Source organism: Lathamus discolor, chromosome 1 (assembly GCF_037157495.1).
Source record: "Lathamus discolor isolate bLatDis1 chromosome 1, bLatDis1.hap1, whole genome shotgun sequence".
NCBI classification, from domain to species: Eukaryota; Metazoa; Chordata; class Aves; order Psittaciformes; family Psittacidae; genus Lathamus; species Lathamus discolor.
In genome coordinates this window covers 77,791,567-77,851,947 of record NC_088884.1, presented here as the reverse complement: position 1 = coordinate 77,851,947, position 60,381 = coordinate 77,791,567, and the positions used below count along the sequence as shown (strand labels likewise).

At 38.4% G+C, this 60,381-nt stretch overlaps 3 protein-coding genes across 10 annotated transcripts in view; 2 read left to right on the top strand and 1 right to left on the bottom strand.

Annotated features, from left to right (window-relative positions):
* Positions 1–458, top strand: part of FGD4 (FYVE, RhoGEF and PH domain containing 4) — a 110,466-nt gene extending 110,008 nt beyond the window's left edge. For all 5 annotated transcript variants that reach the window (XM_065681634.1, XM_065681625.1, XM_065681663.1 and 2 more), the window contains one exon: positions 1–458. This exon is cut by the window's left edge and continues 6,374 nt beyond it. The gene's annotated coding sequence lies outside the window, so the exon portion shown is untranslated.
* A 7,511-nt stretch (positions 459–7,969) lies between these two features.
* DNM1L (dynamin 1 like) lies at positions 7,970–50,303 on the top strand. 4 transcript variants are annotated; one of them, XM_065681577.1, is made up of 20 exons: positions 7,970–8,217; positions 19,421–19,568; positions 28,270–28,308; positions 29,511–29,557; positions 30,650–30,721; positions 31,272–31,358; positions 32,168–32,330; positions 33,904–34,024; positions 35,096–35,227; positions 35,487–35,693; positions 35,878–35,998; positions 37,361–37,516; positions 37,624–37,713; positions 38,706–38,798; positions 40,951–41,007; positions 42,216–42,293; positions 44,572–44,736; positions 45,382–45,491; positions 47,834–47,993; positions 49,408–50,303. In XM_065681577.1, the coding sequence occupies exons 1-20, from the start codon at positions 8,116–8,118 to the stop codon at positions 49,462–49,464; spliced, it is 2,205 nt and encodes a 734-aa protein (XP_065537649.1). In that variant the 5' UTR covers positions 7,970–8,115; the 3' UTR covers positions 49,465–50,303. The 4 variants fall into 4 exon arrangements, with proteins under 4 accessions (XP_065537649.1, XP_065537656.1, XP_065537664.1 ...); XM_065681584.1 differs by lacking the exon at positions 28,270–28,308 and having other exon boundaries at positions 7,971–8,217; XM_065681592.1 differs by lacking the exon at positions 42,216–42,293 and having other exon boundaries at positions 7,971–8,217.
* A 5,017-nt stretch (positions 50,304–55,320) lies between these two features.
* YARS2 (tyrosyl-tRNA synthetase 2) overlaps positions 55,321–60,381 on the bottom strand; it is a 6,972-nt gene continuing 1,911 nt past the window's right edge. Inside the window, exons 2-5 of the mRNA XM_065681614.1 lie at positions 60,105–60,272; positions 57,127–57,282; positions 56,622–56,792; positions 55,321–56,148 (exon numbers count right to left, since the gene is read on the bottom strand). Coding sequence (XP_065537686.1) covers positions 55,989–56,148; positions 56,622–56,792; positions 57,127–57,282; positions 60,105–60,272 — 655 coding nt within the window. The 3' untranslated portion in view covers positions 55,321–55,988. The remainder of the gene's footprint in view (positions 56,149–56,621; positions 56,793–57,126; positions 57,283–60,104; positions 60,273–60,381) is intronic.

The following is a 60,381-nucleotide window of genomic DNA, read 5'->3' as shown; positions in this document are numbered from 1 at the left end:
TCTCTTAGCATATTTTCTATTCTGCAGCCCTCAAGGTAGATTAACATGTTAATTTTAGTGGATCAGCTGTAATGTTTGACATCACAATTACAGCCTACGCATTAATTCCCCTTCATTACGGAAACATTTCTGATTTGAATAGTGAAAACACTTTTTAAAAGAAAACCCCTAATATTTGGAAGAGGTGTATATTTGTTCTGGTTTTGCAATAAAGTGAAGAGTATTAAAAAGGTGAAATATAAATGCCATTGTAAGTTGTGCAAATGTAAGTGGTCATTTTTATGGTCAAGAAATATATGAATGTAAAAACTTTGCAGATATTGTATATATTTTCTGTAATATATGTATATTTGGTCATAAGATGCGTGGAGAATTGTAAAAATTAAGCACTTTAATTCCTGTTGAGTACTTAAAAAGAAATTTGTATCCTGTAAAATAAACGCATCATTAAATAAGTATTGCTGGCTGACTTTTTTGTCCACCTACTCTTTATTTTACTAATGAAATCTTTAAACTACATTTCCAATTGTGTGTGTGACTGTAGGCACCCATCTGCTTTGGAACACTGGTATCTAATTTGCTGAAGTGCTGCCTACACACAAGTCCTGCTAAGTTGGTGGAAGATATATTCTGAATATATAAAGGACTGTATATAACGCTGTGACATCTTAGGTTGGGAAGATAAAGTGATCTCTGCAATCTTTCACAGTTTAAATCTAGATTTCTGCAATGGGAATGATAATGTTCTCTTCTGTAACCAGGACACTGTGAGATCACTTTATGGACTTCTGCTCTGCCACCCCCATAGAAAGATGCAGAAAGGGAACATGGTCAGAGTAGCCCTACGTCTTGCTTGCTATTACTCAAGTACTGCTCTGAACAAAAGGTTGAAACAAACATTGAGCAGCTGCTCAGCGTAATCTCTCATGCACTGAATTAGAGTGGTGCTGCAAAGCAAAAATGAGCAGGTAATTAGCTGGATCTTCATCCTAAGCATAGGCACCTTTGATTCTTTAAATTCATTTGCTAGCTAAGCACACATTTAGTTAATGGAAGTGCCACTTAAACTGCAGCTACTCCTTTTCTAAGTGTCCTTTAACAGACAGAGCCATCTGCGTTTACCTCCAATTTCCATCATCTGTACGCAATAAACTTGTTTTGTATCTGATTTATTCTTGGTATTAATCTGCAGGTGGGCACAATGTTGCAGAAAAAATATCCCCCATAATACAAAGAGGAAAATTTACTGCATTACTTGTTATTTTCTCTGTGGAAGGAGTTGCATACAAGAATTTTGTTATAGTTTCTAGTTTTATTTCTCTTTGCAAACAAAGTAAACAAATCAGGATTCGAAATAAGTACAGATGAACCACAGAAAAGATTGATTCCCTCTCCATTTACATAATTTTTTCCTATTTAAGATTATTTTTCCCCTGTGATTAGCTCTTTTCCAAAACCTTTATTTTCCTCATTAAACACAATGCAGTGTCCTCTACATGGAGGCAAAAATAACAGACCTTACCCTAAACTGTACTTTAGTAAGAAATCACAACTATAAAATTCGAATTACAGGAAATTCATAATTGCAGCTCCTACTTAATTCTTTTATATCAGCAGCTTTAATAAGCACTGATATTTCTGCTTGGTAGCAACTTGTCCAAGAGTCCATCAAGTACAGGGCTGGTAAGTAAAGCGATAGGCGTTTCCTCCTCTGGATCTCCCTAAAGAGAATGACTAATACTGCCTCATTACCACAGAATTGTTCTTGGAACTGTATGAGTTTCCTGACCTGAGAGAAACGGCACACTGGCCTTTGGTAAACATAATACTTGGGGCTTGTTTTCTTTAAAAAAATTGCCCTGGAGGGTCCTGTGGTGTGCCAAACGAACAAGCAGAGGGATCCTTGTGATTGTGACTGCTTTGTCTTGAAGTCTGTCTCCTTGGCCCTGTGTGCTAGGAAGCCATGACAGTATTAAGCCTCATCAGACCTGCTTCATTTGATAAATCAGGATACACCCCACTGAGCTTATCTGCTCGAGGTCTAACCCATGTCTGTGTTGCTAGTTCCTGTTTCTCCAAAACATAATGCTGTGGTGTCATGTGCAGGATATCCTACCTGCTGTCTATCTTAAACTGTTGTATTTCCTTGTATTACAGCTTCTAACCATCAGAATCTTATCAAGAGAATTCATTGAGAATTTCAGCCACCAAATCCCAACCTATTTTTGTTTCCTGTCAGAAAGCATCTCCTTATGGAACAGAGCCTTAACCAAGAATGCAGAGTAAGACTTGGCTGTAGATAGATTTCTAGGTCCCAAAACTTCTTCACATTAATTTCACTGAATACCACCATACTTAACATGAAGATTACAGAGGTTTCTAAATTTGGTTTATGCATTTGTAATATTAAAATAGCCCATGGTTCAAGAAACAGAAATTGTCTTGGGAGCAGAATCTGGGACTACCCTCTCTTTCCTTGGCCTCTCCTAGCCTCGTGTTCTCTTCTGGCCTTTCCTACTCTCCCGTCTTGGAGCCAGGCGCTCATAGTAGTCTTGCTTGGGGAACATATGGAAATGAATGCTCTCTTAGGTGCACTGGACAGTGAACTTGCATTTCTGACTTTGTGAACTTATGTTCTAAAGCAAGGCTGGATGCTTGTGCTCTCTTTTGAACATGTTTTAACATAACATACCCACCTAGTTTTTCCAAACTCTAGGTCAGAGTCCCTGTTTCAGGGAGAGACGGTTTTTGGACTCCTATTGCTACTGAATTGCTTCCCACAGTGTGAAATTAAATGTATGATTCCACAATGGAAGAAGATAAGATTTCAAACATAATTCTGTTTAGACCTATTACCTAGCCATGTAGAAATACTTGCTTTACCTGTCCTGCCTTACTCGCATATTTCTTTGCTTGCAAAAGGGAATCCAAACCTCTTATGTCAAGGCTTTGGGACACAGCATTTACAAAATACTTTTCTTATCTATGTCATATTTTGAAATTCTTTTTCTAACCAGCACTAGGCTGGTCCTACTAACTGAATGATCTTTAGTGGCTGCAGTGCATCTTGCAGTTCTTTTTCACATGAAAAGACTTGCATCTGTGCTCTCCAAGACAACTCTTACCTGCAAAGCACAGCAGGTATGACATCAGATGCGCACTCCAGAACTGCAACCTTGACTTGAACTAAAAAGCTTAAGATACACTTGAGGTATCCATTAATATCATACGCAGGCTGTGATGTCGTAAATCACATGTGCTTGATTATTTCTAATTTAAACTTAAAATTGTGCCAAATATAATACAAAAAGCAGCACGCATAAGAAAACATGTATTATGAAAAGAAACAATGCTCTTCTTGGCATATGATTTTATCTTTAAAAGACCACAGGAGAGAGCCCAATTTAAAATATTAAATCTAGTATTTAAAATACCAGAAGATACAAGCTCAATTCCTCCCTGAATGCCTGCAAGTTTTGGTTGGGATAAAGTTTTCTTCATTTTCATCTTGATTTTACAGTACATCAGCTAGTGGCTAATCAAGTATGCATTTTGTCTTCCACTAAAAACTTACTATCTTGATAGCAGACAGGAAATTATTGCCTTTATTCCCAAAACCTTGGTCTTCTAATGTAAAAGGTCTTCACCTCAAAGTTGGACTGCAAACCACTGGAGTGGTGAAAATCATTCACTGAAGCAGCTGTTTGTTATTCCAAGAAGTCTGGCCATCCCGGTTGCAGGGGTGAAGGAGCACTGTTGTACAGCAGTTCAGAATGACGCAAAGGTTATTTCACCTCTAGCCAAAGCTTTTGCCTCTATTGGTCTTGTCAGAAATGCTGATGTCTTTCAAACCCCAGAGTGCTCGGGCTCTGTTACTGACTGATGAACGAACTGTGTGACTGCTGTGTTTGCTTGCAGCTCTCACCCTCTGTGCCCTGTCCTTTCCTTGGCTTGAAATCTACTTTCAGTTCTGCAAGCATGTTTTATAAGAAGTTGTGTGACACCCCATATATTCAATGAATTTAGATGCTTAGCTTCCCTATGGACAGAGTGAGAAAATAAAAGGAACTCTCAGTTGTTTAGTTCATTGTACTGTCCAGCAAATTTGCATCCCTGCTGCAGGATTATTTTGTTTTTGTCAGAGGCTGGGCTGGGCACAGGTAACAAGTAACTTGGGGATTTCTGTCAGCACTGTGACCTTCTTACAGCCAGATGAAGTGCGTAGGAGAGCTCACTTTGCCAACCCTGCAGAACCCTGGACTGTGGATTTGAAACCCCTGACTTCTGCTTCCTATTGGGGGGGGGGGGGGGGGGGGGCAGGGGGGAAGCAAGGTTTGGAATCTGTCAGATTCTAAAATCTGTGTAAAACATCCAAACAAAGGGTCACTCTGTCAAGGGATTTCATAAACTTATCTCGGCTTCTAATGGTGGTCACTGTGCAATATCTGCAATAAGTGCTATGAGAAACTGTTACTACACCTATGATGAGGTTGCTCTGGAGAATACAAAAACACCATTCAATTTGGCTTCACATAAAAATCAGCCTCTGCCAGACCCATATATTCATTGTATTGCATGGTTCCAGAAGGTGACATTACCAAGGAACAGTTTACAGAACTATTTTGCTAAGTGTGCAATAACAAACAGTGTGACTACATCTAGTCATACAGGGCAAATGCCGTGTTACATACTTGATGTATTTAAGTACAGTAATCAAACATCTATTTTTCTAGACAAATACGATGGCAAGGAAATATGCTTTACTGAGGTGCTAGTTTGTGGCCATCTTGTCTGGCATAAATTAGTTAAATGGTAAATGACTTCTCTGCAGCTGTCAGTATGTCAATATAAAGAGACTCTGGCTGTCTGAGCAAACATGGAAGCAGATGATGATGCAAAACTAGAGAGACATTCATATAATGGAGAAGAAAGACTGGAAATTTTATTCTCCTGACTTTCTAACATAGGAAACATAATGAAATTAGAAGATGACAAATTTAAAACTGACGCCAAATTGATTTTTTGCACTATGCATAATTAGATCATGAAATTTATTGTCACAGGATGTAATTGGAGTCAACAATGTACCACGATGGGCAAAATACCTATTATATGGTAAATAAAGCAATCTAGTTTCCAGTAGCATAAACCACAAGAAATATTAAACTGTCTACATCAGATCATACAGCAGTATCAAAAATATTTAATACACAGTTTTGGAATCAGAAAATCTTATTACTGCATTTCTATATTTTCCCCCGAGGGCTGATGTTGGAGAGTCTTAAGATGAAATTTTGAGGTAGATTGATACCAGGTCAGATTCAGTGTGGCAGTTCCTGTTTCCTGTCAATTAACTTTTAGTAAATAACTAGTGTGATGACTACTGCCTTTTATCAGATCTTTCTGTTCCATGCTTCGTGCAATGTAAGTTGTCCATGAAAGTTACAGTTAAAGCTACAGATGACCACTGCTTGTTAAAATGTTTGTTACTTCATCACGGTCCCCAGCTGGGTTGAGGTAAGTGCTGGTGTTTGTAAGCTGGTGCAGGACATGACACTTCACAGCAGAGGGATTTCCATCTATTTTTCAGCCAGAAATGTAAAATGTATTAAGCTTTGCATTCTGCTGTTTCTTAGCTTCATATCTTCTTCAGTACCTTCTTCTTGTTTTCCTTCATTGATTCTGTTCCTCCACCTGCACTTTGCATCTCCCTTTGGGTATCCAGCTCTAAATAGGCTTTTCCACATCTCTGCAGTGCAGGCTAGGTTATCTCCACTTGGTTCAGCAACTGATATTTTCTCTGTGTGCTTCCTGAAGTACTAAACCGATAAAATTCTAAGAACAGACATAGTGGGACAGACTAAAGTGCAAGAGCACACAGTGCTTCTGCACAACACTTTCCAACTACTGTCAGCTCATAAACATCCAGAGCTAGATTTGATTCCTGCATAGCTATTTTTTTACATGCAGTACATTTCTCTTCCTTAAACTTGTCCAAATACTGTCTGAATCAACTTGAACTTTTACTGTCTACAACATCCTTTGGCAAGGAGCTAAACAGGTCACCAACCCACCCATGAGGGGCTACTGTCTTTGTTCTGTTCTGTTCTGGCTCCTATTTTCATTAGATGCTTTCAAAATACTTGTATTGGAAGGCAGAGTAAACAAAACTGAGACTCTTCTTCGCACTCCAGGCTGCTAATGGTTACACAGACGTCTAATCCTCCCTAGCCCCCAGCATTTCTTTTGCTAGAAGTGATGACTCCTAGTTTCTTAGTTGGTTTTGGTATTGAAGCACACCTTTCATCATCCTTGCTGTCCTTCTCTGACTCTTTTCCAGATCTACATTCTTTCCGAGATGTCCCACTTCTGGTCTAAATTAAAATATAAACCAGGTTGCACTTGCTCCATTTCACAGTGGCGTCCAGGAGGTCATATGGCAAAATGAAAGGAGCAAGAGAGAAGAGATTTACACAGAGAAATAAGCTGGTGTTACCTACATACTTTGGCTGTCCACAGCTTCTATTCCTGTGCAAATGGAATTCTTTAATTTCTTTTCCTTCCAGGGACTCAGTGAAGGAGGTGAGGCTCCACACTACACAAAGAATGTGAAACCCTTTAGAAAGAGTATTTTCTGTGTCAGGTGTACAATGCGGGGAACATTCACTATTGTCCCTGAAGCTGGAGAGGCAGATGCCAAATGGCATCTTGGTATTAATGAACTCTGAGAGCAATTGGTTGCAGCACAATGAAAGCTAATGGGTGAAACCACTGGCTAAGTGTGCCAGAGTGGCAATGACAATAACCCCTCACAAACACACCATTCAGAACCTTCTTCACAAAGTTTTACATGCATTGACTGTTTCTCTCTCTGTGATGAATACCCTAATTTTTGACTGTTTCAATTTGCTTAGCCATCTTTATGCTTTTATCACAAAATATTTGTCCTCTGACAAGCAGTATGACATTTCCTGGGTAAGAATGAGAAACTTTGTAATAAAGAGATACAGATAAGAACATATTTCTTTTGTATGTTCTTTTCTTCAACATTTGAAGGTTTCAAGACATGAAGACTGGCAAAGACTAATTTGGATAGAACAAGAATACAAATTCTAATGCCATCTAGAACTTGAAACTTTTGGAAACATTTTCCCTCTGCTGGCTTACAGGAAAGGACAAAGCCAGAATTCAATTCAGGGCAGCATAGTCATAATTTGTCTTTGAGAAAATGCACTCAAGGTGAAGACATTTAAATATCAGACAGGTTCTTGCTACAAACTCTCACCACAACTAATTTTCCTAAGAGAGAGTTTTCTTCTATCTTTCTGTATAACACAGCCCACCAAAAAGCAAACAGAATAAATGGCGCCGTTTAAAAAGTTGTTTTGTTAATTTATTTCTTTTGCTTTGTGACACCAGTTGCTGACAAGGTCTAGCAACGTGCCATTCAGCACTTTTCCTTGCCATATTCAGGCAGCCACACCGACATAGCCGCATCTGGCGAAGTAGTGGCAAGGGCAGTGAGGGCACACGGTTCGTTCTTTCCTGCTTCTCAAGAGTTTACAAAGCGTAGTGCCTCGAATAAACGCGGCTATTTCATGCTGCTTGCTGAACACCACCTCAAGCAGCTACGCCGGGGGGGCAACGATCATGGACTGCCTGTAGCGCCTCAACCCGCAGGCTGCGCCATTACTGGTGATCGCTGGGGATGGTCAGCTTTATCTGTCTGTACCGACGGATAGAATAAACCCTGGGAGTGGCTCGTAATACAAGACCACAGCGACTACGCTGCCTGAGCTTCGAACGCCTTCACCCCAAGAGCACTCGCTGAGGATCAACTCTCCTCCGTCCGGGTGGAGCCGGTTCACGTTGACGGTTGACGGCCGCCGCCCCAGAGGGCGCCCGCGCGCGCCCTCACCCCTCACTACAACTCCCGTGATGCCTGGCGAGAGCGGAGCTGCGCCCGGTGGTCGCGCAGAGGCTGCTGGGGGCCGGGCCGTGCGCGGGGGCCAGCGCCAATGGCGGTAGGCGGAGGGGGCGGCTGACGGGAACCGTTTGCCCGTCGCGCCCATTCATCGCCGACGCCTTTCTCGACCCTTGCCCTCCTCCGCCGCTATGGAGGCGCTGATCCCCGTCATTAACAAGCTGCAGGATGTGTTCAACACAGTGGGGGCCGATATCATCCAGCTGCCGCAGATCGTGGTGGTGGGCACGCAGGTGAGGCAAGGCGGGGCAGGCCAGGCCAGGCCGGGGTGAGCCAGCGGGAGAGTGCGGCGCGGGCCTTCGTCGCTCTGAGAGCAAAGTCGAGGCGTCCATCGCGCCTCCCGTATTGCTGACCCGAGGTTGCCCCCGCCAAGGGCATGGGGGGACGCGGGCAGCCGAGGGCGGGCGGGACGCTTAAGGTTGCCCGCACCTCTCCTCCTTCTCCCACCCATTAGCTCTCCGGGCTCCTCTGCGTCTTCACTATTTGTAACGGGTGACCATTTGTAGTTGTAACCTTTTCCACCGCCCTCCCTCCCCTTCGCACTTCTCCGTAGCGGTTTGAACGGCCGAGGAGCTTTGACGGCTGCCGGGAGGGCCTGCCCCTCGTCTCGCCCGTGGCCCCGCGTCTGCTCCTTACACTGGGTGGGCCCGCTACCGGCCCTGGGCTACGGCATGACCGCCGTCGCTAGTCGATGGCTTCCCCTCTCTGACAGCCGCCGTGAAGTGAGGGCTGGATAGAAGGGATGTGGGAGCGGAACGGCAGCTTGCAGGTGTGGATCGTTTTCCTTTCTGGGAGTTCTACTGCAGTTTGGACCTCTTTGTCCTAGCTGCTGGTAGGGAATGAAGGTGAGAGGCAAAGCCAGCCTTTGTTGGTTGTAACATTTACCGTGTGTGCTGCTCAGCCCGATAGTGCTGCTGATGGGCTCGAAGATAGCTCAGACCCTTTAAGATCTATGCCAGTGGGATGCCGGTCTTTAGCAAGGCTTTTGGCAGCAGTGTGACCAGAACTGCAGCAGTCATAAGGGAATTGAAACCAAAAAGTTAAACACAACTAAAACTTAGTTGTGATTAACTAAAGTTAATGAATCTCTCTTTTTGTTTCTGTGAAATCAACAGTGTTTTTTAAATGTGTAATGTTACTTGACAGTAGCGTGCCTACCTAAGTAATGCCAACTACTCTTCACCCAGGGATCTGAATATATGATTTAGACCACATTTAAAGCTTGCACACTGCTGAAGAATAGAGTAGGTTTGCTAAAAGCCAGACATAGTGTCATACTGGTTGTGAGGCAACCAGCTGTCGTTCTGTTTTATCAGTATAAATCAGATAAAGTAATTCACTTTATACCAGCCGCTTTATAAAATAGATCTAAAATACTTTCATTGGTGCGAGAGACTTTGCACTGGTAAGCGCTGTTAGGTACTTGCTAACAGGAGTTCATCACTTTAGGAAGACATTTAATCTCCTTTACATTAAAAATCATACAGGCAAGCTGGTTTAAATTCTGCAACAGAAAGTGCAAGGCAAAGGTGTGACATGTAAGCAAATATTTTTGTTTCACTTTATGAAATGCAATGAAGTGGTGTTTTCTAAAAAAAAGTCATCCTTTTAAACAACTTTGAACTAGTTAACTTTCAGCATCTACTGTACGTAATATGAGAAGTTAAGACAGTGTTGGCACACCTTTTACTTCAGTAGTCATACCCATCAGTATTAAGATGTATTCAGTGCTGTATACAGTATATTCATAAAACCCCTTGAATTAGTGTAGTATTTCCTAGCATGCCAAAGCAAAGTCCTTTATAGACTCCAGGAGAATATATAGCAATATGTCTAGCAAGCTGTATCTTGTGAGTGTTTTTTGTTTTGTTTTAGTCAGGGTTGTTGGAAGAAGTGTCTTTCCTGACAGGGTAGTTCTGTAGATGGTTCTTTTATGCAGTCAGTCTTAAAATAATTTAAATAAAATGTTATTATTTTATTCATTTGAAGTTAGTTTATTGTAGACCAGATTTTTTGAGAGGTCTCACATATGGCCTTGGAGCAGATAGTTTTGCTGCTGGTAGTTTGCTTCCATGGTTTTTTGAAATATGCCTTGAAACACTTATTTCTTGGCGGTATTTTTGGCTAAGTGTTCTTTGAGTTTGTTCACACAGTTGTTTTGTCTGTAGCCTCCTGGCATATGCAGTCTTCTTCTTTAAATAATCTACACAGATAATTTTGGATTTTGCACTTCAGTTTTTCTCTGTAGGAAACAAATGCTGCCATTTAAGATTTCTGTATCTCTCTGTTAATTGATTTATATTTGGGATTGTATTTTTTATTTCCCCTCCAGTTTGTCTGTTGCTTTTCTTAAATGACCTGTTTTACATATTCAGCAAGGAGAAGGAAAGCCCTTTTTAAAATAGCTTTGCTGTTTATTTTTCTCAACTGTCTTCTGTGTCTCTTTTCTACCCTTTTATTGGTTTGTGCTTGTCTGTTCAGTTCTCATTTATTTCTACTTGTGTGCATCAAGTTTATTCTAGAGTATGTAGAACTAGAAACTGCGTGTAGTCCTTCATTTAGCTTTGAATGTTTTCTGTTTCCCATGTCCTATTTGCACCTCCTCTGTTATTTCAGGGTTCATTTCCTACTGTCTTTGTATCGTGAGCAATTGAAGTGGCCTCACACTTCTAGTGGTATTCCTATGACTCAGTCATATGAGAATTCCTTCTCATTCTCCACATAAATACCATGTAAGTTATTTCTGTATCCTAGTACAGGGGTCTATTAAGAACTTGAAGACTTTGGTGCTAATAGAACTAAGAGAGCACCCTCAGACTCCCAGCTTTTCATCACTATTTCAGAGGGGGTTTTTTTGCCATTCCCAGTTAGGTGTGCTGTTGTTCCCCTGACTCTCCACCTACCTTCTCCTGACTCATTCAGTATTTTACTTTCATTTTTAGAACCCGGAGGAATACTATATAAGCAATATTTGTTCAGTAATACTGTAATACCCAGCTTTCTGATGTTTTATCAAATGCTTTATGATCTGTGCTTGTAAGGAATAGCAGGGTGGTATTGAAATGCCTCAGCCAAACACATTAAAACTATGATAAAAGGAAGCAAGGTGAAGAAAAAAAAGTTTGATTAGCATGGTCTTTTGTATGCTAAGGGTACATAGATACTATCACAAAAACGAAATCTGTACGCTATGAAAGTGGGCATGAATTTTAGAATAAATAAAAAAAACCCCAAAATATCTATCTGCCTAGAGATGTATAAAAATGAATTGCCTTTATCTTTTTCAGGTCATTAATTCTTGAATCTGTTTTGGGTTTTTAGAAGTCAAAGACCTACTTCTATACAAACTTTAGTGTCAGTTTTGTAGTAAGGTTCTTCCAATACTGACATTATAAAAACAAGTTGGTGGGCTTTATCTGCGCTTGGAAGTGTTGATTCTAGTAGAGACATCAGGTTAAATTGATATCGCAACTAATGAAATTCAAAATGAGATTTTTAAATGGCCTTTCAGGTTAATGTTTATATAGACTTGCTCAGTCTTCAGATAATGCTATTTTGGGAATTTAAATGGGGAGGTGTAGTTCATAGTATTTAATGTAAACTGTTCTGTTGGATGTTTCCATCCAAAAGAGCTGTTGTTAGCCTCTGTGGTTTCTCACAGATGAGCATTACATTTATTTCTTTTTTTGCGGTTTAGCGTATCATGTTTGATGTTTCAACAACCAATTTTTGTTGCCAAAGAGGAAGGTTTCTTGATCTAACACCCTGAGCATTTGAATACGTATAACCATATATTCTGTTAGGCTAAACAGTTAAGATGGTAGTATGCATGTTAAGAAGTTGACAGCTATGGCAGCCTAATGTATGGTCCTAGCTTCTGGGATGAGGAAAAGAATCCGGTGGATGCTGTATCAAAGCATCCAGTTTGAGAGAGACTAGTATTGTGGTCTTAAACTTCAGGTTCTCTACGGAGCTTCTGTGACCTTTCTCTGCCAGGGAAAGTCAAGGGAACCGAAATTTAAGCCACTTCACCTTACTCACTTAATTCAATGTATCCTACATTGTGGTGGCAGAAAGTCAGTTTTAAGTGAAGGAAACTTCAGCTTGTACCAAGCAACAGGAAAACCCTGTGCCAAGCTCCACTCAGGAGCATCTTCCTCCCTAAGACATTCGTATCTACATTTGTAAAAGGGGATGTGACTAGAGTATAGTTTCAGTGCTGGCTGTGCTGGCTGAGGACAGCTTGGTTTTTCTTCTAAATGTTTTTTAACTTCCTGGTTTGTTTTTTCATTTGTTTTGATACATGACATTCACTATATCTGGTTTTGGGCACAACTGTTTTCCATTTTACCATCCCTTGCTCCTGTTGAATCGTGCCCTGGCTGTTCTGGTGTGTGTTTCAGACAAGCAGCAAAATGAATCTGACGTTTATTAGCTGTTTACATTTACCAGATGCAATACAAATTTTGCTGCTAAAGTTATATAGTATGAACGTTTGGCATTGTGCTGTTTCTTTTCTCTCTCTGTTTCTGAAAAAATGTACTGTCTGGGCCTTGAAGGCTTCTGTGGTTGGCATCTTTAAATCAAGATACTGATTTTTGTTTCCAAATGCCCAGTTATTTTGGAAGAATGGAGAGCTGTAGAAGAGCTGGAGAGTTTCCATCCCTACTGCCCCCCCACCCAGTTTTGTATGCTTCCTGCCAGGGTCCTGTTCTTATGATTGGCAGTTGTTTTTCCTGGAAAACCTGTATTTTAATTAGAACAGATTGATCTTATATCTTGTCATAGAATCATAGAATAGTTAGGGTTGGAAAGGACCTCAAGATCATCTAGTTCCAACCCCCCTGCCATGGGCAGGGACACCTCACACTAAACCATCCCACCCAAGGCTTCATCCAACCCAGCCTTGAAAACTGCCAGGGATGGAGCACTCACAACCTCCCTGGGCAACCGATTCCAGTGCCTCACCACCCTAACAGGAAAGAATTTCCTCCTTATATCCAATCTAAACTTCCCCTGTTTAAGTTTTAACCCGTTACCCCTTGTGCTGTCACTACAGTCCCTGACGAAGAGTCCCTCCCCAGCATCCCTATAGGCCCCCTTCAGGTACTGGAAGGCTGCTATGAGGTCTAAGGAGGTCTGTTGTCCATGGAGGATGATGCAAAGGAAACATTTTTTCAGGAAAATGAAGGGGAAGAGCATTCAGGCAGACTGCCCTGGCAAATGTGTTTCAGCATCTGGAGAGAAAATGGCTTGTAGTGGTTCATTGAACAGATTTGTTCATATAGCAGTCAGAAGGTTGACTTTTTTTTTTTTTAATCTCTTGTTTGTAACTATTTCAATTTAAAGACACAGTTTGGCTTTGTTTTGAATAATTTTAGTGAAAAAGTTGTGAAAATAGCAGTATAAGCAATACTGTGTGAGGTCAGTCTACACGGCTTTGAAACGTGTGTCTTCATATATCACAGTTCCATGATCTAACATAGGGAAGTTCTATACTTGTTGTTTCTAATTACATGAGGTATTTTTTTCTTAAGTGAATTATTGGAGGACTTCAGGATTTCATGCTTTGAGAAAGAATTAATCAGCCAATCTTTTATCTATTTGCTGTTGTTTGGCATGTATTTACATTTAGATATGGTGTAAATAAAGGATTCCTGAAGAAGTTTGAGCTATTCAAATTACGGCTTTCCGTACTGCTGTACATACTGTGGAGGGAGTTCCTGTGGCTTCAGGTTTCTTCCTCACTCTTTCAGGGAAGCTCTCTATTCCAGTGAATGGGGAATGGCCCGCAAGAATAGCAGTCGTTTGATCCAGTCAAGGTCCTTCATGGAGAAAATGTATTTTGTGAAAGCCAGCAGTGCGCTATGCTGGTTTCACTGCTTTCTCAAGTTGGAATTGGCCTCTTCTGCATCTTTCTAGAAGTATAATTTTGTTTCAAAGAATGTATTACAATAATTCATTTTGCCTGCATGTAACTTCAAAATTCTCTTCTGATTAGTAAATACATTTTCAGATATGTTGGCTGTTTAGAACCAGCCTAGCATGGTTCACATAGTTTACATACGAAAATTTTTCCACAATTGCTATTCCAACCAAAACAGTTCCCTTGTGGAACTGCGCTGGAATTGCATGTGTGCTGACTTTTTATTTCAGAATAATTCATGTTTGCAAAACCTGGAAAGAGAAAAAACATAAAATTTGCTGCTCTTTAGTCACAGCATGCTGAATTCTTCCAGGATAGTTACTGCAGAGAACTTCTTTTCAAAGCACCTATCTGGCTAATATTTCTGAAGAGATTCCAGCAAAAATGTATTAACTTACGTTAAAATAAAAGAATTAAAATATAGTAAACTGTATGTGTATGTATGTATTGCTAAGAGCATGATCTGGCCAGCAGGGCTTTTACAATTCTTTTATGACAGAAACTGCAAAATTGCAACCATTCTGCCTTTGTTGTCAAGGTAGATGCATTGCTTTTCTTAAGAGAATTTTTCAGGAATTACTGTGTCTCACTGAGAAATTTCTCCTACTTCACAATTCTTTACTGTCATTCTTAAAGGTTTGTTATTGTTGTGCTACTGAAAAGGACATTGGGAATACTGATACCACTGCCTCTTTATTTTCTTGTGCTCTCCTGAGTACATCTGTATTGTGTTGTAGGGAGTTCTTTTCAGTTTTTCCTGTTTGATCAGATAATAAAATAATTATCAGTTTGTCCTATCAAAAGCAAGAAACAAAGTGTACACCCCTTTTAACCAGTTTTCTCACTGGATGTTCACCAGTAGTTTATTGGACAGATTTCTTTATAAAGGTTTTTTTTTCACAGATGATTTATTTTACATTGGCTCCACAAAGCGGTTAAGAAGTCTAAAGATAGACAGAGGGAAGTCAGCAGATTGTTGTAAGATGACTTGGAATTTGTTGCAGCCAATATAAGTCCCTTATAATTTTGGTAATACTTGAAATATGCAATAATCAACAATCTGAGCAAAGGACTGTAAAAAAAATCTCATGATTTCTTGTGCATCAGTAAGAATCCAGGTGAGTCTTCTGTTTATGCCTTCTTGCTGCATGGACTTCTTAGGAATAAAAGCAGACTTTGGCTTATTTACTGAGCTAAGTAGTGGGATACAGTGAATTACGGGACAGTGAAGCTCAAGAGATCTGACATGCCTTTAAGGATAATCTCATTGGAGCACAAAACAGTAGTCCATACAGATGCTCAGGCAAATGAGTAATCATGTAAAGAGAGCATTGTGGATGGAACTCATGACTGAGCACCTACACAGAAGACTCGTGCAGGAGATAGAAGTGAGGACAAGCTGCTCAAGGATATAAAAACATGGGCTGCATATGCAAAGATGGTATTAAGGCTAACGTTCCACTAGAGTTGAAACTGATAAGGGACATCAAAGGCAACAAGAATAACTGCGGATGTGGTGCTGGAAGTTCAAGAGGGAAAGAGTATTGAGGAAAATACGGGCTTGCTGTGGTATGATGGCTGATTTAGTGACAGTGAATACAGACAAGGCTGAGGCACATGATGCTGTTTTTTTTGCCTTGATCTTCACCAGTAGGGTCTTCTAGGCCCTTGTACTTACAGATGGGGCTCAAAGTAGAAGGTAACTATCAATAGTGGAAGCGAATTGGGTCAGGGTTCTCTTGGATATGAAGAAGGCATCTTTGCATGCTGTTGGCTATGGCATGCATGCCTTCTAAAATTAGGAATGCTAATGAAGACTTGGAAAAAGAGTAAGACAGCCAATTAAGTAAATGTTTGGGACAAATGGGAATGGTTCTTCATAGTGTTACTTAAGTTTTCAATACAAACTGTCTTGTCAGCAACTCTGAAGTGTTTTTAAAGTAACATATCTTGCTATTAATGAAGCTGGACAATTATAAAGTCATGTGCTGTGTCTGCTTCTGTCATGCATTGCTGCTGAATTCCTGAAAAATGTGGTTAGCAGTACAGCAAGTTGCAAAACAAATTTTCTCATAAGGATTAGCTTAGTGGATGGGAACATATGCCTTTTGATACTCAGTAAGTGCACAAGGTTGAAATATGCAGGAACAAGTAAAGAAGAAATGAAGGATAGGGAAGCAGAAGCAAGATCATTGGGAGTGTTGAACAGTAGAGATTCTGGCTTTTTGGAGTGGATCACAGTTCTTACTGAGTTCAGCTTTTTAATTTGAATGAGTAACTGCACAGTTGTTTCTGTGTTGTTCTGCCCTTCATCCTTGATTGTTTTAGATTAGCTTGAAGATGGTGTTGGCAATTATGAAAATATAACTTAAGGATGCAGTGCGAAAGATGATGAGATTTACATCATCTATGTGTCAGAGTGTCTTGAAATAAAACAAGGCCTTTGTGTGCCTCATTTCTTACCGTCTTAGTACTTCTGGGAAAAATGATTTTACCGTTCATCAAACTCAGGTGAATTATCTGTGAGACTGACCATGGTCAACAGAGCAGAGTCTTAAACACTCGACAGTGGAAGTTTGATACAATAGTTAAAGAATCAACAGACAAAGATAGATGTTTCTGTATTTGCCCTTTTTTTCTGAGCAATCTTATGAAGTTCCTCTGAATATCATAGCTTTTAGATATTCAAATAAAGGTCAGGTGTTAGGGTCCAGACTGACCTGCCATAAGAAGTTAGAATTTGTTAATGCTTTTCTGCACCTGTTGTGGAAAGAGTTTATGGATTTCAGTCCATGGGTAAAATCGTGATGAGCCGAAAAAAAAAAGATGACAAAAGATGACAAAACAAGTGTGATGCTGCTGCAGACTTGTTCCTAAAAATGCTGTGGTACCTCTGGTCATCAGTATTAGTCTCTCTCTTAAATTTGCTGCATGAACAACTGGCTGAACTGAATTTATTTTCTGGGAAGACCCATATACTTCACTTCTTCCTGCTGGCAGAAAAAATACAAGCTTTGTGCTTATTGCTTTTCTTACCACTTCCCAGACAGTTCTTGGTAATGGATGTGTATGGGACCCAGGTTAAGGAGTGCGTCATTAGATAGTGTATTATGCTCCAAGAACAGATTGCTTTAATAGGGAACATAATGCAATTTGAAAAAATTTCCTGATGTGTGGAGTTCTGTAGTGTCATATCTAATACATGACTTAATATTTACAAAGGATCCATATCGTTCCTTCTACATCCAAAGATAACTGTGAGAATGGTGTAAGACAGCGTTTCAGTTCTATACATAGTTTGGTGTGTGCCCATCTCAGCTTCCTTTAACGCTACTCTTTTGGAAGGATGAAACAATGAGCAGTAGAGTGCAACACCTGGTGCCATGGATTTTGGTTTCCTGTCTTGTTGAGGTTTTTGGTGAGGACTTCAGCTATGTAATACTAACCCTTCTTTACTTGAATTATATGCTCAGAGAAGCTACTTCCTCTGAGTCTCACTTCCAGCCCTTTGAGACTGTTCTACCCATGAGTAAGAAACCTGGCTCAAGAGATGTTAAAAATATTTTTAATAAGTGAAACCCTGGTGGGTTTGCATTTTTTTTTTTTGTCTCCCAGTGCCACTGATGAACTCTAATAATGTCTAATTTTTCTGAATAGGCATTCCATGTGGTTTAAATTATGAAGTTTGTTAAGAAATGGTTTGTTGTTTGTCACTCTGAAATAAATGTTTTTTCACATTCTGTAATATTAGTAATTCTTGAGAAGTTTGCTACAATGGCAGTTCTTGCAGGGAGTATTCCAGAGCTAGTTTGTGATTTGGCCAGATTGTTCTTCAGTGAGTTTTAGGTAGGATTTCAGTGACCAATATCCTGTCATAAGCTCCTTGCATGGAAGGTGCCCAGAGTTCATTGGGTAAGATCAGGTGAATAAGAAAATTATTAATTACTCTCTAAGAGAGTCTTTTGAAGCAAAAAGGCTGTATTTCTGTTTCCTGTGACCCTGTCCTCCCTGCGTACTCTAAATAGTTGATCTCACTGCTGTCAAATTTGACTTAGATTTGCTTTGAAAAATATACACAATCTGCATTGGTTTGTTAGTCACCTCTTAGGACAGATGACATTGTATGCCATAAAGCATAGTTACACAATGAAGTGTTAGAAGAAAAGAAGATTTTCATTTGCTGTTGTTCAAGCTTTCTAGGGGTTTGACCTTGTATTTTAATATTTGTTTTGTGCTTATGCATTTAAGTCCTATTTTAACAGGTTCTGATCCTCTCATGTTCCCATTTTGTCTTATGACACTGTTAGATATATGCTGTTTGATAGTGCTGTGTTGCTTCTTTTCTGCTGATCTGTTTTTCATTTTTAGAAAACTCACCTATGATGTCATTAAATGTATGATATTTAAAAGATATTTAACACTGTTTTTGTGGTATGCTACATTATGTGCACATTTTATGATTTACTTGAAGGCTCGAATCTGTTCTTTCAGAACTGGAAAGCTGAATTGAGATTGTAGAGCAGTAATGCACATTCGAGCTGTCAGAAGCATCTGTTGGGATTTTTTTGTTTCGTTGGGGTTTTTAAGAGAATTGTTTGGTAGCAGCCTTATTATAGAAACATTTCCTAGCTGATGGCAATGATTGTCAGAGCAGGTTTTCTCATGGCATGCCCATGCTGACTATCCAGCTGAAGGAAACTGTAAAAGATTAATACAGTTCTGTTAAGAAGACAAAACCTTATTGGTCAGACTTTCAAAGTATTAGGTTGACGTATCTGGGTCTGTTGTTTGCTTATGGTTAGTTTTATCATGGTAGTAGTCTTGAATCACATTTCAAACCTATATGTTCACAGCTTCTTATTGGACCATATAGTCCAAATCTGCATTTTATACAAAAATTCTACAGAAGAACATTTTAAATGTAAGACTCTCAAAGCATATTTGTAATTTCACAGCTTTTTAAGTATTTCATAACTTGTTACAGTTTTTTATTATGTAGACAGATATTTGCAGTCAGTTTAGTTGTAAATACTTCTATGTACACAAAGTTGGAGAGACAGTATAAAACAATGTTTATATATATAGCATATCAAATAGTGCATTTATGAAGTTGGTTAAGACATTATACTAGAAAAAACAAACAAAGGAATGTAAGATTGTAATAGCTTAATGTACTCAAGTGTACGTAGTTAGTATCTTAAGATATTAAGATATAAGTCTTAAGAGATAGAAGCCATGCAGACACATGTATTTTCTAAGTGTCACATAGCTTTTTAAGTATCCCAGTCGTGTTTATACAGTTGCTGGTTTGTAGCTGACTTTTGTCCTTCAGTGCATATGCAGTGTGATACCGCTGTTATATGCAGCAGGTCTGTCAGACACTTCTTCAGGCATTGTATAGCAGAGGACTATTGCCCGCTGTTTGCAGGGGTGATGAAAGCAAGCTGAAACTAAAATATTACAGCATTTTGATGTTTAAGAAAATCATGTAGCTGTATTCCAATTTTCAGAGCAGTGGAAAGAGTTCTGTGTTGGAAAGTCTTGTGGGGAGGGATCTGCTCCCACGAGGTACTGGAGTTGTCACCCGGAGACCCCTTATTCTGCAGCTGGTGCATGTTTCCCCAGAGGATGGTCGGAAAACAGCTGGAGATGAAAATGGTAAGTGTGATACAAGAGTGTGCTTTGCCTTGTAGGAAAGAGACTTTGAATCTTTCTTGTTCATTTGACTGAAAAATCAGTTGAAAAAAAATGGCTCTTGTCACATCTGTTCTGTCCCTTTAGAAATGTCATTTAGAAGTCAAAATCTGGATATTCAAAATATCTTTAATGTTTTAAGTTTTTCTATTCTTAGGAAACACTTGAGAAAAGCATACCAAAGAAAGCATTTCAGTTATGATTATGATTGTGTAGAGTGTAGAGAACATGATTTTCTTGTATGTGTTTTTCTTCCCCTCTTTTGCTGTATAAATAAGGTTTTTCCTTGAGAAGATGAGTATGTGACTTCTTAAAAGGAGGTTAGGAATTAGGTAAGAAGAAGAAAGGAAAACAAACGTAGTAGAAGCAAACAAATTTTAATGGGCATGTTCTGTAGTGTACAGGTGCTACCTTACTGAGCTGCACTGAGATTCCAAATGCATGAAGAGCTACACACAAAATGTTCTGAAGCGGTTTACTTTGAAACTTATCTCTACAGATCAAGAAAGTAATCTCACTTGTCCCTTGGGAGTTTAAATACTTGTTCTATACAAGCTATTGCCCTTGATATTATGAAAGAGCAGCGGAGTCATAGCCACCTTGTGATTGTAAGATAAATCTTAGCTTTTTCATGTAGGCAGTAAAAAGTGCACAGGCTTTGATGGTGTGGTAAACTTGGGGCTATAATTGTTATCATTGTATTCAAATTTTTTTTAATGTATTTTTAGCGATAGTAAGTCAAGGTATCAGTAGTTCTTTACAGTATTTCTTTTAATGTAATTGTAGAATGATAGAATAGTTAGGATTGGAAAGGCCCTTAAGATTATTTAGTTCCAACCCCCCTGCCATGGCCAGGGACACCTTACACTAGACCATGTCACCCAAGGCTCTGTCCTGGCCTTGAACACTGCCAGGGATGGAGCATTTACCACTTCCTTGGGCAACCTTGTTCCAGTGCTTCACCACCTTCACAGTAGGGAAATTCCTTATATCTAACCTGAACTTCCCCTGTTTAAGTTTTAACCTGTTACCCCTTGTCCTATGGCTACAGTCCCTAATTAAGAGCCCCTCCTCCAGCATCCTTGTAGGCCCCCTTCATATAGTGGAAGGCTGCTATGAGGTTTTGATGTAGCTTCTCTTCTCTAGGCTGAACAACCTGAATTTTCTCAGCCTGTCTGTGTATGGGAGGTGCTCCAGCCCCCTTATTGTCCTTGTGACCCTCCTCTGGACTTGTTCCAACAGCTCCATGTCCTCCTTATGTTGAGGACACCAGAACTGCACACAGTACTCCAAGTGGGGTCTCAGGAGAGCAGAGCACAGGGGCAGGATCACCTTCTTCGACCTGCTGGTCACACTCCTTTTGATGCAGCTGAGGGTACGGTTGGCTTTCTGAGCTGTGAGCGCACACTACTGGCTCATGTTCTGTTTCTCATCAACCAGTACCCCGCAGGGCTGCTCTAAATCTCTTCTCCGCCCAACCTGTAGTTGTGCCTGGGATTGCCCTGACCCAGGTGAAGGACCTTACACTTTTCATTGTTGAACTTCATAAGGCTGGCACTGCCCCCCCTCTCAAGCATGTCACAGTCCTTCTTCATCTCATCCCTTCCCTCCAGCATATCAGCTGAACCACATATCTTAATGCCATCAGCATCCCAATGTCCATGTTATCAACAAAGATATTGAACAGGCTCTGTCCCGACACCCAAGACCATTTGTTACTGGTCTCCAGCTGGACATTGAACTGTTGACAGCACTCTGTGTGCTGCCATATACCCAATTCATTATCCACCTGGTGGTCCATCCGTCAAATTTATTTCTCTCCGGTTTAGAGACAAGGGTGTCATGTGAAACTGTGTCAGATACTTTGTATAAGTCCAGGTGGGTAATGTTAATGCTTTGCCCCTATCCTAGTGTTCTGTAGCCCCACTGTAGAAGACCACCAAATTGGTAAGGCACGATTTGCCCTTAGAGAAGCCATGCTGGCTGTCACCAACCAACTTACTGTTTTTCATGTGTCTTAGCATGAGTCCCAGAAGTATCTTTTCCATGATCCTGTCAGGCAGAGAAGTGAGATTGACTGGTATGTAGTTTCCTGAGTCTTCCATTTTCCCCTTCTTGAAAATGGGCATTATGTTTCCCTTTTTCCAGTCACTGGGGACTTCACCTGACTGCCATGGTGTTTAAAATATGATGGACAGTGACTTAGCAACTTCATTTGCCAGCTCCTTCAGGACCCACGAATGGATTTCATCATATCCCATGGACTTGTGCTCATTCAGGTTCCTAAGATGATCTGAAACCCGATCCTCCCCTACAGTGGGCCTAGGGTCTTCATTCTGGCAGTAATATTTATACCCTTTGGTTTCTGAAGAGCAGTTGCTAATACTGTGCAGTTTAAAGCTCCAGTGTCCATTCTTGCAACAATCAGAGAACACAATTTGGGTTTATAACAATTAAAAACTTTTAGTATTTAATCCAGGGTGTGCTGGATTGTGAAAAACTGTAGGAAAACTCAGGTTGGAAATGATTTCAGGAGGTCTGTAGTCCAACCTCCTCCTCAAAAAAGGGCTAACTCTGAACTCAAGGCGAGGTTGCTTGGGGCTTTATCCAGTTGGGTCTTGAAAGCATCCAAGGGTGGTGAATTCAGAAAGTCTCTGGGCAGCCTTTTAGAAATGACACATTTGATCTCCTTAAATGTGGATTTACATTACTTGTATTGTGCAGTGTACAATTTCCAGTACTTTTCAGAGTGCTTTGATTCTGAGTTGTTGGGTAAAACATGATTTTGTTCTGTACCTTCACAGGTATAAAAGATAGTTTCATAATTAAAATGTTCTGAGTCAAGGCATCCTTTCTCGTGTGGGTTGCATTCGATCTGGTGTTTCAGATTTTAAATCTAAAATGGGACAATATTATTGCATAATAATAAAATAATATTTGAGGCCCATTTAGGTATTTTTTTGGGGGGGGTGAGAATCAATTTCTAATATGTGCATGTTACAATTTCTTGATGTTCCGTTGACAGAGATGTGGGCTTGTTTGCTAAGAACAGACAAACGCTTCTGACTTACCAGTTGCATTTGAAATGACTCTCCTGCCTCCAGAATCCAAGTAAATCACAGTCTAAATGGTTTTGTCACTGATCTGGTTTAGCATATGTACAGATCTGAGATGGGATCAGGTAGCTTGGAAAGAAAAAAGATGGCAACCCCTTATTTGGGCTATGCTTTCTGACATTGTAAAAAGTCACTATACTGCTACAGATCATAATTGTGTTATGAGGTGCATGCATTTAGGATTTCTCGGGGGGAAATCCATGGTCTTGCAGAAAAAGTTTTTCTCTGTGTGAGGGTTTTCTTCTTTACAAATTGAATGTTGGACTATAGAGTAGCTAGTCTTGGCCACTGTTTTCTGAATGTGCTGGCAATGAGCTATCTGTACTCACAGATAGCTCTTTTGCAACTGCCTCTGTTTTGTAATTTTTGTTTTGTGATTTGTCACCTTTTTTCATCATAATGCTTCCTGTAGGTGTGTACTAGTATTACATATGAGTATGTCCATGTAAAAATAGTACTAGTCTGTGGTTGTTACAAGCTTAAATTTTACCTCTGCCTGAGTGTTTGCTTCCGGAAAGCTTCCTGGTTTTTAATACAATGTTTGAGCAAGAATTGCAGCCAGACATCTGAATTAACTTACGATTTTCTAACATGCAACAATGAGGGAAAGCAGATATGATCTTTTAAGTCACTGATGAGCCGTGTGATACCCTTTTGCGGTGGTCACTGCAAGAAATCAAGATAGAAAACATTTCTATTAAATATGAAATGCTGTGTTTTCCTAATATGATAGTTCAGACTGAGATGTATGTGGTATGGTATGAAGGAAATGTTCTCATTATGCTTTTGCTGTTTAGTCTCTAGTGATTCAGCACATATGGTATGTTTGTGGTGTTACCACAGTATGGTGTTGTCTTACCAGGTTGCAAGAGAAGTGTCTAGTCTCATGAATTATTAAATCGGTATTGTAACTAAGACCTATTGTGGTAGCTTAACCATTTGTTAAGAAATGGAAAAGAGGATGGAACATATGAATGGTCCATTAGTAAATGTTTATAGGTTCTTTTTTTTTTCTTTTGTCCCAAGATGGGAAGCTAAATGTTGTTCAAAACTGAACAGATGGAATTATATGGAAAATAGGAGTAATTAACAGATATCTGTTGCTTGATAAATCAACCCTACTTTGTCAGCTTTTTGCTCTATGCTTCAAAGAGGAGTCTCTTGTGCCTAGCTCCCAAACAAGAGCTTCATTGTATTTAGCTCTATAGGAGCACAGCAGGAGAAGAGCTTTCACTCAAGAGCTTGCCATCTAGTTAGCATCAAGGATAGAAAAAATGGTGCAACTTACAGAAGGGATTGGAAGATGTGCATGCTTTTTTTCACAAGTTGGATAATTTTGTGTGTGTGTCTGTTTAGAGAGCTAGGAAGAGATGAGATGCTGGGGGAGATGGGGTAGAGGGAAAATAGTTTAGATGGTAGTCTGCTGTGTCCAAGAGCTGTGAAGATACAGGAACTAGAAAGCTAGGAAGACAGCTAAGATTCTTCATGCTTTGTTGATTTTGTTTTTTTTAGTATTTGGAAAGTTCTCATTCCCATTCTGCAAGAAATCCTCTATGACTCTGAACAGCTTCTTTGTGTTCCCATTGTGTATGAAGAACATTTCCACTGGTTTAGGGAGAAGAGCTACATAGGTAACTAAAGTTAGTTAGCATTGTGCAGTATTTGAACTTCTTAAAGGTGCATTCCAGTATAGGAGCTATAGGAGTAAGAATTTAGTGGAAGGCAGTCTTGAGAAAAATACATAATCTGGCACAGATTGCCCAGAGAAGCTGTGTCTGCCCCATCCCTGGCAGTGTTGAAGGCCAGGTTGTACATGGCCTTGAGCAGCCTGGTTTAGTGTGAGGTGCCCATGGCAGGGGGGTTGGACCTAGATGATCTTTAAGATCCCTTCCAACCTGAACCATTCCTTGATTCTATAAAGTTTTTAAGTCTCACTCAAAGATATAAAAAGCCAGAAAGGCAAAGGGACTGTTTCTTTATTCAGGAGATGGTTTTTTGAAAGGCAGTATCTGTTTGTTTTTAATAGCCACTGCTTTAATAATTTCTTATAATCTGTCATACTTAATTTTATAATGACCAAAATGTCATTTCTGCACACTTTTATCTGGCGTTGACTCTTGAATGTAACAGATGATTAATTCAGCTGAAGTTTTGCCTTAAAGAAAGTAACATAATGTGTGGAAGATTGATACACCAGTGAAACTACAGTAATTAAAAAAAAAAAAAAGTTCTGCATGTAAACCAGAACATTGGGTTTTTCAGTTTAGCTTATTTAAAATATTTTCTCCTTGCCTTGCACATTCTTGCAATTTGAGTAATGTAAATCCTTCCTCCTTTCCTAAAAACTCTTTTGCATTATGTTCAAGCTAGTGGGTAATTTTTCTCAAATATTAAAGGTGTTTCTGTATAGACTTCCTCAGAAGCGTGGGACAATAGTTTCCCCAGTGTATAAAGTGAAATTTGTAAAAGCTTATACCTGGACCAGATGAAATTCTTTTTTGTTGTTGTATACACTTCAGGAGACTGCATTTATTCTTTCACATTATTTTTTTTTTTTTTTTTTCCCTCAGCAAGGCTGAGGTTGAGACTAAGCCATTTATTATGGCTTCACTCTTCTCTTGTGTTACCTATAGCAAAGAAAACATGTGGCTTATTAAAGCTTATAAAATATTGAGCCTCCTTTGAGCCATAGATATTAGCAAATTAAAACGCAATGCTTCTGGTTACTTTTTTTTATACGTATTTTAAAAAGATAACAAATTATACTAAACCAAAGGATTTCTTTATATATAGAACTAAGCCTAGTATCTAGCTGCCCATTCCAATACTACCACAAACCCAGTGGAATAGAACTTCATAAGGTTGTCATCAGCCCACCTCACAAGCGTGTCAGGGTCCCTCTGGATGGCATTCTTTCCCTCCAGCATATCAACAGAACCAGACAGCTTGGTGTCATCGGCAAACTTGCTGAGGGCGCACTCAATCCCACTGTCCATGTCAGCGATGAAGATGTTGAACAAGACCAGTCCCAATACTGATCCCTGAGTGACACCACTCGTTACTGGTCTCCAGCCGGCCATTGAGCCATTGACCACAACTCTTTGTGTGCAGCCATCCAGCCAGTTCTTTATCCACCAAGTGATCCACCTTTCAAATTGATGTCTCTCCAGTTTAGAGACAAGGATGTCGTGTGGACAGTGTCAAACGTTTTACACAAGTCCAGGTAGATGGTATGAACTGCTCTGCCCCTGTCCATCAGTTCCGTTGCCCCATCACAGAAGGCCACCAAATTGGTCAAGCAAGGTTTCCCCTTAGTGAAGCCATGCTGGCTGTCACCAAGCACCTTGTTGTTTTTCATGTGCCTTAGCATGCCTTCCAGGGGAATGTGCTCCAAGATTTTACCAGGCACAGAGGTGAGACTGACTGGTCTGTAATTCCCCAGGTCTTCCATTTTCCCCTTCATGAAAATGGGGGTTATATTTCCCTTTTTCCAGTTGTCGGGAACGTCACCTGACTGCCATGATTTTTCAAATATGATGGCCAGTGGCTTAGCAACTTCATTCGCCAGCAACTTCATTCGCCAGCAACTTCATTCGCCAGCTCCTTCAGGACCCGCGGATGGATTTCATCACGTCCCATGGACTTGTGTAGCTTCAGGTTCTTAAAATGGTCTTGAACCAGATCTTTTCCTACAGTGGGCCCAAGGTCTTCATTTTCACATTCCCTGTGTCTGCCTTCCAAGACTTGGGTGGTGTGGTCAGAGCATTTGGCAGTGAAGACTGAGGCAAAGAAGTCATTCAGAACCTCAGCCTTCTCCAAATCCAGGGTAGCCAGTTCTCCCGAAAGCTTCCTCAGGGGGTCCATGTTGTCCCTAGTCTGTCTTTTATTCGCAGTGTACCTTTAGAATCCCTTCCTGCTAACTTTCACATCTCTAGCCAAGTTTAATTCTGACTGGGCCTTAGCTTTCCTAACCTGGTCCCTAGCTTCCCCGACAACATCACTGTATTCTTCCCAGCCACCTGTCCTTGCCTCCACCATTTATAAGCCTCTTTTTTCCCTCTGAGTTTCCTCAGCAACTCCTTATCCATCCAAGGAGGTCTCCTGGCCCTCCTGCTGGACTTCCTTCTAGTTGGGATGCAGCACTCCTGAGCTTGTAGTATGTGATCCTTGAATATCAACCAAGAGTCTTGGGGCCCCCCTGCCCTCTAGGGCAGTAATTTAAGACTAAGCCAGTGTGTCCTAGGAGGATACAATCTCCCCCTGAGGAATATAACAGCAGAGTGCTTGCTTCTTTTCTTTCACATGTAATGGTGACAATATCTTTCTGTATCTCTTTCTTCCTGGCTTTATGCTTGTCTTTATTATATTTAATTTTTAAAAGGGGATGAGCAATGCAATCTTGAAGATAGTGTAGTTTATTCGTGTATGTGCATTTTGCTTTATTTTCTCTGACCTATAAATAAACTAAACCAAACCTGTTTAATAACCTGGAATTAATGAGCCCTTTCATTTTGCACTTACTTTGGAGGCTAGTATGCAATTTTGCCTATTTACCAACAAAGAGAAGCAAAACCTGGTTCCTAACAATAGTTTCTTCATAGCTCAGGTGCCTGCAGAACAGAAAGGATAAAAGTAGTATGTTTTTTAATTTTTTTTTCCTTAATGGACTCAGTCCATCTAAATCAGCAATTTTCTGTTGATGATAAACTTTTAACTTACTGACCTGAGCAGGATATTAAAGTAACTACCCAGATGTCCTAGGTTTTCCAAACTGATGAATTGATTGTTGCTGTGTTACTTGCATTTTGTGCCAAACAGGCATGTGCCAAAAATGTCTTCACCCATTTGTTTTGATTCTTGCACTTCCATGGTTCCGTACTGCCATAATATAAAAAAAGTTATAAACTCATCAACCTTTCAATAAAAAGTTTGCAATTTTTTTTTTGGTAACGGGATTTCCATAAATAATTTCAGAAAATTAGAAGTTGAGAAGGGTGATAGCTAATGTTGTCTCTTCTCAAATCTGTCTCAGAACTGCCATAATATTGTAGTGGGTTTTTTTAGGTGAGCATTAGAAAGATTAATGCAAAACCTCAGGTTTCTTTCCTGTACAGTACTGTTACTTCCAGTGACAAGAAAGAATAAGGAAACATTTTTATTGTTCTTGACATGAGTAAATGATAAACATATTCACCAAAGAAGTTCAGCTTTGCAGAACCCAGTGGTGCTGTTTCTTGTGCTCTGATAAAAATACTGTGAGCTGTTGGAATTAGATTAACAGCAATAATAATGTTATCATCAAGTAAGCTTTGTTGTATAGAGTTTCTGAATAACATGCATAATTTATCAGTGTTTTAGTTAAGATCTTATTTCTGTGCATATTGTTAATATGCTACACATTCTCATCAATAGTAGAATAGCATGCACATCTGTCTGCGTGCATTTGTGACCTTTGTAATACAGTCTGGTACTGAAAGTTAATAAAATGCTATATTAAATCTGATTAAAAATTTTAAACATCATTCAATGCTGTTTCTCTTTAACTGCAGACCCTGCTACATGGAAAAATCCAAGACACCTTTCTAAAGGTTGCCTTTATCCACTTGCTTTTTCTCCCTGCGCATAAAGTGCATGCTTATATACACTAATCACATACATTTCATGGCACTTTATTGTTGTTTACACTTTTACTTTTACACTTTGGCTACTGTGTTGATTGATTATTTTGCTGAGTCTTGTGATCTGGTTGATTTTTAGTTTTCTGACGTTGCATAAGAATGAGATGATTTTTGCTTTTCTTCTGTGCCGTTGCTGCTTCATAGAATTTCCTGCACTTTTAATTCCCAAATCCTTAAAAAAAAATCTTTCGATCAGCATCTTGAAATTCAACTTGAGTGGAAAAATGCTTTGCAAGATTATTTGATTGTAGGTAAACTGTGTGTTTGCCAAATGGCCACATTTCTTGTAGGTTGTTCTTCTAGAGCAGACTGCTGTATTGGGGAACAGAGGAGAAATAACCAAAACCTGAAAATTTTAAATGGAATTTATCACTACTACTTGGAAACCTAGTTGTGGAAGTGTCAGTATCTCACAGTGTGACTCAGACTGCTGCCTGTGCTACCAAGCAGGAACTGACGAAACTTTGCTGTTTCTGGGACTTCTTTTGAATAGCCCCAAGTCATTCTGGACATCAGTGGTGACTGGCAAGAGTTAAGATGTTTGGTCCTTGACAGATTTGGGAAGAGACATGTCCTCCTAAGACTACATTGCTATACAGAGTTCTTACATATTTTCTGTTTGCTTGGTTTTCATTCTACAGGTTTTTCTAACTTTTTCTTTCAGCTGTAGTTAGATCTCACTTGCATGGTAAAGGAAAATATGCTAAAAGCTAGTGTTTATTTCAGGTTTTTTAACTGCTGCTAATAATTCTTTTATTTTCTGTTGCGAGCTGATATTTAATGGACTAGACCATTTCTGAAAAATGGTAGGATAGCTTATGACTGGTTCAGTCACAATTGGGAAGATGGACTTGTGCAAGAGAGGCAAATTAAAGAGTAATGAGATGCAATGCTTACATAAGGAGAATCATAAATGTATGCAATCATACAGCAGAATCATACAGTAATAAGCAGAATCATAAATGTATGAGCTATTTAGCATCTAAATGTAAAAAGCAGACTAATTTTGCTGCTTGGGGAAAAAAATCATTGTTTTCAACAAACAGGGTCTTGGAAAAATGAAATTGAAAGATCTACTTCCTCTTCCTCATGTATCAATTCTTTGTTTTCAGAGATAGATGCTGCAGAGTGGGGTAAATTTCTTCACACCAAAAATAAGGTAAGTTTACTCCGGTGATGAGAGTAGCAGTGTCATAAATATGCTATCATATATATACTTAATTACATACCTTTTCCCTTGACTTTCCCAAAAAGGAGATGCTTTTGCCTGCTATACTATATGCCAGAATATTGAAGGTTTTCTGTTTTGGTTTTTATGAGTAGAAAACTTCTGAAAACATACTTTTAATTTCAAGATGGAAAGTTTATTAATAGTTGTCTGTAGTGAGGGTCATTGATTCTGCCAAGTTACTTATCTTAATCCTTTTTGTGCTATATTGTTAGTTTTTTTTCTTTTTTGTGTGTTGACAAAATTGGAAAGGACATTGTAAAGACAAGGAAGTATATAGTCACAAGTAATTTCAGTCCTTTGAACAACTGGCTACTTCAGAGATTTATCAGAAAGCTATGATAAGGAAGAAAGAGCCTAATGAGCATCAGGGGGGAGAAACAGATGAGATGACCTAGGACTTCAGTAAGAGTCAAAGCTTAAATATTTATTCCAATAAATTAATCTTTTAGTTGACATATGAATTTGTTTATTACTCTAAAGTGATTTCCTTGCCTTCTAGAGAGTACTAGTAATTGAAGGAAATCTAGAGAGGAATGCAGAAGGAACCTGTGCAAGGGGAGCGCTATGATAACGTATTTTGGATTAGTGCAAGGAGAATAGTTTTGGCAAGAGTGGAAAAAATTTGAAATGAAACTGCCTTTGTTCTTCCTGCTCTTGTATCCTGAACCTCTTCCTATCTCTGTGTTGTTTATTAACTTCAGAGTATTGCAACTAGATTTGACGTGGAATTAAGTGCTTGAAATTCTCTTTAACTGAACACTATTTTATACGTTGTCTGACATCAGTGGGTTATTAACTGCATCTCACAGTATTAATCAACAGATTAAATACCAAGATTACAAATTCTATAACTTTTAGCACTGTACTGCTGTTAGCATTAGTTTAGGGTCTAATAGTAATTTTTTCTCACCTCTTGTGTACTAAGTTACAGAGTGTCTCTTGGAGAAGGGAGCATTATTTTGCAGTTGGGTAAGTGGATGCTGTCTGATTCTTAAAAAATCTTTTTCTTACATACTTCAGATCTATACAGATTTTGATGAAATTCGTCAGGAAATAGAAAATGAAACAGAGAGGATTTCAGGAAATAATAAGGTAAGTGTTGCACTGTCTGTCTTGCTATAGATTCTCATGCTGCTTAAACCTTTATTCAACAGTTTGGGCAGCTGGAAGTGAAAATCATTGAACTATTCTAATGAAGAACACAGCATTGCTGCTTGAGATTATTTTTTTTTCCTACTGAGTTTGTGAGCTATATGACTTCAACTAAAAGAAAATGCAAAGAATTGCTGTTGCTTTACTTCAGAGCTTCCTTAATAATAGTGCAAAAATGAAACTTTGAGTTCAACTTGCTTTCATTTTCCACATACATGGCTTTACATGTAATTAGAAAATTGATTATTCTATTCTTGCATATCTATATAATCACTGAAATGTGATAAGCGTTTATGCATTATATTGAGGAGGAAAATAGGGCTGCTTCCAGAAATGAAGGGATTGTGCAGATGTAGCTGTCTTTATCCTCACCAATAGTTGTAATGTGTATGATGGAAGAATTCTAGTAGGAAACAACAGTTTTTGGCTTTCTGAATGGTGCATTTCCATAATCCAGTACAGTGATCAAATTTTACTATTATATTTCTAGGGGATCAGTCCTGAACCTATTCATCTTAAGATTTTTTCATCTAATGTTGTAAATCTGACTCTTGTGGATTTACCTGGAATGACAAAGGTAGGATGCAGAATGCTTCTCTTTTGATTCACTGTGAACAGTGTATTTTGAAACAAAGAGTGTATGTTCATACTTTGGCATTATTCTGTATTATTGAAGTTTTCCTTAGGTTAAGTAGTTAGTTATATAAATTTGAGATGTCTCCATCTTCTGGTGTAGGATTTGGGTTTCTGGTGCTCTTTGCTGTTGTAAAAGGTAGATTTGCTTAAGTTCTTCCTCTTCCTATATACAGCTGAGGAATTGGGAGCATTGTGCAGTCTGTGTTGTTTTAGTAGAAGAGATAGCAGTGGAAGTTTAAAGTTGCACCTGCAGATATAGATGGGTAGCTGACAAGTTCGAAAATGTTTTCCCTATTGCTTTTCCATAACTTGCTATGTATACTGTGCATAAGAAGTAAGGATAACTAGAAGAAATGTTCAGGTCATGTTTATTCAGGTTTTAGACTAAGTAATCTTCTGTGGCATGAAGATGACAAGATGGCTTCTTGCCTTGCCTGTGCACGTATACACCCTACTCTGCCAGTTGTGCGGGTGGTTCTTGGTGGTTTTTAACGTAATAATAAGTTAGTTAATAAATTCTTAACAACAGTGTCAAATAATTTGAATTGATTCTTATTTCTTTAAGGGTGGTTTAGATTTGTATACCTTTCAAGATCTTTCTTTTCTTTTGTGTTTGTGAAGGGGGAAGGAAAGGGCTGGAAAACTCATGGTATAGGATATGAATTTTCAATGAGTGGTCTCTCACAGGCATAAATATAAAATTTTGAACGGTTCTGCATTGTTGGTTTGTTGGTTTTTTTTCTCCTCTAGGTACCTGTTGGTGATCAGCCTAAGGATATTGAACTTCAAATAAGAGAGCTAATCCTTCAATTCATCAGCAACCCAAATTCAATTATTCTGGCAGTCACAGCTGCTAACACAGACATGGCCACTTCAGAAGCACTTAAAATTGCACGGGAGGTAGATCCAGATGGTAAGCAGTAAGAAAAACTGGATCCTGTAATTCAACTTCTTTTTTCAATTAAGTCCTAAAACTGAAGTTGTAGTAAAACAAAAGTAGTAAGCAAAACAAATGTCATTGCCTCCTAGAAAATGCAATTATTCCGTTTGCCTAGGGACTTCCTGCTGAATTCTCTGCAACTTGGAGAACACTGTGATGAATTAATATCAAGTGGATTTCTGGCTCTACAAACAACTATTTTAGTAGTCATAAGCCAGATAACTATTTTAGCAGTCATAGGAGCCACTTCTGTTTCCAGAGCAGCAAAATGGCATTACAGAATGTTGGGAGGTTTGAGATATATTTGGTTGGTTGGTTTGGGTTTTTTTTAGTAGTTTACAGTGGTCTGTTAGGATGAATTCATGCTTTAGTGTCCAAGGTTTTTCTTTTAGTAGAGGGAATAGGCCATCCCGCAACTAGTAATTGACTGTCTAGCTGTTAGTCTAGTGACTTTTACTAAGAATTAATTTACCCCTGTAAAAACGATCAGCTGTGACTTCTGGATCACTTCCCAGAATTCTAAACTGTAAAGGTCTGGAGTGGCAGCTCATGTTGCAGGTTCTGATGGAATAATGGTATGTAGTGAGAACCTGAACTACTAAAGTAGGTAGACTTTCGGACTTGTATTGATCTGAGTTTCAGGACCCAAGAACCTACTGATTTTCTTGAGGTAATGGTGTTTTTTTTTTTTTACACCCTAAAAGTGTGTTATATTTTAAAGTAAAAGTTCTTGCCATATTTTTTTCAGACCCCAAAGCCTAGGAAATATCAAGGTCCCAGAGAAATCAGCAGTCCATGTTAACCTCCATCTAGATGTGTGATATTTACCTGTTTAGTGTATTAAGGTCACATTTTCTTCCATAGTGTCCAATATGAAGCTTAGTTTTAATTCAGAAAACATTCAATCACATATTCAATAAAATATGTGTCATTAGCAAAATTAAATCCCCTAAAGCTTCTTCAGAGGATGGATTCCAAGGAATGGAATCCATTCGGTCTCTTGGAGATTTGGTCTCTTGGAGATTCCAGTTCGGTCTCTTGGAGCTTTGAGCCTATGTATATGATGCACTGTGCTGGAAGTGGGCCTGTTTTCTCCTTTAGCAGCTTCTCCAGTGGGTAGTTATATTTCAAATACAGTTCCAAACAGACTGTCATTGTGTCTGGTCCTATGTACATGCTAGAAATATGTTCAGTCCACTTGCACTTGAGTCCCCTGCTTGCCTTACTTAGTCTTCTCCACAAGTTCTTCGTAACACCTCTAACCTCATGTAGTATACAAAAAAGTTTGTTATAGTCAGTAATGTCTGTAATTTCAAACTGCATGGTGCCTAAACTTTTTTCTTTACCAGGTATGTGAGGGGAGTAGTACTGGATAAATATTTTCTTACACACCTGTTAATAAGGGGCTCCAGAGATAAATACCACATGGTTCAAACTAGTCTCTGCCAGTTTGCAGTATTAAACTTTATGCAGCGAAAGAGCTTTTTGAATGATGAATTTTAGCTACCCTGATCAAGACAAAACATTAGAGTTTTCCTTTTCATAGGTCGAAGAACCCTTGCTGTTATTACAAAGTTGGATCTCATGGATGCTGGCACTGATGCAATGGATGTGCTCATGGGAAGGGTGATTCCAGTCAAACTTGGTATCATTGGAGTAGTGAACAGGTTGGTCTGGCACATTATTTTTTAGATCATGTTAATACGAAGTGATGCTTTCAGCCTTTTTTAACCATGAATATGGTTTTAAGAATATGATGACTTGATATTGAAATACACTTAAGGACAGGCAAGCAAGAAGTTTGTTGCCACTTATCAAAATCCTGTCTGTCCTTATTTCGCTCAACCGGCAGCTAATTTAGAAAGGAGTAGGGATGCTGCTTCTAAAAGAACTGTAGTGTCACCACTTCTTTCCACTCTTGTTTTTTAGTTTGAGGGATCCTTGTGGTCAGCTGTTCACATTAGGAGTGATCCACTACAGATCTTATGTATATTAGTGCTAGCTGCATATGGAATCATAGAATAGTTAGGGTTGGGAAGGACCTTAAGATCATCTAGTTCCACCCCCCCTGCCATGGGCAGGGACACCTCACACTAAACCATGTCACCCAAGACTCCGTCCAACCTGGCCTTGAACACTGCTAAGGATGGAGCACTTACCAGTTCTTTGGGCAAACTGTTCAGTGTCTCACTACCCTCACAGTAAAGAACTTCTTCCTTATATCTGACCTGAACTTCCCCTGTTTTAAGTTTAAACCCATTCCCCCTTATCCTGTCACAGCAGTCCCTAATGAGGAGTCCCTCTCCAGCATCCTTGTAGGCCACCTTCAGATGTGGGGTCTGCACACAGCCTTCTCTCCTCCAGGCTGAACAGCCCCAACTTCTCATGAGAGGAGAGTAGAGGGGTAGGATCACTTCCTTTGACCTGCTGGTCACGTTTCTTTTGATGCAGCCCAATATATGTATAGCTATCCTACTGTTCACTTCATTTTTTGCATTAGCTAGGTTGAATCTCATATAGTTTTAATAAAAGCCTTGCTTAGTCTGTGTACAGCTGCTGCCTATACTGATTTGTTGACTGTGCTGCATGGAACAACAAATAAAACCCTTTGTTATCTCAGGAGTTATGTGTGGAGAGCAAAAAGCAGTTGTTAGATGTCCTGCTTAGACAAGCAAAAGTGTAAATTATTTTTACTTTGCATCTGTTAACTAGTGTATAACTCTCCCTTTTAACTTAAGGAGTCAGTTGGATATTAACAATAAGAAGAGTGTAGCTGATTCCATTCGTGATGAGTATGGTTTTCTTCAAAAGAAGTATCCTTCCCTAGCCAATCGAAATGGAACCAAGTATCTTGCTAGAACACTGAACAGGTATTACATATTACATAAAGTAAAATAAATGTGCTTTTAAAGATAATCTAATATAGTGGTGTGTTAGAAATACATTTCCTTTCTCTTTTGGTATTGTACAGTGATACATTAAGGAAAACTGGATTTCTGAATTTACTGTAATTTTCTGGAGTAAATGTTTTCCCTTGGTGATTACATTCTGTCTTTTCTCTGTTTTAATGGGGATTATAAAGCTGAAATTTTTTCTCCCTTTTAATGAGGGTCTATTTTCCATTTTTAGGCTGCTGATGCATCATATCAGAGATTGCTTGCCAGAACTGAAAACGAGGATCAATGTTTTAGCTGCTCAGTACCAGTCTCTACTAAACAGCTATGGGGAACCTGTTGAAGACAAAAGTGCCACTTTATTGCAGCTTATTACCAAATTTGCCACAGAATATTGTAACACTATTGAAGGAACAGCAAAATACATAGAGACTTCAGAGCTGTAAGTACTAAGTGGTTTTCTAGAATATTGACTGAGCAATTAGATGGAGGCAGTGGCTCTTGATGGCTTTCACTGGCAATATTGCTATACTAGAACATAACATACTCAAAGAAGTTTGATTCCAAACTGTTTACAATGTGAACTTTTGTTGTTTACTACTTCAGTTGCTATTTTATTATTTCAGATGTGGTGGAGCAAGAATCTGTTACATTTTTCATGAGACTTTTGGAAGAACTTTAGAATCTGTTGACCCACTGGGTGGCCTTAACACGATTGATATTCTGACTGCCATTAGAAATGCCACTGTGAGTGTTCTTCTGTATTTTGAAGTGTTGTTGCTGTACCTTGGCTTTGAAGATAAGGTTTCAACAAATTCATGCTTCTTCAGTCCTATGAATTAATGATCTCAGCTGAATGAGTTAGTATGAAGAGGCTGAATCCTGCTTATTGATATTTTAAGTGGAAAAAATACCATATCCAAATTTGCAGCCATTATCCTATGTGGAATAAGTTTAAGGCAAATGCTTACTCTTACAGGCTGAAAGCTTATGGCCAGCTTTGGCAACCTGGTACTGAAGCTATTATATGTTACAGAAATGGTGATGGAAGACTGCCTTGATTATTTTGGATTAAGTAATTTTGTTAATTATGAAGATTCAGGCTGAGGTGTATGGGCTAGGACAAGTTCAGATCTTTTAATTCTGTGTAAGGACACAACTCTTCAATGGTTGAGTGTTCATGTGACAGGTTTGATGTCTTGTGAATATGGGAATTGGTGTTGCTAAGAATTAACAGAGGGCGTTCGCTTTTAAATTCCGTAGTATATAGAATATTCACACTTTAAACCTTGACTTAAGATGTCAAACACTTATGCCTGCTTTTGTACTGTGTCCTTTTAGGTGTGGGCAGACATGTTTCTGCATGGTCAGTAATTACTCTAAATTAAGAGTGCACTTGGTACTCTGCGGCAGTGATTTGTGTGCATGCTTTTATCCTTCTGTAAATGTAAAATGTAAATCAGCATTTAGTAACATAAGAAATGTCTTCTTTTATGTGACATATATTTGTGTTTCTAAAGCTCATTAAATAAAAAAAAAAAAGGAAATTTCAGGTAAAAAATGTCTTACCTATAGCTAAGCATTGGTCTGTATGGTCATAAATTAAATTATCCCAAACACTGTAAATCATTGACACAAGTATTATGATTATACTTAACAGAAAACCCACCTATCTTGTGGTAAGAATTATATGCCCAGGACTGTCAAACTTAGGGAGAGGATGTCTTTGCCTTTATGGTTAATAAGTTCATTTAAACTTGGATCCACAAATGTGAAAGAATTGTCATAGTTTTAAGGCTAGAATGACATTAGCAGGTAGAAAGCTTCAAGATTCTATAAAGATGCTGGCTAATCATTCTTTAATACAGGGTTTGTCTTAAAGGTAATAACTATTTTATAGCTTTTATATATATATTATATATAACTATTTTATAGCTTTTACAGCTTTTATTCCTGTAACATATTTTACACTTAAGACCTTTTTCGAATGTTCTTTTGGGTGCAGGCACCATGATGTGATTTATTCTGGGCTTCATCAGCTATTACTACTTAGAAATACATACTAGTTTAATACAGGATTTCACAGCTTTTTCCCTCCTTATGAACTAGGGTCCCCGTCCTGCCTTGTTTGTTCCTGAAGTCTCATTTGAATTGCTGGTAAAAAGGCAAATCAAACGTTTAGAAGAACCTAGCTTGCGCTGTGTGGAGCTAGTTCATGAAGAAATGCAGAGGATTATCCAGCATTGTAGTAATTACAGTACACAGGTAAAAATACGTGGATAGAATTATGTTGTAAGTATTGGGCTTCTTTTCTCCCCACTTCCCTAAAAAATTCTGGAAGTTTCATCACTAAATTTTTGTTTTGTTTTTAGGAATTATTGAGGTTTCCTAAATTGCACGATGCCATAGTTGAAGTAGTGACCTGTCTTCTGCGTAGAAGGCTCCCTGTCACAAATGAAATGGTAATTTGCCATGTACTATAACTTTGCTGGAAAAAGTGTGTGTGTTCTGGAATCTTTCTTCATGCTTCTGTTTGCTCTGTAATGTCAGGAACCCAAATCATTAAAGAAAACTTACATTTGTTGAATAGCTAGGTATTTAATATCTACATGGTTTGAAATTTCCTCTATATTTAAAGTTAGGTACATTAAAAAAACTAAGGGATGGAGGGAAGCCTTTTTATCTTATTGTCCTCTATGTTTCAATTTGCCAAGAATGCTATTAAAACTTGGATTTAACATCTCCTAGTATTTCTCATGTAGGTATATTTTCCTCCCTTGTAACAGAAGCTGCACATATACTATAGAGTTCAGGATGCAGTAATGAAAATTAATTTATAGTCCTTCCTGTGTGTGCTTAGGAGATAAATCAATGCAAAACATTGATTTTTTTTTTTTTTTTTCCCTTATAATGCTTTTTAGCTAGTGAAAACTAAAACTTCAACTTCTGAGTTTGAATAAATATGTCTTAATATAAAAGTCTGCTTTAGGCTGCTCGTTGGGGATGAAACTAAGTATTTCAATTATTGACTGTGTTTGATGTGAAAAGCAGAAATTTTTTTCTGTGCGCATTATCCACCATATTGAGCCATCTCTCACCGGGTCAAATGTTACATGGGTTGTGGCTGAAGGTTGAATAGTTAGCTCACTTCATTACTATAAAGCTTATTAAATTGCTATAAATTGTTCTGTTTATTGCTGGAGAGGGGTTAGCTTGATGAAGCAAACAAGTTAAACTGATGTAACATCCAAAACAGCTGAAGGTCTGAATGTATTGTGATGAATGAATGAATTCCCTTCTTGCCTTTTGTATCAGAACTTTAATGTCTTTGGGGCAGCAAGAATGGTCTTTTTCTACAAACAGTTTAATTACACTTTCTGTGACTGTAGGTCATTGCTCTTCACTAGCATTAGATTTACAGAATTTTTGAACTCTGAATCACATTGCATTGCAGGTTCATAATCTAGTGGCCATTGAGTTAGCTTATATCAATACCAAACATCCAGACTTTGCTGATGCCTGTGGGTTAATGAATAACAACATAGAGGTAAGAAAATATGTTCTCTTAAGAAGTCTTTAGACTCCTTTAAGTGAAGGCCTAAATAATGAACAAATGTCTCAATTTATTTCAGTGAAACATGGTTCTACATTTTAAAGTATAAAAATGTGATGTATCACAAATATGGTGTATACTCTTGGGACCTGTAGATTTGTTAGATTTTTATTACATATTACACTCAGTATCAGTGGTTGATATTTCACTGAAAAGAATTCTGTCTGTATTTCTGTCTGGAAAACAAGATGGGCACTTTAATTGTGTATTGGCTATTAAATGAAATTTTGGGAAGAGAAACCTTAAATAGACAGCTGTGAAATACTCTTCAATGTTGAAGTAAGTGCATTTTGTTTCTAACAGAATGCATTAATAGTTATAATGTTCCTCTCATTTGTGAAATGATACCGCAAATATTTTTTCCTCTATTCAGGTTCTTGAATCTGTCTTGACATGCTTCAGTCTCCCTAAGACAATTCTCCCCATTAGTCTCCCATAAGCCGTTTACAAGTTGAGCAATATTTCTTCTTTTGCATGCTCTGTTTTGAGAATACTTGTTGCTGTTACCATCCTAGAGAAGCAGTAGTTCTACAACTGATCTGCTCAGTTCTTTCTTGCAGTACTTGATCTGGCTAAGAGGTCACTAATATTCTTCTGTTCCCCTGCTTACCCAACACATTCTTTCATAGTAGTGTTCTTTTTTTTAAATGCTTATGTTATCATTTCTCCTCTTCAGTTTTAACATTGTTTTCTATACGTAAATTTTGTCTTGACTGGGTATGAAATTGAATTAGCTTTGGTAGACTGTTCTTGAATTGAAACGACATGTATGCAAACTGCCATGAGTTCAAAAATTAGGACATTGTGAAGTTGGACCATATGAGATTATTGTGTTATCATGTGTTACTTAAACTGGTTCCTTCCTAACATTTTCCTGAACTGGACATTGAAATTTTTGAAGAAACAAAGCACATAAAGTATCTTATCCTTATTCAGTGGGCAGTTAATTCTTAATTTCAGGAAAAATCAGATCTTTGTCCTGATTCCTTCACATTCTGTTTTGCTGTCAAGTGAATTCTGCCTCCTCCTTCTTCCTTTTGGTTTAATCATAGTTAACCCTGATGACCACAGAATAATATCCTTTTAGAATACTGTGGAGATTTAAAGGTTAATGAGGGCTGTAAGGTCTATGGTGAGCCAAACTGTGTAGCTTTGATCTTGTTTTTTAAAGGCTCTAGTTTTAATTACTGAGCATAGAGTCATAGAATGGTTAGGGTTGGAAAGGACCTTAAGATCATCTAGTTCCAGCCCCCTGCCATGAGCAGGGATACCTCACACTAAACCATGTCAGCTAATGCTCTGTCCAACCTGGCCTTGAACACCGCCAGGGATGGAGCATTCACAACTTCCCTTGGCAACCCATTCCAGTGCCTCACTACCCTCACTGTAAAGAACTTCCTCCTTATATCCAGTCTAAACCTTTCCTGTTTAAATTTTAACCCATTACCCCTTGTGCTATCACTACAGTCCCTAATGAAGAGTCCCTGCCCAGCATCCTTACAGGCCCACTTCAGATACAGGAAGGCTGCTATGAGGTCTCCACACAGCCTTCTCCAGACTGAACAGCCCCAACTTTCTCAGCCTGTCTTCGTATGGGAGGTGCTCCAGTCCACTGATCATACTCATGGCCCTCCTCAGGACTTGTTCCAACAGCTCCGTGTCCTTCTTACATTGAGGACACCAGAACTGCACACAGGACTCCAAGTGGGGTCTCAGGAGAGCAGAGCACAGGGGCAGGATCACTTCCTTCGACCTCCTGGTCATGCGCCTTTTGATGCAGCCTGGGATATGGTTGGCTTTTTGGGCTACAGGCGCACGCTGTTGCATGTTGCACTGCTGCAACAGCATGTTAAAAAAGTTTTGCAAGAATTTTTATATTAAGAATTTAATTTTGACCAGGCAATCAGGGGATTTTTACCCAAATAACAGAGGTTTTCATAAGATCATAGTATGACAACATGACACTGGATGAGATGAAATTACTAGTGTTGTCTCTAAAATGTAAGTCATCTGTAAAATATGAATCTTGTGTATGTGTTGATACAGAGCAATACATAATTGAGGTCTTGATGGATTGTTTTTAAAGGAACAAAGGCGTAACAGATTAGCCCGGGAATTGCCTTCTGCTGTGCCACGAGACAAAGTAAGTAGATGTTGGTTTTATTACTAATTTAAAGTTTAATGGATTCCCCTTTGATCCAGTCGAAGTATTGGAAACTTTGATATGCTGCCCTGGTAACAGTCTTTGGCAGCTTCCAGGTATTGTCTTTCTTCTTTCCATTTCATAAGATAGAAGTGGGATGTTATTTTTACTTCTTCCAAAGATGCAGTTTTTGGCAGGTTTTAAATCTAGGATTCCTGAAGATTTGTGTCTAAATTTACATTAATATTACACTTGCTTGAATGTCGTCTGAGGTAAGGTTTAAGGTGCCAGTAGATGTTAAAGAGGGAGTCAGAGCTTGCATGCTTAACATTATGGCCAAAACATTGATTTCAAAATATAAATTATTTACAATATTCAGTGTGCCACATAGTGACTTGGTGGTTGGTTTGTTGGGTTTTTTTAAGTTGCTCTTAAAACTGCAATTTATTGCACTATTGCTTTCTTTAGAAGAAGATGGTGGAGGTGGCATTTTCAGTTGATCATCATAAACAAGTTATGTATTCTGTATCCAGAGCTTGCTTAGTTTTACCAGGTTTTGGGATTATTTCAATGACAAGTAAGTATGTGGGTGGAAGAACCAAGTGTCATGGAAAAGATTGCTTGGCTGTAGACCTGAATGGTCTGACAGTCAGCTGGAAGTTTAGACAGTTAGGTATTTAATATTATGCGACGTATTTAGAATCTAAATACACAGAATATACTTTAAGGTTCTTACAGCTTGTAAAAGGAGTTACTACAGCCGACAGAAATTGGTTCATTAAATTTGTTAGTTTAAAAAGTGAGGCAAAGTCACAGGATAAATCTAGTATTACTGCCTTTAATCAGTAGAAGCCAGTTGATGGATGAACTAGGAATTCAAGGTAGCTACCTAGAGATTGTTTTCAGCGCTCTTTTATCTTTCTTTTTATGGACTTCATATTTATATCATCAGTGTAGGAGTTGAAATTGAAGGCTAAGTAAATCAAAAGTCTTGTAACTCTTTTGTCTTGGAGATGCTTTTCTTTTGTTGGGTTTTCTTTTTTCTGCTTGTGTTAATGTTTTGCTTTCAAATTCAACCTATTACCTTTTCCGGATGTGTAAAGATGCTAGTAGGTAAAAGTGTATGAAATTTGCTAGGTAGATTTGGTGGTCAGTTGAATATATTTTATTTTTTTTTCTCCCCTTCCTGCATTTTTTACCTCCCTTAGTCTACTAAGGCTCCAGGTGCATTGACACCTGCTTCCCAGGAGACTGTTACTGCTGCTTCTGCTGAGGCTGATGGCAAGGTCTGTCTCAATTTTTTTTTCCTATAAGCACTGCATGCACATTTCTGTTGTGCGCCACATATAGTATGGAAAGCAGTTTGTATCTGGTGGTCTGTCACTGATATAGTATGCCCTACAGAGTATAGACTTGGCATTAATGATTTAGTACATGCAGTGGCAGCTAAAGATGTGCCATTAGGTTGCAAAGTCACTGCTTTGTGTTTGAACTCTTGGTTGCAATGTATTGTGGTGTAAGTACATGGCATAATTTGCCTCAAACTGTAGTCAGTGGATTGTTTGGTGCAACAGTATTGTAATCAGAAGTTTTAAGCATGATTGTTAAACTGCATGTTTTTAATGTGTTGACAGTTAAAGGAGAACAGAAGATAAGCTAAAAATGTGAGTTTCCTGCTTCCTGCAGGGAATCTTTATAGGCTTTGTTCAAACAGAACCTCCTTTTTGTTGTTGGGCAGTCCCTGGTTTACTTACATTTGTGAAATGTGTTTTGTAGTGGTTTTTTACACTTTAGATGTGCTGTCTCTCATGTTAAAATAACAGGTCATTACCGTAAAGATTTTTTTGCTAATTGCTTTCACTTGGAGTCAGAAAAGATGGGTAGTCACAAGTTTGGGTATTAGGAGTTCCAAGAGGTCTGGGGCTTTCTGCCTTGTTGCATAAACACATTCAGCTTCTAGTGCAAAGCTGCCATTCCTGTCCTGAACAAAGTAGTTGAAGTCAAAATCCTGTGAGTAGTAAAATTTTAACTGTTACTTTTGTGCTAGTTTAGGGGTTCTGATATGCTGCAAACATTAAGGAGAAATCAAGAGCTACTGTGAGGATACTGTTGTGACTTACGTTGCAGAACGCTGGGAAGTTTAGTTAAATTTGTGTTTCCCACAATAACTGTCCTTTACTAGGTAGTACATACTCACCACTCTTTGTCTTGTGAAAGATTGTAGCTTTGTGAAGCTACTTTGGAGACAGAGGAGGCTCCACAGTAATACTGAATGAGAGTGGCATAGGGATTTTTGCTGTTGTGATACCTGTCTTGCAATCGGAAATAGTGTAATGGAGCTTTCCTTCTAGTGGTTCCCTCTTACTAGCAGAGGTTGATTTGAATTCTTACAGTGTGTTTTTTACACAGCTTCTGAACAGCTGCACAATTTTAATTAAATTTTGATGTGCACAGTTTAGCAGGATTTCCTCCCAGTATGTAGCTGTTGGTGCTCTGAAACAAGGCTTAAGTAGTAGTTCAGAGCCTTGAATGACCTTGAATGTACAATAAAGCACAGTAGTAAATAGAACATGTATGAAGATTATGGAAAGGTACAGAATAAAAATTACCACTATTCCATATCAAAATAAACTGGGGATTTTAGTTGTTGTTGTTTTGAGATTTTTTTTTTTTTTAGTATTTTTTTTTGTTTGTTTTTGTTTGCCTGTGAGGGTTTGGTTTGTTTTTTCTGTTTGTTTGTTTTTTTTTTTTTTTGGGGGGGGGGGTTGGTGGTTTTTTTTTTTTTTTTTTTTTGTAATAATACTAATTTATCCTGTGATGGGATACCATCTGCTAATAATTCTTTCATCCAGTGATTCCTGACGGTTGAGAATTGGGTGTTACATCCTTTTATCAGGGCATCAGTGAGTCATTCTTTGCCTGGTATATTCCAGAAACTCTCATTTTCCAGAGAATGGGGATTTTTCTTTCTTTCTTTTTTTATTTGATTTGGTTTGGTACACAAAAAAAAAAAAACTTCTGGAAATTGAGGGCTGGGAGCACAAATACAGTCATAACTGTAGTACCTGGAAGCATAAATGTGCATAACATTTCTATTTTTTTTAGCTGTTACTGCAAGAAGCTTCAGTTTAAATAAAATACCAAATCACTGTGGCGATCTTCAAAAATTACTCTCAGAAGGATCCTGATAATGTAGGTTCTATTACTCCAAGGATGTGTGGTAAAAGGTGAAAGATTTAGGAAGACCATTCCATATTTCAGAATTGATTTATAGACCCTTTAAAATGCTGGGGAGCTTCTTTACATGAAGGTTTTTCATACCGTCATTAGGAAGAATACGAGTTTTAAAAACCGCCTTCTCACTGGTACTTTGTGTCAGCTTTAAGCAGCAAAGGGAAAATAAAGGTGAAGAATGTGAAGAATAGAATTAAGGGAACATACACATGAAAATATCATTTTTAGTGAGTCTCATCTATAGCTTAGTAATAATAGATTTATTAGACATTGCTTTGTAGTTCCTAAGTCCTAACTCTCCAATGTTTCTTCATTGTGCTGTTTGTGCAGGCTGCTTCTGGAGTTGGAGATGCCTCTCAGGAGCCTGGAACAGGCAACTGGAGAGGAATGCTGAAGTCAAAAGCAGAAGAGGCATCGGCAGAGGAAAAATCCAAGCCAACTGCAGCCCTACCTGCTAGTCCTCAAAAAGGACATGCTGTAAACTTATTAGATGTGGTGAGTCATGAAAGACTACTCTTTGCAGCTCAGGCTCAGGAAAGAAAACACCTAAAATCCAGATCTTGTAACTTTGCTACTAATATATATATCTTTGTAAATAATTATCACTATAGGGACAGGGAGCTCCAGTCAGTCTCTCTGCTTTCCTCCTTGGCCAATCCTTTATCTTTCCCCCCACTCCAGTTTAAGCTTATGATTTGGGATAACTGGCTTCCTTTCACAAATTTCTGTGCAAGTGAACTTATCTAAATTATTCTTTGTACAGGGACAAATCTCAGGTCATGTGTCAATTCAATTTCCGGCTCTGTTTTTTCTGAAGTTGGCATTTTTATATTAGAGGAAAAGAATTATTAAAGACAAAAACCACTTAAGTTTAAAATAGATGTTGATCTTTAAGTGTTTGGAGAGCTTAGTTGCTTTGGTGAGCTATTAAAAAATAGTAGTGATGCCTTCTGGACATTGTTTCACAGATCTGGATTTTGAAATGTCTCTAATTTTGTTGCTGAAGAATTAGAGGTTTGCTGCAAGACAGGGTACATCTGTCAGACTGAAAGAGCTTATTTTAGACTCCACAGTTTGAGTTTTATTTACTTATGCAAATAAACAGACTTGGTAAACTGAGGTTTTTAATTTTTTGTATAGCCTGTACCTGTTGCACGCAAGCTTTCTGCCCGGGAGCAACGAGATTGTGAAGTGATTGAACGACTTATTAAATCTTACTTCCTTATTGTCAGGAAGAACATTCAGGACAGGTAAAACAAAACTTCCTAGAAATGTTTAAGCCATACAAATGTTGTGATATCTCGAGAGTCCTGTATATAATCTAGTTATTTTATCATGTTCTTAAGTCTATAAGCAGAGAGAAAATACGAATTCGTTTTTTTAGAAGGGGCAGCAGTAGAACTTGACCATTCTCAGAATTAAGCCTGAAGAAGCAGTTATTTTCTCAAATGGTTTGCTCTGTGTTATATTAAGTAAGTAAAAGGTTTAGTTAATTATTTAGCAGATACCTGTTTTTCTGGAGGATACTGCAATTCACCTGGATGATTTGCAGCGAAAGAACAGAATAAGCTCTATGTGCTATGTAGCCATGAGAGAACTTACTTAGCTTTGCCATCCTGGTATTACAAAGGGGAAGGTCAAATAGGAACTACTGTGGCTAAGCCTTCTAATACTTAACCATAAGGATGGAAATAGTGTAAAAGTAATGTTTTTGCTGTGTGCAACTGTGGAAAATGCCTTTAAAGCTTTTTTAACAATTGTCATACTTTTTCAATGAAGAATGAAAACTTCACTTGGCTTAAGTCTTTGTGTGTGTGTATAAATATGGGAAACTGAGGGGAAATACAGGAATCTGTAAACCAGGTTTAGAGCAGATTTGTGAGGCTACAGAAGTCTTATTCTATCCAGCAAGCTAATATTCTCAATATAATTTTGAGTATGTCATGGCAGGGAATTAATTTTGACACACATGATCCTTGTCAAGTTAATTCTTCAGTGGCAGCTGCAGCACTCTGAGCAAAAACTCTTGATCTGGGCATGAAAATTACTTTGATATAGATCTAGGGCTATGGACACTTAAAAGCGATGTGGTTACTACACTTACTGAGTCAGTAATGGTTATATGTCAACTCCCAGTCCACTCTACTTGCAAAATAGTGCTGCTGAGACAACAAGGTTGTATGAACTAACATATTTTATTTTTCTGTTGGGAGCAACTTTATTGTCATTTACTGTCAGTCTGATGAAATAACTTGATGTTGTGGTTTAAGCCCAGCCAGTAACTCAGAACCATGCAGCTGCTCACTCACTGACACCCTTTTCTACTTCCTCCAGGCAGGATGGGGAGGAGAATCGAAAGAATGTAAATGCCAAGGGTTGAGATAAGAACAGTCCAGTAACTAAAATATAATATAAAATTACAACTACTACTGATAATGGCAAGGGAAATAATGAGGGGAATGAATATAAAACTAAAAGGGAGAGGAAAAAAACAATAAACACAAGTGATGCACAATTGCTCACCACCTGCTGACTGATACCTAGCCTGACCCGAGCAGTGATCTGCACTCCTTCCGGGTGACTCCTCCCAGTTTATACATTGGGTGTGATGTGCTGTGGTATGGAATACCCCTTTGGCTAGTTTGGGTCAGGTGTCTTGTCTCTGCTTCCTTCTGGCTTCTTGTGCCCCTAAGAAGGAGAAAAATAACTGTTGCAGCAGAACCTAAGACATCTGCACTAATTTTTTGATCCTTTGTTAAATACCCTGAGATACTGGTCCTGCATTAGTATGATGATTTGATTTTTGCCAATATTTATGTAAATATTTCCCCCCATTCCTTCAGAAAAATACCGCTATACATATCCGAACTCCCAAAGAAAATCAGGTTCTGCTACATGCAATGCTTGGAATTCTTTTAAGGAAACTTAGTGGCATGGAAATCAAAGCTGAGACAGTGGCTTCTTTCAGGTGTCTTAGCCTGACATAGAGCTTAAGTGTTGCTCTACAGATTCTGTAGTATTTTTCTAAGGGATTATTGCTGCCTGCGTCCATTCCAGACAAATATGTTTTTCACACTCAATCTCCAGCTGCAGTTTTAAATTGCTTTCTTGTTATGCTCTCAGATATCAGAGATAATGTGTCCCAGTGTTTGAATTTGAGTGATCCTATTTCCAGTTCATCTGTTAAGTAAGATCAAATACATTAATTCTTTCTTTGCCTCTTTCTTTTGTCATTCATACATTAAGACTGATTTTAGGGTTGAAATACTTAGCTTTTTGTCACGCCTAGCACAGTGGAGACTCAGGTTGGTCTCTAGTGAGCAAAGTAATTTATTCTGATTTTTTTACACAATATTTATATCCATGGTCTTTACAATGCTGCTGTACTATTTGGAAGACATACAACAGTTCTTAAATTGTACAGGATATTATATTTACTTAAGAGAGAGATTTTTATTTATGATGGTGGTAAATTCCTGATGGTTTGAGCCAAGGTTGTGTGTAGCTAGTTGCTCACACTGCATTCTTCAGTCTAGGGCAGAGCTGGTTTTGAATAATCCTTTCTAGAGAAACAATCTTTTTGTGCTTGTAGTGTGCCAAAAGCAGTGATGCATTTTCTGGTGAACCATGTGAAAGATACTCTTCAGAGTGAGCTGGTAGGCCAGCTATATAAATCCTTGTTGCTGGATGACCTTCTGACGGAATCTGAGGACATGGCACAGCGCAGGAAAGAGGCAGCTGACATGCTAAAGGTATTAAAAAGATCAGGAACTTATGGGAATAGTTAATTAAGTTGAAGCCACACAAATGTGAGATTTTTTTGAAGACTTGCTTTCCTTTTTTCTTTGCTGTTTTTAATGTATGCCACTGTATTACTTCTCTCGTAGAATTAAAAGCAATATGTGACCAGAAAGTGTCACGTAGATTGAGCACTTCAGAAGAGGTGACTTAAACTATATCTTGGGCAGAAAACAGAACCTCTAATCTGCTGTTATTATCAATTTTATACATTTGGGTTTAATAATTAGCCTTTATTTAATTGTATAGTTTTCAGCAGTTCTCTGTTGGGGGGTTAAGTTTACAGTATTTTAAGTGCTGTTCATGTCTATGCTTCACAAAGAGCCTGCTGGCCAATGGCTGGTGTATCTAGACAGCACCCCGTAATATGAACAGTGGAATGTTGGGACTCACTTTTGCTGACCCTGTGTGCCTCTGTAAAACAGTGCATTTGTAACGTGTCTGTGTTACAGAACTAGTTTCTTCGTTGTTCATTTATGTGGTGTATCAGTTTCTGCATCATCTGCATCAGAAATAAGCTGTTTTGCGCTGAACTGCAGAGAAAAACATCCTCATACCAGTTCAGCTCACTGAAGGAGCAAGAGGTGCTTCTCTTTCACATGCAGTGTGGTCAGACTGTGTGTGTTTGAGGGATTTGGGTATCCTGAGAATACTGCTTGCCCAAGACCGCCTGCAGGAAGTTTTGCTATATAAGATCAATGTTTGAGTGAAGGCAGCTCTCTATTAGTAGTGCTTTAAACTGTGAACTTCACAGGACCAAACTCAGCCCAGGTATATTCAACTTGGAGTAATCCTTTAAATAGTATTAGTTGGTATTCTAAGCTTTTTCAATTTGCAAAGTTTAGCAGGCTAGACTGTAATGAATACATCAGAATGCTGAACATGATACAAAATACATACCGTTTCTCTTATTTTGAGAAAGGTTTAAAGCTTTAAACCTCTGTGTGGTGAAAAAGTCTACCCTTGCAGATTTATTTATAAATACAGAAGGTTAAGACAAACAGAGGTGTTAATGGAACACCAAGTATGCAGAAGTTGCTCGAAACGATGACAATGAGTTCTTTCTGCTTCTAAGTGGAAGATCAGTTCTCAATTTTTAAATCTTACCTAAGGAAATTTTTTAATGAGACCTGTGCTAAGTTTTATTATCTTGTGCTTTGTAATGTTTTCTACATGTATAATCTTTTGCAGATAAAAGGCTTCAGAGTTAGCTGTTAATCAGTGTTGTTGCAGGTACCACTCATTTCATAATGAAAATGATTTGCTTTAGTTTGATTTTTAACGTTACACTCCCAAGACTGCTGCTGTTACCTCTCTGAAAAATCTCTTCGCAAAAACTAACTTTGGCTTTTCTGTCTTTGTGTGCAGGCCCTGCAGCGAGCCAGTCAAATCATTGCAGAGATTCGTGAGACACATCTGTGGTGAAGACTGTACCAGCCACACTATTTATATGCATTGGAGGTTATATTGACTTGAAAATTGCTAGGCATGGTATACGGAGTAGAATTTTTATTTATGAACTCTTCATCTGTGTACTGCAACTGTGTAAATCTGCTCATGTAAAGACAGCTGGTTTGATTTGCAAACAGAAAAATATGCTGTATCTTGCAAGATAAGTTGTATTTAATCTACGTAATAAATGGCTCTAAATGTTTCCTTACCAGCTTTCTGGAGCAAATTAAAGCAGACCAAGTCTGCTGTTTCAGTGACAGTCTCATTTGAACTTGGGGAAAAAACATTATAAAGTTCCAGTGCCTGACTTGCTAAACAGATTGCCTGTGGTTAAGATGGATGGTGTAGTCTTGTGGCATAGTTTTAAGCTGCTTTTACAATAGAAGTTTAAATACTGTGAAGAGAAGAGAGCACCAAGTATTTTCTTTCATGACTATATTGCATGCATTATGACAGATGGAGGTATCAATTTTATAGCACAGTAGAGATGTCTACCGTATTAATATGTATGTGTGTCCCCATTTCTTTTTTTTTTCCTCAAATGTTAAAATTGCAGACAAAACTTGGATCTTCATTAATGGAGTATTGTATAGGAAGAATTAGCCTGGAGCTTGCGAACAACAGCAGCCTACTAAAATGTAGGTGCAAAGTTACTTCATGTGCACTGGATCTTGTGTATGAATGTTGGGGATTATAATCGGGTACAAGAACACCTTCCCCTTTCTTCCCCCTGGGACCAAGCCCCATGGACTGTCCAATAGTAAATTTGTTCTGGCAGAGTTGAAAAATAAAAGCAGATTTCAAAACTGTAACAGGATAATAAGTGTTTCTTTAAAAAACAGATTTAAGTTGGTTGAGGAGAAGGGGAGCCCCACAACTTCTTCCAAATTTTGGAATGTATGACAGTATGACAGAAAGTCTGTTGTATTGGAGTATGTATAACAGAGATCATAGTTACTTTTGAGGAAATACTACTGTGCTGTAAGTAGCTTGTGGTTTTTTTCCCCTTTTTTGAGGACAATCCTAAAATGAGGGAATTTTATGTTGGAAATTAAGTTGATGAGTTATTTTCTTCTGATTATAATTTATACAGATAAATACTGATCACACTAGCCTTTACAAAGTAAACATTTTTAAGTTTTATGGATTAAAAATTTGTTTAAAATCCAGTCAGCACATTTGCATGTACTTTTCAAGTAGATTCACTTTTGTGCAAAGTAAAAATGTTAACTGGTGTTGCCGATATTTTAACACAACTTGCATGAAAAATAGGATGCTGCTGTTGACACCCATGGCTTGCTTTTATGATAGTAGGCCAGTATAATGGGATTTTTAATACCATATGTAGTTCCTTCCTCATTTCATCAGTTAAAAGAAATGGAATTCCTTCTGTTGTAAGCTGCTAAAGATTGAAAATTTAAAAAAAACCCGCTAAAACCTCAGTTTACAAGGTCTGTATAAAAATGTATTTTTCTGATGGTAGTCTTCAGTTAGGCATCAATGTAAGCAAAAGGATTTAAGTCTGACAGATGCAACTTTTGGATACTTTATGCATGATCCTAAGAGCAATCCGTGCGGAACACAAAAATACATTGTATTTTTAAACAGCCTAAAAAGTCATGATGTATGCATTACAAGTAATGAATACAAAGGAAGTAATTTAAACTTCTTGCATTGTATCCTGGGGTTGTAGTTCTCAAGTTAAAGAAAAATGTGTCTGTACTTAAGTGCAGGCCACTTTTCAAATCAATTCTGGTGAACAGCAAAAGCTTTTAATAATGTTGTCAAAAGCAGTACATTTCTATTTGGAATTCACATGACACTTCTCTTCCTTTTGACATGGAAGAAGTATGTTTGCAACAAGGTAGAGCCATTCACAAGGAAACTGCTACCTAAGCTTTAGCTCCCAAAGTTCAGTCAAGAGTCTCTTGTGAAGAAATATTCTGACATGTTGAGTTTTGAAATACTGCTGCATAAAGCAAATTAATTCCATTTCTTTAAAAACACCCTGTAACTGGTAACTGGATCTGTAATGTCATGTGAAACTTCCAGTGTTAATTTGTTTTGAAACATTATGACTTTTTTTTTTGTTTCACAGACACTATCAATTCGGTAATGTTTGAGTGCCAAGAAATTAACTTCATTTGAAATCCTTAATGCAAGTCTTTAGAAATCCATGCTGTAACAATTCCTGATATTAAATAGATAATACACAAAATTAATTATCCCAGAAATAAAGTTTTGAACTGACTTGTAGTTCAGGTGGCAGGATGTACATAGTCTTACAAATTAATGGCATAACTAGCTATATTTGTACAGCCTTATGTATGTTTGCATTCGCCCTGGTGCAGTTCTACATTGTTAGTTCTTGTATAGTTGCAGAACTAATATTGTAGACAGGCTTCTAGTGACTATTAATGGTTTTTAAACAGCTTGTCTGGTATTGACTGAAAATACTTAAAATGCTTCTGTTACTGCCACCATTAAAAGAAATAATGGGAAAACCATGGGGAAAAAAACCTCCAAAATGTAATGAAGGCAGCAGTTGAAAAAATCCCAGATTAGACTGATGGTTTACAAATGTCTGTCAGTCCACCTTACTTAGTTTAAACTTGAAATATTTTTTGTCATCAATGCACAAATTTTAGCTAACTTAAAATAACTTGCTGTCCAGTGAAACACACAATCATGGGGGAGAAAAGCCACTGTGGCTAAGTTTAGATAAGTAAATGTTTGACATTAATACCTGACCTGTGTGTGGTATTAGTGTAACTAAAACTTAGTATCCCTCTATGAACAGAGTTTGACAATAAATTACTTGGGGGTTTTCAGTAGTCAGATCAGATTTCACTTAGTGGAATAGATGGGTAAGAGGGAGTGGCTGTGTACTGCTTCAAACTTGCTTAACAAAACTTATATAAAACTTGCCTTTACTGTATGGAGGACTGACTTTGAAAGATGCCAGACTGGATATTGTAAACTCAGGTCCATGTTTGATGGTATACAAGCAGGGTAAACAACTTGTCAGCCTGCTTTGCCCCTGTTGGTAACCTGAATTGAATTATCATGAGGTTTTGGGATTTGGTTTTGTTGGGGTTTTGCTTTTTCGTTAAATTGTTCAGCTATGAGAGCAACTGCTAGCTAGTGCTTTCTGTAGATACTAAAGATCTCAAAAACATGTGCTTTTTGTCTTGTTGCCAAGAACTCTGCTTTGAGATGAGAGCTGGATAATTCTTCAGACGTTTACAACAGAATAGACAACCTGAATGTGGTTTTATGTCCTGTAACACTTAAACTGGTGAAGGTGCTTTCATGCTCTGATAGTTCCCTTGCTGCACGCCCTCTCACCACTTACCTCTTCATTGCTAGCTGCCACAAGAATGTTAAATTCAAGTCCTCCGGGTTTTGTTACCCCCAGGTACTGCACAACTGTTGCTTTGTTTGGTTTTTCTTTTTAGTATCTGGCCTAAATAATGACTTCTCTTCTTCTACTTCCAAATCACATATTTGTAGACATGTTAAATACTTTACTTTACTACTGGTTTACATTTGAACAAGCTATGTGTCTCTGATTACCTGAACAGGCCTGCTTTGGAGTATACATGAAATGAGACCAGGCTAATAAAGAGTACTCGGATTTTTTGGTCATCCTTAATTCTCGGCTTAAGTGTTCTGATGATCCTGTACAGTCATAAAGAGTAAAGGTTGTATCAAGCTGTTTCTTTGGAAAATCAGGGAAGGGTTTGAATTGCTAGGAGGGAAGGGTTTGAATTGCTAGGAGTTGGTCAAGAGGAAGCATGGGCTAAACTGCTTGGAGTTTGTGGATCTTATTAAAAATCTTGTATGCAAAGAATTTAACTCCCTTTTTTATTTTGTATTTGTAAAAATAAATAAAATCCTTTTAAAGCTTCATCAAAGTGGGCACTAATGCTTTCTAAAAAAAGATGAAATTTGGTGATATATGTGTATCTGCACCATTTAAGGATGAAAGAAGAAGGGCAGGAGAGAGATCAGACACAAAACACGTTTACTAGGAATTTATTTCCTGCATCCAGAAAGTAGCTGTCAAATCTAATTTGTACGTCTCTGGAGGCTAATGTGGGTGTGTACCAGTATGTTTTGTTCCCAGGTACATATTTCTGTATTGCTATAATTCTTCTGCCATTTAAGGAACAAGGCTACTTTATGAAGGGGATGACCTTAACTCTCCCTTTCCCCTCTTCTACCCTTTGTTGTGATTTTTTTTCCTCCATGTTTTTTCTAGAATAGTTCTGATTATTACTGCAGCTTAAGACAAAGTCACAAGCAACACAGACTGGTTCCATGAGCTACCTTTTTTTAAGGTAGGAATAACTCAACTACTTTTTGTTTTTCTTTATATAACAGTGATTAGATAGAGGTACCTCATTATCAAGCAGATAAGTGGGATCTAGAAAGTGACATTAATACTAATAACTCCATGTGGTAAGCTATGAAAGTACTACCGTATTACAGTTTAATAATCTGAAGAAACTGATATATAAGCAGGAAGCTACTATATAATTCATTACTATTGAAATCTTGAGTAACAATGCAAATAAAGCCAACATCAAGTTGATCAAGTAAAAACCCCAAAAAACCCAATAGACAACACAGAAAATCAAACCTACCTAAAAAAACAACAGAAAGTTCCCACCCAACTATAGAATGTCTGTATTCTTATTTCCCCATTCTTCTTGGAGGTTGGGGTGGTTTTTAAACCAGCTGAAATCCTATGACTTATTCATCACCAGCTCTTATGTTGAGTGACAACATTCAGGTGTGCAAGATTAAGGCCTCTCCCCTTGTGACTGTAAAACAGCATTGTTTAGGAGTTCATGGACCAGGATATGATTTTCCTTGGCCCAAGAGCAAGGATTACCCTAAACCTTGAAAACAACACTGCAGTCAAGACCCAAAGCCATCAGTCACTTCATAAATCAGACTGAGGGTTTCTGCTGGGGCAGAGAGGGTCCCTTAATAAAAACACTCTAAGACAAGATGGCTACTGTATTCTAGCAGTCAATTAACCATTTCTGTGCAATTCAAGTATGGGCCTGTAGTTACCAAATAATCTTGGGTAACTACATCTGGGCTGTGTTGTTCAGGTGACCTGCCTCCAACTATTACAGCACCTGTATTGCCTCAACAAACCAATACCAAACCTCCACTAGTGGAAGGGAATTTAGCAAGACATGGTACTCCATGCTTAATTCATTCCAGGTGTGTAAGCACCTGTAGTGGCACGTTATCAGAAACAGGGGCATGGGGAGTGTGTTGGGGGGTGTTTTGGAGCAATTCCACCTTGAAGTGTAGATGTTGATATTCTATGAATTCCTGGAAGTACAGTCTCACTTTCATACTGTCTTTACAAGAAAATGAGGAAGCTACAATTCTAAATGTTAGCTAGGCCATAAGCAGTAGGATTGCTTTTGGCTTTTTCATGAGCCAAAAAGTGCAGCTTTTGCATACTGCTGTATCTGAAAGGTCTGACTTATTTTAATTGCAAAAGCACTGTAGTTTCCCTCACATTTCGTAGTCCAGATACCCTTGTGCTCCTGTTCACCCACAACTCCTAGGCAGCTAAAACTGAACAGCTTTCATATACATGCTTCAAATCTTCTAGTATAATATACTATATTGCAACCAACCATCGAGCTCACCAAACTAGCATCAAGGCATACCTTCAACAAAGATTCTAGATAGCACAGATGCATCCTGGTAATTCACAGGACTGAAGAAGCAGAATGAGTGTTACCCATGTTGCAAAGTCACACTAAGCACACAGAACACACAGAGGGATTCATAAGGTTGATTTAAATCTTGAAAGGCTTTATACTCTCTTACATTTCAAAAAGTGAATTTGCGTTACCGCATTAGGGCTAAAAAGCTTTTACACAATGTGCCCCTGTACATAACCAATAAGGAGATTACATAATGGGTCTTAAATCATTCTGCTCATTTATTGTGAATATCCTGCAGCTTCCTTCAAACCAAACTTGTTCAGAAAAGAACACCGCTTGTAGATTGGTTGTCCTTACCCACTTACGTGGATTTCTCTGCTAGGGTGAAGTCAAACTTGGACAGCAGCATACATCCTCTGTAAGAAGTACTGGTTTTGAGAATATACTTTTGCTCGTCTTGCTGTGAATTATGCTCTAGAGTCCCTGGTCACTGTTCTCCTACAACACAATAGGTTGTTAAAGGCGGGGAAGGGCATCTTCATCTTTGGACTTTTGAGATTAATCTTTTCATCTTGTGCCTGTCCTCTTATAAACAGTACTTTGAGTAAGGCAGAGTATCTAAAAATATCTTCAGTGGTTTAACTTAGCTGCCTTTATTGGAACTCTGTTGATGTATTCTGAAAATGAAACTATGGTATCAATGCAGTTTGTGAGCTGTGTACTAATGCACAGTATAGAAACATCTTCAAGCAACAGAGTCAAAATGATCTGTCATTTTAGGAAGATACTCTGTTGTCACAACTTCAGCCATCTTATAATGTAGTAATTTTTCTTTCCAATCCTAAGCAACGATACTCCATTCTTGAGAATATGCTGTCCAAGAATAAGAACGGTCTCAGGATCAGTTACGCGAATCCCATTTATTGAAACTCCACCATGTGTAATTTTCTGGTACCTAAAAAAATCGGAACAGGGAAACTGGTAATTGCAAGATCAACTGTAATAAGCAACTTGTAAATTATTGTTAGTACTGAAAGTTCAGCTAAGGGCTTTTTTGTTTGATCCATAACTAAGTGAATATTAATTATCTTGCCCTTACTTTCAGTCCAGGTCAAGACTGACTGAAATTAACCTTAGTCTTTACAACTCCCACTTATACTGAGGGGTATAAGGAAGAAGGCTGTTACCTTAGACTGTCCCTTCATCAGGTGTAGATTTTACAGCTAAGATACATGAGGCTGTATTATCCTACTTTTACTTCAAAATGGAATAAGGCTACCTGCTCCCCTCTTTTTAATGCTGGTATGTAGATTGCTAGCCTGTTTCTACTTGACTTGGCTGTCCTCATCTTTCCTTTAACTGCTGAAAGCATACCACTATTAACCTGCTCAAGTGAGGTACTGCCAGAGAGCACAGGTGATAACTTACCCACTAGGTCCCTCTGCAATGGCATTTGCTTTGCGACACAGGTCAAGAACATTCATTCCAGGTTCAAGCATCAATTCAGCTGAAGGAGCTTGTTTAAAAAGTTCCTGTAACTCTTGGTCAGACATAGCTTCCAGTGCCTCCACACTGCTGTGATAAAGGGCTTTAGTGCACCTGTGAGAAGAAAGATCATTTGAAATACAGGGTTAGTCTTACCTTCACAGAAAGAGCTACTCAGCTCACCAGATTCCTTTCCCCACCTTGTTCTAAGGGTCCACACAGTAACAGAGGTACTTAAAGTACCCCCCCCTTTTTTTTTTGGTCATAATCTGCTGCTCTGCAATTTTTTTAAATAATGTTACTGTATTTTTAAGTCTACAGAATTATTACATTTTTTTTTCCTACCAGCTGAGCAACAACTAGCTACATGAAAATAGTCCTTGAAAAGCTATGGATAATTACCATTGACTAAATCTGAAAGAAAATTGCTTGACAAATCAAACTTCACCTCTTAGCAGATTCTAGCCCTTCTCTACCATGAACCAGCTTTGTAACTTCTGCAGCAAGTCGTTTCTGAGGGCCCCATTTTTCAGGTTCTTTAGCATGCATTTCCATAATGTGGTCAATCTCCTCAAGAGGAATGAAGGTGAAGAGTTTCAGGTATCTATGAGCAGGGAAAAAAAAATATTTTGTCCGTATAGCCATAATTAAACCATTTCCTGCCTTTGTTGTTTAAGCTTCATTAACTAGACTAAAATGATTCTTAGTCAATTTAAGAAAACTGTATTACAGATGTTCTGTCTTTTCAAACAACTCTTCGATTTTGCTCACATGCTTCCGCTTACCAGCATAGCTCACGTTTAGTTTAATATCCTGCTTAAGGTTATGTCTTCAAACATAAGACAGTGTGAAATGCTTTTATGAAGCTTACAATGCAATCAACAACTTGGTTTTCTCTTGAAATGTTTACAGGACTTACTGCAATTGTGTGTCGACTAACAAGGCTTTAGATTATATTCTTAGTAGTTGCATAATACACTAATGCAAAATACCACACCCAGCCTGTGGGACAGAAGTATGTGATGTACTGCAAGTATCTCAGCAGGAAGATTATTTAGGATAATCAAGAATTTAAAGGTGTGTATCTAACCATATTCTTCACTACAAAGTTCATTTTAATGGCCTTGCAGTACCATGAAATGCAGTGTATTAAAAGGTACCAGTACAGAGTCTGAGCACATGAAATATTGTAACATTAAATACCCACATACCCTTCTTTTCAGTCTGAGAAGTGCTGTGGATGAAGAACCAAAGTCAGAAATACCAGCCAATAAACCTTTAGGAAAGGTAACTGAGTTACGAGACATGTCACAGTATGAAACCTGTCTGAGGTTTATGAAGACACAGACTTGACAGTGATACTAAAGTTAAAAGCAGATAAAAGACAGCATATAGCAACTTAATAAAGTTTATGTAGTGCCCTGCATAAAACTACTGGCTTTTTATTTTCAGCCATGTCCCTGGCACACCAGCATGGAGGCTAGCCATCAGTGAAGGAAACTCAAATGGTAAAATGGTATTTCTCACATTTTCCCTACCCTTTCCTGTTCTTATGCGATTTAAATATTTTTACACGTTCTTTGGCAGTAAGAATGCAAGTTATGTGTGGTTGACTTGGATTCAGAAACACGAGAAGACCGTGTTTATCTCATTGGAGTTGCTCTGCCTTAAGTAATGACAGTTCAGAATTTTTTCTTTTTACATTCTACTGCTTTAAGCAGTAGTTGGATGTCCTTCCAAAGTTTTGGTGTATTAGTCTCATCTTCTTTACAGATCAATCCACTTGCCATTATAATTGTAAGCAGAAATCTTCGCTTCCACATTCTGAAATGGGAAAGCTGAACAGTTAACTTCAATGAAAATGTCAAACATTAAGTAGAGTTGGGATGATGCAAATTGTTCCTATCTGCAATTTTTAAAGAGATCCACTAAAATTTCCATGCAAGCTATCAAACAGCCTTAGGGTTCCACTATGTTAGTACTGCTGGTCATTTATGTAACAAGCATTCCTCCCGTCACCTAAATGTTTTTAATTCATGCTTGTGTGAATTATGGTACATGGACAGAAAAAGATGTTACATTTCTCCACAAGTGGGCAAAACTGCATGACATTTTTACCACAGTCACACTACTAGGACTCCTCATCAGGGACTGTAGCAATGGGACAAGGGGTAATGGGTTTAAACTTATATCTAACTTGAACTTCCCCTGTTTAAGGAAGAAGTTCTTTACTGTGAGGGTGGTGAGACACTGGAACAGGTTGCCCAAAGAAGTGGTGAATGCACTATCCCTGGCAGTGTTCAAGACCAGGCTGGACAGAGCCTTGGGTGACACAATCTAGGGTGAGGCATACCTGCCCATGGCAGGAGGGCTGGAACTATATTAACTTATGATCCTTTCCAGCCCAAACCATTCTACCATTCTATGATCCTACTAAACTGTAGCCTAGGATGCTGACTACTATTAGCTGTCCATTTCGTTCTTCTCCTCTCCCTTATTTTGTACTTTCAGTGTCTTTAAACTGATCCCTGAAAACCTCTACCTTACGAATTCCTTGTACACCACCCTGTATACTCCCTGCTGTGAGCCTGGAATTGTGCAATGTTTTCCCCTTTTTACCTGAACTACAACCACAGTCTGACTGTCTCCCAGACATGTTTTTATCTAGATCAGTGGTCTTCAAAGCAGGGTGCCAGGACCCCAGAAGGTATGCAAGATGATCCAATAGGGTGCTGGAACTACAGCTTCAGCAGTAGATTTATATAATGTATAAAAAAATATACATGTACTGAGAGTGAATGCTCAAAATTATTTTACTGATAGGGGCACGTGATCAAAAAAGTCTAGAGATCACTGATCTAGAGAGCTAATATAATCATAAATATGAACTTACTGGCTTTTCCTTAACAAGACACTATTTAAATTTGATTAGGGATATGCACTTTTTCATGTGATGTGGTTCTAGAAGCTGAACTTTACATGTTTGTTTATAACCAGTTAAGTAGCTTCTTGCTATTTGAATGTAGTGTTTCTGGACACCTTGTACTAAGTAAAAACTTGTGATAATTAATGTCTATTAAGCTGAAGCTGCTTATTAATCAGCAGGAGAGATTTCACTAGATACTGTGATGTCACAGTACTGAAACGAACATACCTCATAAGATAAAAGTCACCCCACTGGCAGAACAAAGTGCTTGCTTGTTCATCCATATTCTCATTTTATGATGCATATGCTAGCATATAGAGACAGGTTCCACTATCCTATATACTTAAGAACCAGTAATGCCTGTTTATTTAATGAATGTACAGTTATAATTAACATTTACTTCTACTGGTCCTCGTGTTTCACATATCCAAATGAAACAGTTACAAAGAACAGTTAGGATCAGCTTTTAGGAACAACGACCAAAAAAAAAACCTACTTACTTTTCAACTATATTATCTTGTTGTCTGACAAAAAACTGGTACAGCTCAAATGGAGAAGTCTTATCTCTGTTTAGCCAAACTGCATTGCCGGCAGTCTTTCCCAGTTTATCTCCAGTGGTATTGGTAATAAGAGGTACAGTAATTCCAAACACGTCTGTCCCTGTCATCCTGAGAAAGAGAAGAGTAACTGCATGTTGTAAAAACACTGTTATAAAAATAAAACCTCCTCTTGGTAAAGATTACTAAAATACAAGCATCCTCTGAGATTCTATCCTTG

Coding starts and splice junctions, on each gene's coding strand:
- DNM1L (XM_065681577.1), top strand. CDS start 8,116: ATGGAGGCGCTGATCCCCGTCATTAACAAGCTGCAGGATGTGTTCAAC. Junction 37,517..37,623: donor GTAGTAATTACAGTACACAG/GTAAAAATACGT, acceptor TTTTGTTTTTAG/GAATTATTGAGGTTTCCTAA. Junction 42,294..44,571: donor CTGCTGAGGCTGATGGCAAG/GTCTGTCTCAAT, acceptor CTGTTTGTGCAG/GCTGCTTCTGGAGTTGGAGA.